Source organism: Streptopelia decaocto, assembly GCF_964273445.1.
Source record: "Streptopelia decaocto genome assembly, chromosome: 1".
NCBI classification, from domain to species: Eukaryota; Metazoa; Chordata; class Aves; order Columbiformes; family Columbidae; genus Streptopelia; species Streptopelia decaocto.
The window spans coordinates 69,060,162-69,132,250 of NC_138663.1; the positions used below are offsets into that span (position 1 = coordinate 69,060,162).

The window sequence follows — 72,089 nt, forward strand, 5'->3', positions numbered from 1 at the left end:
GTGTCTTGAGGCTGTGCCTATAAAAATAGGTGTCTGGTTCTCTCCACTGTTCTTTTGCAGTCTTCAACATCCATGCAATTTGTGTGTCAAGTCTTTCCTTTGTGATCTGAATTCATCCTGCCTTCATAGTCAGCCCAAGAGAGACTGTTCACTACTGAGTCAAATTATCCACCAAACTGACCTCCATCTACTTGAAACAGCCCAACTTTCAATGTGCTTGCACCGGTTATCCTCTTTGCCAGCAAACTAGATTTACTGTTTGAGTGCTGCACTTGCCAAGTGACACTCAGTTGGCATTTCACTTGTTCTTCATCAGATTGTTGCTTCCCTCATTGTCTGTCCATTTCTCAGTATGGAGATGGGCTGCCTGGGAAGGCTGAAGTACAACTGTGAACACACTCATGTGCTACATGGGGGAACATTGGAGCTGAGAGAATGAATAATTCTGTTGGACATAGCTACCATTCAAAGTACTCTTTGCCCTCCTAGGCATCTATTGACTATGATCCCTGCACTAGGCTGGGGCTGGGGCCTCTGCCATACCAGTACCAGTGGATCACCCTCTCTAGTTCATCTCCTGGAATTTTTTTTCAGTTTTCTCAAATCACAATGAGTTTTACTGACTGAAAGTTAGGATTTAATGCTGAAATGAATCCTTAAATAATGAGGTTGAACACTTCCATAGAATCTTAGTTCTGGGAAAGATGGTCAGGCACTCTATAGACAGCAAAACCATGATGAATTTTGTTGCTAGCAAGAATAAAAACAATAATTGATTATAGTTACCTCACATTTGCCATTTCAGAATCTGAGAGGTATCAGAGGAGACATAGAAATAGTAGACAAAGCTGTACTTGTAGGAGATAGGCTTGAACTCTATTAAAAGTAGCCTGTTCTATATAGGGATATCTTTGCCTAGGCTATGAAATAATATTGAAACAGAATTGGAACAATCCACTTAGGTCATGCAATGAGATATGTGATTTATGAGGTTAAAGCCAACTCAGCATCATCTTAATGACATGCTATTAAATACACATTACTAAATTTGATATGTCCAAGAGCACACTGCTTGAGAGCCAGTGTTCCTATTTAATTCAGTGGTTTCTACTCATTTTCAAACACATTGCATAGTCATAGAAAAAGAGAAGCACTATTTTGGAATGTTATTCTTCTGGCTACAGGTAAAGCTGTAAAATTTACAGAAGCCTCACTTTTGCATGCCACCTTTGTTTTGACCACTTGAACAAAGTATGATTGATATTTTAAGCTAATACACCATATATATGCAATGACAGCCAAAGAGCCAACATATGTTCACTTCTGTTTCCCCTGACACAGGGAAACTAACCTCCGACTGCAGCATGAGTGGTAGCAATATCTTAAACAACGACAGCCAATATAAGGGCATCTCCATGAACCAAAAACCTAGTCAAGCGCAAGCATAGAGGTAGTTAGATTTTCCCTCCTATAGCAAGGAAGGGTAATGGTGTAAGACATCTTGTACTTCATCTATCTAAGTTACTGTGAGATGACCTTTTCAATGCTAATTAAGCTGAGTCAGAGTATAAGGTGTGACATGAATAATTCTTGAACACACAAAAAAGCAATAAACATACATACAGAGTTCTGAAAGCTTAAATTGCTTTCCCTGATGTAGAAAATGTCTGTCCTGTGAAGGTAAATACCACCAAACAATGCTGGATTCCTGTCAAAGTGGCAGCTGTTGGCCATTCTGGGAGCATGACTACCAATGGTTCAGCATCTGACAGCTTGGCCTGTTCTGTTTCTGCAGGATTCAGGCAGCATTTCAAGTTGGCCATTCTCAGCAGAGCTCATTCCAGGGACTGAGGGGTGGAAAACCCCTTGCATATAAAATGCCTTTGACACCTTAAAATTCTGTTTCCTCTTGAAAACTGGAAGGTACCCTGTGTCTCAGTTTCTACATATAAAGAGACAGATCTTTCCGTTCTTCTAAGGTTCTGCCCCAAAGACCACAAAGTTCTTCCATGCTGTTTTGATAGGAATCACATAGGAACGTGACATCGATATTTTGCTTATAACTGCACCTTATGACTTCTGTCCTTCTTATGAACAACAGACAGCAGGAGGAATGAGAAAGCAGTTTATTGATATTGCAGCTTGCTTCTCTGTGCTTGTGACCATGAAAAATGCATGGCGTGTTGCAGCATTCTGCATCCAAGCAGAGTGACATCTGGTGATACTCCAGGTGATACCTCCAGTGCAGGAGAATTTGTGAGGAATTTTACAGCACCCTAGAAAGCACCCTTGAACAAGAAAAGAGGACCTGTTCTGTTACAAAGTCAACTGAGGTTTCTAGGACTGACATAATCATGTGAAGGGAGACCAGGGTTAAATTACCAAGTCAATAGAAATAATTTGGAGGAAGGCAATTCTGAGGTGAAAACAAATAGCGGTACCAGGGTGAACCAGCATTCATCTGAATTACAGGGCACTATGCATGGAATTAACTGTGCTTTATGCAGAGCAGTTGAATGGATGGGCAGCCAGCAAACCCTTGTGGAAGTGGGGTAGGCAGAAGGCTATGTGTTGATGTCTAAAGCAGGGCAACAGGTTGTTAGTCTCTAGGGGCAAACTGTCATACAGACTGAGTTGCTGGGCTGAGTCCCAGAGAGACGTACAGAAAAGAGGACCATTACTTCCTACAGCAGAACTGTCTTGTGAGTTCTACTGCAGCACAAATACCATATCAGTGTCCTAAAGTGTTCCATTAGGAGGAAGGAGTGCCTTGGTAAAAAGATGCAGTGGTGGTGGGATTAGCGTGATGCTACTGGGGGAGATATGCAGGTTGTGCCAGCCAAATATGAGCCAGCAGTGTGCCCAGGTGGCCAAAATGGCCAACAGCATCCTGGCTTGTATCATGAATAGTGTGGCCAGCAGGACTTTTGTGCTGGTGAGGCCCCACTTTGAATCCTGTGTTCAGTTTTGGGCCCCTTATAAGAAAGACATTGAGGTACTAGAGGGAGTTCAGAGAAGGGCAACGAAGCTGGTGAGGGGCCTGGAGCACAAGTCTGATGAGGAGCAGCTGAGGGAACTGGGGCTGTTTAGCCTGGAGAAAAGGAGGCTGAGGGGAGACCTTGTCACTGTCTGCAACTACCTGAAAGGAGGTTGTAGCATGGAGAGTGTTGGTCTCTTCTCCCAAATAACAAGTGGTAGAACAAGAAGAAACAGCCTCAAGTTGAGCCAGGGGAGGTTTAGATTGGATATTAGGAAAAAATTATTCACGGAAAGGGTTGTCAGGCATTGGAACGGGCTGCCCAGGGAAGTGGTGCAGTCACCATCCCTTCAGGTGTTTAATAAGTGTTTAGATGAGATTCTTAGAGACAGGGTTTAGTGCTAGGGTTAGGTTATGTATATGTTGTCTCTTCATCTCCTGCTCCTGATCATGCACAGACAGCCAAACAGCTTGGTCTGTGCCACCATATTCTGTGACTGTTGAGGGGCATGCAGTTTGTTTCTCATTAGTATTCTGCTGTTTAGAAACACGAAGCAGAGAGGGTAATTGAATTTAAACACAATGTTTTGGGGTCACATTCTCTGATGGTGTAAATCAGCACAGCCTCAATGAATTCAATTAACAATGCTGACTCTGGAGTTGTAAACATTGGTAAGTCTCTTGCTTTGAGTACTATGGCAGCATAGAGAAGATTTTATTAAAAAGAGCAAATTTCTCACAGCCCTTTCCTCTCCAGTTTTTAATAGATATCATTTAAAGAAATGCTAAAAAAATTATTGGTCTTTGAGTCCAAGTTCTTGAACTAAATATCAGCAACACTGAACACTTATCTTGGCCTGCATCTCAGAGCAACCCTCATGGTATGCACTAGACTGTCATGTTCAAAGAACTATTTTCACACTAAAAATCCCCTTGAGTTAGACTAACAAATGATAAATAAGCTGCTACAAATTCTCATGGGGATCCTACAGGATATAGCAGTGTGGGGACATATGAGGATGCTCATTATTTCTTAGAGGAAATATTGTCATCTTCTATGCATAGAGAATTACAACAGAGAGTCCATATGGATTCACAGAGGAAATGTTTCCTGTGCATTTAAGATAGCAACAAGAGACAGGACTGCCTCTTATTAAAAGCACATGAATGTCCCCTTCAAGTGCTTGGAAGTGCCAGAAATCCATAAGCTAAGAAATTTAAATGAGGGCAGAAAATTGTCATTATTTCACATGTACATATGTTTTACTGCATTAACTTCTGTTATTAAATAACACTCTTCATGTATGTACTTAATAAGAGTGAGTGTATTTGCACGTATGTGTCTGTTTTCCCTATGAGTCCCACCAACTTTCTCTTGTCAGACAGGTGAATGATCATACTTTACACTAAAATTATCAGTGTCATGACAAAACATGCATTTGACAGATGTTTTTTAAGCACTGGTAATGGTACACGATGCTCCCGAAAGACTTGATGCTTCACACAACTGCAATTTGATGTGGTCAGTTCTTTTCATTTAAAAGACAGGGTTTGCTTGAGTGTCTGTGCTATTTTATTTCCTTAATAATTTGCTAATCTAGGGTTAGAAACATTTGATAATTCCTGGCTTGCAGCCTTTAAGCACTGACTACACTTATGTTCCAGAACATGGGTAGCTGTTGCACACCCCTTGTTCGTCTGCAAACTTTCCTTCCTGCTTGATGACAGGTGGCTTTTCACTCCAGTCAGAGTCTGAGAATCTCCAAGGATGCTGATTCCATCATAAGTCTGGAGGATCTGTTCCAGCACTGCACCACTCTCACTGTTGTTTTATTTTCCTTTTATCTCGTCAGCATATCCCCTGCTGCGACTTCATAACAATCAACACAGATTAGGCAGAATATTTTGGCTAGGGTTTCATGAGTCTGAAATACGTCCATGACTCTGCTGGAATAATTGCATTTTGCAAAGTCTGAAATATTTTATTTATATTAAGATCTTGTCTAATGTGTTAAATACTTTAAAATGAAGTTAATTATAAATAAAATTTGAAGGTCACAGTCATCCTAAAATTAGGGAAACAACATTTTCACTTTTTCACTTAGACAAATGTTGTTCTAGTAATTTTAAAAATTTCTGAGGATTTTTCACACAAAATTATTAAAGCTGAACTTTTACTTTTTATGTTTTGCTATTTCAGTCTGGTTTGTTGTTTGGTTTTTTGTTTATTTTGTTTTTCAAAAAGGACGTTTTAGTCAAAACATATCCCACTGTATCAGTTCAGGAGCCTGTGGAAATTTCTGCACAATCAGGTACAGATAAATCTAGTGCTAACTGTGCACTGGTGAGACATGAGTCAGCTTTGATCCAAACCTGTTATTTAGTGAAGGTCCAGGCTCCACAGGAAAACCTGCTGAGATATCGATGGCTATGTTAGCCCTTCTAGAAACAGACACTTTCTTCTTTCATGTTTACAGTCTAAATTAATTCTGCATAACTATGAACTGTAAATAGGTTAATGACTCCTTGTCCATCTGTGGCCTCTGAGGAAAGATAAGGACCTGCAAAGGGCATCTCGGAACTCGTCTGAGCTGGGTTCCCACCAGAGGTGTCTGCCTCCCTATAATGACTACCTGAGGATCTCAGTTTAATCCAACTGCTAATTTAAACACTTTACAGAGGTGGCAAAAATCCATTGCAAAAAATAAGGGCTTGAATTCCCAAAAGGCAACTCATTTTGGCCTATTCTAGGTATTTTCGTCATCTGTGTTATTTAGAAGCCATTTGTAAAATTGATGTTCAAGGCTTGGTTTATTATACAGAGACTGGGGGATGAGGAAATGTCTCCAGAGTACAAATGTTTAATCTAGTAGTCTCCAAAAAGACAGTATGATCACCTTCCCTCCCAACGAAGGTGGACAGAAGCAGGGAGGGTGATACTTGTGCATCTTTCAGTGATGGTTTGAGCTGACTTGTCTAAAGGATATTGGAGTGAATATCCATCTCCTGTGAGAAGGCAAGGGCTTTACAGAAGTGCTAAAACAAGCATATTGGAGAGTTAGTGATGAAAATCAAATTTGGGATGGCAGGTTTCATCCCTGGCCCTGGTTGCTGGACTGTTTATCACCTGCCTTTTGTCTGATGGTTCCTCATGTTTTTTCAGTGCTGTGTAGGGAGGGGATCAATTCTCAACTAAGTCACACTGAGGTGTTCTGCCTCCATTGTCAGAAGGTTTAGTTTTGCTTTTTATTAATTACAGGAGTTGAGTGACTGTTTAAAATGCAACAACATGGCACTGGTGTCCTGTGAAACATATGGGCCCAGGAGAAAGGTCTGACCTGAGCCCCAGCTGGTGTCCCCTGACGTCAGACCAATTACACCTGTTCAGAGCAGCTGAGGGAGCTAGTCTCTTGTGTGCAAAGCTAAGCTGTTTGCCTAAAGGGCAGCCTCAACTAGACTAAAGGACTTGTTTTAGGATTTGAGAATGGGTGGTTCTGTACTTCCACATCTTTTTTGCAATGTTTGCATCAGCTTACTGAGGTACTCTTGAGAAAGTAAGCCTCTCCGATGACTCCAGTGGTGTTTGTATTCTTTAGCAACCCCAGAAAGGGAATACTGGCTGCCTGTGGTGAGAATTTCCTGGAGTTAGAAGCTGATTATCTTCCCAGGGTCACCAAGTCCTCTGACTCTTCTGCGTTGTCAGAACAAGTAAATACAGAACGGTGCCAGTGATGCTGAGGCTTGGTCCCTGTTCCCCAGAGTTACTGCACCAAACCTACAGCTGGGGAGAGGCAGCAAAATTCTGCTTTGCTGTATTCTCCTATTTGAAGCTTCAGCCCTGAGGATTTGTTTATCAGCTCTTCAATATGCTTATATTCCATATTTCAATTTGAAAATTCAGCATGTTACAATGCTAACTAGAATGACGTTTAATTTTAGAAGACACCTCCTTTCTGTGCGTAGGAAGATGGGTTTTGCTGTGCACTGAAGCACACAATGAAGCTGTTATCGAACGTTCCCATGCTGGTGTGAATTAGAAGCAGCACAGTTTTAAAATCAGCAAAGTTGCACCCACTTAAAACCAGTCTGCTTTCAAAATCTTTACAGGGGCATTTTGCATTTATTGTCTCAAGTCACGAAGTGAGCACTGGGGTCATCTTTTCTCTGGAGCCACATCAGTTTATATCTGCTGAGAACCTAACTTGGAGTGCGTATGCTAGCAAGCGTGTCAGGTTTGCTCTGCAGTTTTGCAGTGAATAACTAAAGGCTCGTACAGTGCCTGGAGCGATGCATAATAAAAGTGCTTGGATACGGCAGTGACCAAGCAGAAAAGACCACTTTTGGAGGAAGGAATGTGAGGGAAGTCATTCACAGACAGAAGGAGGTCTTTCTGGATCACCTCTAAGGGAAGGAAGGGAGAGGGGAAAGAAGGGAAAAATTGTGCATGAAGCTCCTTATTACAGGAGCTGTGCAAGAGCTGGTGCAGAGGAGGATGAGTCACCTTCAGGCTTTGGCTTGGGTGGCAAGGGAGGCGCTTCCACCTTCCAGACACCCTCCTCCTTCTGCTTTATCACTGCCTCTCTGCTCTCAGATTCTGCGGTGAACGTTGGTTCTCTGTTCAGAGAGGGACAGTGGCAGTGCCATGTACATGGGCAGGGCAGAGCAGGGAAGCACAGCACTTGCTATGGGGATCTCCGAGTCGTGCCTTTTTACTCATATTCACTTGGCTGTTAGAGCATTGGCCCAGGGGTTGTGGGTAAATCTGACTCTCCCATGTTTTGTGTAGTCATTTACACCCACAGAAGAGGAGGAGGAAGCACTGGCTCCAAAGAAACTCCATTTCTTTACACTAGACTTTGCTTGCTTTGCATTATGTTTCAAAGAGAGAAATTACCACACAGACCCCTAAGCAGAGAGCTTCAGACTCATGTATTTTTGGTACTGCTGTCAATATACAAGACTGCAGGCAGCAAAATGGACATTTAGCCTGATTTGAACTATCTGATACATCAGCATAAAGCCTGAGTTAATTGTCTAGGCTCTTCCTTGTGTTAGTAGAAAAAGCTAGGCACTGCTAAGGGGTGATTCATGCCACTCTATGGTAGATCTGACAGATAGGCACAGTGACTCACCTCCTAATAACACTAGGATGTCTCTACTTGCTGTGGGTTTGCTGAAGACATCTAACTTACAGGTGGGTAAACTTAGGTGAGATGAATCTTATCTCAGGAAGTGATTTCTGCTACCAGCTCTCATCTTCCTCTGCAAACACTTCCAGTGAAAGCTGTGTGGTGACTTGTGAAGAAATGTGCTCTTCAGTATGAAGCAGGAGCCCTGAAATTAATATTGTGAAATGTCAGTGGCGCTACCCATGTACCTATGGCCAGCTCAAAGGGAGTAACTGTTAGACCTGGAGTGACAACCTGGAGGATGTCAGGTGTAGAAAACCACCAGTCCAAATGCTCAGTTAGTTTTCACCCACAGACATTCAATTACAGAGATCTCAGTGGTTCCTCTGAACTCCACATAAAAGTTTTATTTATACCCGAGGAGAATTTTACACTATCAGAGCAAAGCAGAATGATCAAAATGCCATATCAACATGTAAAACAAAACCAAAATCAAAACAAAACACCGAAACATTCTAAACAGCACTATTGTTTTGGAAATATCCATCTCTTATGACTATTTTAGAAGAAAAAGATATTTCTCTAATAGCATTAAGTATAGCCTTCATGCACAGGCAAGATACTTTCTTTTTTCAGACTACCAACAACATGGAAGATGTCAGGTATGCCATATCTTCAAATCAAATGCACAAACATACCAGATGTGAATACTCCTAAATTTCTAATTATTCATAACTTGAAACTAGCTGGCTCGGTATCTGTTCAGTAGATCCCAATCTAAACAATATTCCACAAGGGATCAGTCAGTGAGTTTTAAAGAGGTCTGAGGAAAGTGTTCACATGCATAAATAGTATCTGATTTGATTATTAAGGGTCCCCTCTTATGATCATATTAAACCACTGAATAGTTGCTTGTTTGAACTGTTCTGTCATTGTCAGAAAGCTATCTTCAGAAGTTGAAATTAAATATGTAGAAACTTCTTTAAAAATATTGTGCAGATTTGTACTCACAATACTGTTGTAACACTGACAGATAATATGGCTTTTGCCAAATACACAGCACATTACAGGCCTCTAGTGGTAGAAATAAAAATATGTATATTAGGATCTATCTCTGTAACAATTCCTGATGCTAGGTATTCCAATCTTAATAAATTGCATAATGCTTTCTGTTTATAGATTTGGCCTGTTAGTTTGCTCACTTGAGGGAAATGGAAATTCTGCAGAGGTCAGAAATGTCAGTGACAATTTTCTGTTAATCTGAAAACCACAATGATAAAGTAAACCAGGTTAAAAAGGAGAAAAGTACATAGTGTATAGCTCTACTCTTGATTAATTTCAAGGGCTATTTGCAGTGGCCAGAAGAGGCAGAATGCAAGCCCTCCCTGTGAATCTGGCAGGTTACATCCATGCCACACTGTATATATTGAGGCTCAAGCCTTACCACTGCTTTTTCTGCGAGGTCTGTGTGTGCACAGAACCCTGCCAGTACATCTCAAAGTCTGGCCATTGCCTGGTTGGTATCAACTCCCTGACAAATTTACAGGTGTAAGTTGTCCAGCAGCATCTTCCTTTCAGTCCTTGTGAAGGAGCACATCATCCTGCTAGCCTCATCTGGTAGCATTTAACACTTCATGTGCCCAGCACAAATTTATTTGTCCTGCACAAAGTACAAGACAGTGATTAATCAGCACCCAGAGGGTTGTTTGTTGGTTTGTTTTGGATGTTTTTTGTGAATCATAAATTTTCACTCTTAATAAGGATAATGCTCTCAAACATAGCTTCATTTCTGAGATAAACATGATGTGAACTAATACCTCCCAAAACTAGACTTCTGTACTATTTCTACTACCTTCTTTCTTCTCAAGCTTATGTTCAAATGATCAGAGAACTGCAGGTGAAGAACAGAAAGAGTGATTATTAGGAGAATGTAAAGGTAATGATCCCTGTGTTTCGGATAGTATTAAACAGAAAGTGATAATGAAGCTCAAACAGGATTGAAAGTGTGGGGCAAAATTATGTCTGCTTGGCAGAACAGAGATAGGAATACCTGCATATATTAAACACTGATAGTAACAAGGCCAGTGGTTGCTATACAGTCTCTCTAAATGGAAGAATCTCAAAATAATACATAAAGGTCAGCTGGTAAGGCTCACAGGTTGCCTGTAAGGAATTTAGTCCCATTTTATAGGAGTGATATCAGTGAGAAAGTGAAGATAAACACAGCTGGCTCACACAGGAATAACTGAGAGCTGTGGGCTGTAGTAGACTGCACTGACATGGTATAACCAGGAAGGCTTCAATCTTAGCATTTTACTATATTTTAAGGGAGTTAATGGTTTATTAAACATTGCTGATAGGAGTGCTATATGTAAAAAAAGTGAGGAGTGTCAGAAGTGATTGAAGTTAGATAAGTTATTCTACCCTTTTTTCCACTTAGGTGTTCTTTATTGGATGATGGGATTCATCATCGGTCACTGCATTTTAGTGAAGAATTAGGCAAATTTGAGAGGCGTCAGAAAGGAACAACTAGAATGCTTATATTTGGGTAATAAAGAACTGGGGAGTAAAACTTAAGCAGACTGGAAAGGGTCTTTCTGGAAGGCAAGTGACTAAGGGAATGTATAAGCAGAATCTACATCAAAATCTCTGTATGACCACAGGCATGGAAGAAGTGATGGCAGAAGAAGGTAAAATTCTGTTGAGGTAGGCATTTAAGTCAGAACGTCATATTTGGAAGCTAATGTGTTACTGTAAGATGCATTCGCTTGTGCTTAAATTACTTTAGATCCTCTTTATCTCTCCTTATCAGGCAGGGGAGGAAGAATCTATGCTCTTGAAGTTTGTCGGGTAGAGTAAAAAAGAACCTGCTCATCCTTTCAGACACTCATTTATTGCTTTCTTTTGGCTTTCCCTATTACGCTCCCCTATCCTGTCTACTTGACATGTGATTTGTACCATTTTGGTACAAATAGCACCAACATTTATCAAACATTCCCACACATGACCCACAGTTAAATTCTAGCAATCTGCAGCCACAAGCTTGGAAACAATCTCTCTTCATGCTACCTATATTCACACACCTGTTCATAGCTATGTTTGAAGACAAGTTTAATGACTTCATCTTCTTTCCAGTGAGATGAAATCATAGCCAGTTCAGGAAATTCTGTGGGAGAAGAGAAAAGCCCCATCATACTGTTAAGTAGTACTTGGTTACGATAAAAAAATTACTTTGTTTTGCCCAACAGCCCAGTTGCAGGGTATCCTGCCATTATTGCTAAGATGGCACACACCAACTTTTTAAAAATTGTTTTTGCAGCAGATGCAGCTCCTTAATGTTCCCAAGTACAGCAAAAGAGACTGTGATGTCTGAGACATGAATAAATGCTTAGGGCTACATGGAAAAAAAAGAAAAAAATAAAAAAAAATAATTAAAAAAAATAACTGGCATTAGTCCCCAGTTCACAACCGAGCCCTGGCATCTATGGCTGACTTCCAGGTAGCTCACAGGGGATTAATGTTTGCCTGAGATCTACATGATCTCTCTGATAATCCATCTAATTGACACAAAAGGAACTGAACAGAATTGATTCCCTGATACTGCTGAGGGGCAGGCTATTCCGTTAATTTAAGAGTACAGTTGGTCTATCACCCTTATGACTAATCAGTGCCTCTCACAGGGGTGGAAACCTTCTTGTCTGCCCTTCACTGCTGAGTGAATTCTCTTGCTGTATCACCAGCCTCCTAGAATATGATTGCAAGTACCCTGATGTCACATGACATCATCACCTTTTATTGTGGCAGCTGTTGTTTGGTTAAGCTGTTACTCCTGGGGAGCAAGACTGGGCAGAAGAGGCTGTGAAATCCTGAAGTGAATCTATTTGTAAGTGGGGTGGGAGGGGCCTACTGATGAATTATGTGGAGGGCAATTATGGCACTGCACAAACGAGCCTGATGACTAATTATGCTGGCAACATGCTTTCACGTATGAGAGCCCTAAATGCATACCTAGCATACAGTTTTGCAGGGAGCAGCAAGAAACCTTTAAGTCTGTGCTTCTGTTTTACCTACTTAGTACAGAGGTGGAAATATCAACCATCAGCATAGTTTTAGAATCTGAGTGCACAATCTCTTTAGTCTTAAGGAAGCCCATAAATGATGTGAACACTTTTTTGCAAAAACAGGTCTCTTTTTTTTAGCTGCTACAAAGTTGGTGAAGGGTTTGGAGAGGAAGCCATATAAGGATCAGCTAAAGTCACTTGGTTTGTTCAGCCTGGAGGAGACTGAGGGGAGACCTCAGGGCGGCTATAACTTCCTCACAAGGGGAGCAGGAAGGGCAGACGTTGATCTCTTTTCTTTGGTGACCAATGACAGAACCCGAGGGAATGGCAGGAAGATGTGCCAGGGGAGGTTTAGGTTGGACATTAGGAAAAGGTTCTTCCCCCAGAGGGTGGTGGAGCACTGGAACAGGCTCCCCAGGGAGGCACTCATGGCCCCAAGCCTGACAGTATTCAAGAAGAGACTGGACAACACCCTCAGACACATGGTGTGAACTGTGGGGTTGTCATGTGCAGGGACAGGAGCTGGACTCAATGATCCTTATGGGTCTCTTCCAACTCAGGACATCCTATGATTCTTTATATCATTAGTTTGGCCATTGCTAGCTCTACAGTCATTATATCATGTTTTAATTGTCTAAATCTCCTCATGACAGAAAGACATTTGAAAGGCTTCTTTGATGTGTTAGACATGGAGGGAACAAGTTGTACACCATCCATTTTTTAACAAACAGATGAGACAAAGGTATGTGATCTGCATACTCAGAAACAGTCTTTAATTCCAGTGTCAGTGTCTGCTTTGTACTGCATTGTCTCTCCTTTGGCAGAGATAAGCATTTTCTTCACAGAAGGGTAGTGTGTTGACTTCCAGTTAGGAGTATATGCTGTTATTAAGAGTGCTTCTTATACTGGTGTATAGAAAATTGTGTTCCAAAGCACTGGAGGGCAACAAGAACAAAACCGCAAGCCCAGGAATGTGTGCTGTCCCAAATGGATCAGTTGCAAACTTCTTACAGTAGTTAAGACAGGAAGGAAGGCTGAAGTATATTTCAGCTTGAAGTGTACTGAGCTACCAAAGTAGGATTGCTTGTCCACATCATCACTCAGGATTTGGCCTATAGCCTGCAAATATGAAAAGACCTCTGGCTATAGGCTAGGTTAACATTCCCTAGTACATAATGCTATTGCAGGGGAAAGGAAACCAGTAGGTTTCCCATCGCATGTACTGCAGCAGGAGGAGAGAGTATTCCTGTGTGTTCCTCTGGCTAATTTGTTGTCACCTTTATGAGGACTGTACTAGCCAACAGCAACAGTGCTATTAATGATGCTTCCCATGAACATATTGTCTTTTATCTGAAGATCTCCAAGCATATGTAAACAGTAATTAAGCTTCATAACACCTCAGGGAGTTACAAAGGATTCACGTCACTCAGTTCCACAGCGCAGCTCTGCAGCTGTTTGACTGCATGTGACCTGGCTAGTTACTGACTGATTCACCATTAGCCTAAGGAGCCTGTCAGGTCTAGAGTCACAACTGCATCCTTTTTCTGCTATAAAATGAGGGGGAATAGCATATTTATTTTTTTCCCCAGTGATCTTCCGCATTGTTTTCATTGCTGTGAGGGCAGTGCATGAAATCCAGATGAAGTCCTTCCCAGTCAGGAAGTTGCCACCCTTTCAGTTTGAAGGAAGGTGTGTTGCTTCAGTAAAGATTTCACATCACTGTTCCTTTTGTTATGAGTTATGTTAACTCAAAGCTAAGTCTTCTATTTGACATAGGCTATGCACAGATAGAGATTAAGGACATGCTATAACAAAACTGAATCTTTTTTCTATTGTAAATGTAAGGCAATTTCAGGAAGGTGTCTGCTGTTTTCCAAACATTAATTGCATCAGAAGGACAGAGATCAGAACATTGTGTACTACCTATTGTCTACACAATCCACCATGAGAAGTTGGAAAGTCGAATTGTTCGCTTTCTGGCTCCTATAAATATCTGTTCTACTTGGCTTCCGGATCACTGGGAGCAGATATACCAGATCATTAAAGGAGGAAGGAGGATTTTGCACCCTCAATTTTTACTGCTACTATAATTACTTTGATAGTCACTGCATGGGGAATTGTACCCTGCAGATCTGCATGTTAGACACAATCAAGTGTTTTGCAGACATGAACAGGATAAAGGTAGGAGTAGGCAACATGGGAAAAGAAAGTAAAGTGGTAAGAGCTAGGGAGACATCCTGTTTTGGCAGTTGCCTGTTGACCACCACATGCCAGCGATTTGCAGGCATAATTAGAGTGAAAGATTTGAAGATGAAAAGGAGTGAGACAATAGCCACACCCATTTCTGTGGGGAGGTTTCTCCAGGTGTAGGGCTGAAACAGAAGGGGAAGAAAATACATTGGCATCACAGAGAGATTTAGGTAAGACAATTTGGTATAGACATCTTTGCATTGGGAAGATGATATGGGTATCTGCCAGGCAAACAAGAAAAAGGAGAGATGTCTTAGACTTTCAGAATCCTTATGAGGCTGACAGATGTTGATGTGGTAATTCAGAATGCCCATTATTTGCTTCTAATGCCAGCATTTCAATTACAACAGCATCCTCTTTCCTATAGTGGGAACCCCAGTTATTTGTAGGTGGCTTGCACAAAATCTATGTACCATTTGTATCTTTCTCCAGCCTCTGAAATAGCATCTAGTGTGACTGGCACATTTGATCATCTATGTGTGCATAGTGGAGGAATATCAGAAGGTAGGGTACTTGCAGGAAAAAAAAATCCCTTCTCCAACGGCAGTGGATGCTCAGTGGTAAGTACTATTATGTACTTACCCTTCAATAGGAACAGCTGGTCAGAATTAATTTCTCAGTTCAGTGCCATTGATTGTTTTGTGTGGGAATGAAATGGAAGAGGAAAATTCTCAAAAGAACTCAAACATTCAAGTATTACAAAGAGAGAGGTTTATAAAGGTTTTATATTCCCTTAATTTTGGATTAAAAAAAAAATAGACAGGGGTCATCATTGCAAAGCAGACAGCCACAGCACTGTAGTCTTATGTGGATACTGCACTAGTTGCAGCACCAATTAAAAATATGTTCTACACATGGCTCAGGTATATTGTAAATACTAGGAGGTCTGCTTTTGGAGACCCATATGTTGTTTATATCAGAGACTTTGAACAAGCTACCTCATTCTGTGTGCTCTGTAGAGCTCTAGGACTAGAACAATACTCCTGGCATCCACTGGGTTGGGATTCTTCCTTCCAGTTTTACTGCCCTGATTCAGAGTTCATTGTCAGTGACTCCTTCTATAACAAATGAAGAGCGGGGGGCAAGTCCAGAGGGCAACTCCTTTCTAAGACTGACATCGAAGCTACAGCAGATAAGTAGGTTACTAGAAAATCCTGTTTCTCTGTGTAACTATTTCTAGGTCCTGGATTCATCAGTTTGAAACTGGGCATATAAAACTAGATGAGATAATCCCCAACCTAATGTCCAAATGAAAGCTCATCAGTTCCACCTTTGTTATCACTGCCCCTAAATGCTGCAAGTGTTCTTTTTGTTTGCTTGGTTAGTTGGTTTTGTTAGTTTCTTTTAATAGGAGGCTGTTACTACCTGATTGGTCAAGACATATTTTTCAGCTCATTTCTGGGAGGTTTTTGAATAGTGTTTGGGATCAGCATTAATTAATTTCTTACCAATCATAGTCCAACTTTGAAACAATACTGATTCAAGACATGATGAATGGTTAGTAGATTTTGAGTTGAAAGTCAAAGGTTTCTGAGTTCTCTAGACCTAGAAGTTGTTTGGCAATGTACTTTTGGAGACAGGGCTGTTTCAGACTCCTACAACCAAGACTGATGCTTGGTCAAAAAAGCACATGATGAGAGAAGATTCTTACCTCAAAGAACTGGTCAAGACTGCTGCTTGTCAGTCCAGACTGACAAAAGATGGGTGTAGAAGCAAAGAGGACTCAATTCAGATGCCACTACATAGGTATCTAGTGCCACTGGAGATGTGTTACGATCGCTCTGATATCCATGTGGAGCTCACAGATTCAGCACAGAACCTGCCAGAATCTTTTGCCTACTGGAGCCTCAGGAGGTCAGGTGAGATACCTTAGGGTACCCTGAATGTCATAGGTTCCTATGTGTGGGCAGCTGAATCAGTCCTTAGAGTTGCCCTAAGTATAACAGGAGCTAAATCAGATGTAGACACTTGTATTTAGACACCTAAATTGAAGTGTCTTGTAAGGTGATTCCTACCTGAAATCACTTACCCAAGATCACAAAGATACTAGCCTCAGAGCCAGAAGTAAAGCCCTGGTTTTGCACCCAAATGGGCACAACGTGATTCATATGGCTGTACACTAACTGCAGGTCACCTTCACCACACTCCTGTGAGATAGATAGGCAAGTGTTCCTTCTGTTTTATAGATTTGGAAATTGAGGCACAGAGTGGCTGAATGACTTTTCAGAGATCACAGAGTATGCTTCATATATTGTATGCAGAATAATTGAACTGAAAAATCTATGCTGGTAAAATTAAAATCCTGTTTTTTTAAGGCCATAATGTGCACAAGAGCTGCTCTAAACTTCCAGTCCTATGCATAGTGACAGGCTACTCAGTACTTCTACCAAAACCTTTCTTCCTGTGATCTGTGTTAAACCTTCCAATATCTGTGCAATTGTTTGCATGGTGTGAGAGGCAGAAGGACCTTCTTCCTTCAGTTGCTTCACTGTGCATCTTAAGGGCTTCTGTTTGCTCTAAATAGAAAAGTTTGGATTTTTTCATGCACAAGAGTTTTGTGGACTAGACCCAAACATACTGAAAAGTTTAGTTAGGTTACCAAAGTGTTTTAATTATGGTTGATTGTCACCTGAAATCACTGATTTGCTCTAGAAAAAATATATGAGCTAGTAATCTCATATTAGCAAAACAAACTGAGTCATTCAATTATTATTCTGCAGGAAATTCTATTGCTGTAAAAACATCTATTATTACGTTACCCATTGAGAGAGTACTCATAAAAACAGCTGCTATTTATTTCTGTAGTTAACAATTGAAAGCTGATGTGATTGTTAAAGAGTAGAGAGCAGGGGAGATTATATAGACCTCCCTCAACAAATATGCTCATGAAGATGCCATTCCAGAAGTTCAGAGTTTTCTTTGGAGGCCAGTCTTGCCAAGGAGCAAAGTAGTGCTTCATCTGCTGGTAGTGCTAACAGTATGATCCTGTCCTTGAACTTCTCATAACTTAGGTACACTCACCCTAAGACTTACGTTATCCAATAAGTGGCTGTAGACTTTGTGCAGCAAAAGTGCAGATGTGGATATGAGCTGAATGAGAGATTCGGGGGTTTTTGTCTTTCTTCCTGGGCTGTGGCATCTGCAGCTATGACATTTACATCTTATTGAAGCCTTTCTACGCCTTCAGCAACCTCCATGCCAGATGAAGCTGATCAGGAAAGGGCCACCTGAGATATATACTGCCAACTGGTGGTGTACATCTTCTTTTGGACTTCATCCCTGGTCAGGTGGCATAAGTTTCATACATAAGTCACAAGTAATTTGAAATACCTGTATACCAAACCCTACATATGAATATCTGCATGCACAAAACGCTTGAGAGATTTGGATCAGTTAAACTGCACATGAAGTGGATTTGATGTCATTCAGGTTTTCCAAGGGCCAGGTATATGCAAGTTTTAGAAGGTATCTGGCCACCTCAGATCTTAAAATGTATACTGGTAGTTAAGGTTGTGGTGCCTTAACTGGTTTGATAGTCTATAATCCAGCCTGATATTCCTGCTGCTATTATTCAGTGTTTTATTAATTTCAGCAGGCTGGTGATGTCACTTAAGCGTGTGTTCCACTGCAGAAGAGATCTCATCTTTCACTGCTTTCACTATCACCCCATGCATCCCTGCAGTTTAGAAGCTGATGAAGAAAGTCAGCTTGCTTGATTGGAAAACTTAGTCATTTTTTTTCAGGCAGGTTTGTTTTTGCTTATTGGTGTGGTATGAGCATGGCTCACTGTGAAAGTGAACTTCAATGGGAAATCAGATCTGAGAATTACCCGCCCTAGAGGGCTTGGCCTGGATTCAGTGAGTAACTGAGATAATAACATACTAATGTCTTAAAGATTGGAAAAGTAAAAAATAGGTCTTAAATTTGATGTAACAGCTTGATTAACAGCAGGAAGCAGTAGCCATTTTTCAAGCAATTTCATCTATAGTAAAATAAACTTTTTGGATGGCTAAGTATTTTTGGTTTCAGAGAGTTAATTACATTGCTCACAGCTACAAAGAGCATTGCTACAAGAGCTGAGGTTAGAACCTATTAGGTTTTGGACTTCAGATGTGAACCACAGTACATCTCCTTCATATGATGTGTAGATAGAAAAAACAAAGCACACAGGCCTGTCAAATCTAATAAGCCTTTGCTGCGTGTTGAGAGCATCAGCATGACAAAGCCTGGATATCCAGATGAATTTGGCCCGCTACTCCTTGTCTTTCCCAAGTATTGAAAGAGGTCTGTTTTGTTCATTTGTGCTTTTAATAGTTTTATTTGGGTGGAACAGCAATCAGAGGACTTAATAACAAGATCTGCATTATCTAGAAGCTCTCAGAATCATTTTACTGTTGATATTTGTTATTGACAATGATTTTGTGGCAAACATCCATGTTATAAGCAGGAGATATTCAGGTTTTTAAAAAGCTGGAATATACAATCTTTTAAATCTCTCACTGACCTGTCTGATTTGTCACATATTGTACATAACTGAGTTGCTTACTACTATGGCTGTAATCTATGTTGCTGCAAAACCCTTTTTTCTTGACAAGTCACTGAATGAAAAATCCAGTTCCCTTTGGCATTCAGAGCTTCCCTAATCAGTGAAGGTGCAATTTTTTTTCTGCTGAGTTTTTGATGAAACTGAAAGCCCCAAGGGCTCTTGTGTGGGGTCCCCACAGAGTTGCCCTCACAGCTGTACTGACATCCATCAAAGGACACTCATTCTTGGAGTGTAAAAGTACCATGTTACTGATGTCATCTCTCCATCTGCCAGCTGTGCTAGTGAACATCTGCTACAGTACCACTGGGAATGCTTCAGGAACAGGGCAGATTTTAAAAAATGGAACATGCTTCATGGTATTTTTTTTTTTATTATTTCAGGTTACATGAACAATAAAATACTTTGGCCCAAATGAAATGTTTTTGTGAAAATTGACTTCATCTGCATTTTTTTCAACAGGGTGAAAAAATTTGATGGAAAAGTTTGTGTCTGTAATTCTGAATCTCACACGTCAACACAAATAGCTCAGCAAACATTACTTAAAGTTGCCAGAGAGGACTAATAAAATACAGTCCCATCTACACATAAAAGACAGATAGAAATGGCTGGTCTGATTTATTACTGCCATTGATTCACACTGATAAATCACTGAACCTTTTTAAGGACTTGGACAACAAAACTTTAGAAATAAAACCTGTTAGTTAGTGAGCAATTACAGACTTCTTATAAAGGGCCTTTATAGGAAGCTCTGCAAAAAAAATGGTATGTAAAGTTAACAATTATTGTCTCTCTGAACCTGAGTTAAAAACAAACTGGATTTAAAACAAAACCAAAAACTAAACAAAACAAAATCAAAAAACCCCACAAACAAACAAAAACCAAAAACAAACAACAAAAACCAACCAAAAACAAACCAAAAAAAAAACCAAACCACCTAATGAATATGACATCAAAGATCAGTCAAACCTTCTCCTAACCCGAGTTGTTCTTCTGACCTCCAAAATGCGAAGCCTAGACCCTACATCACCTTTTCCAAAAGTGTCTGTTTACTTTCTTTCATAGTTTCCACCAGTCATGGAAACACAGTAAACTGTCCAGCAGCATCAACAAGAAACTACCATCACATGGTATGTCTAATTATCCTGCTTTGAAAAGCTAATCTTTGGTGTTTTGCTTGTCATGTATCTGGTGACAAACACAACACAGTAGTACAAGATATGATGCTACCCTCTTCTTTCAGAGTTCTTCTAATAAACTGTACCCACTGGGAAAGTAAGAGGGTATATCTACACCCCAGGTGACCAAGCAGAACCCCATCACCAGGCTTTGTGTTACTTCTTGGTGGCTCTGCATTGGTACCTCCACAGAGGACTGCATCACATACACTGCAATTACTGACTTGAGCCACTGCCAACTAAGGCTCTCTGTGTTTTTCCATTATGTGGTTGCTGGAGATGACAAAGGGGGAAACTTCGTATCACTTTCAAACCCCTCAACATTTTTCCATGTATGTTTACAAACAGTAAATGTGACTCCTCCAGGAATAGAGTCTGGACATGAGGGGGTGACTCCAGCTGAGTTTGCTCTGCATTCCCTGAGTGAGTGGGTAGGTGGTCCCACTGTTCTGTGCTCCCTCTTTTTGTGATTTGGACTTATTTTGAGCACACAAAAGGCTCATTGACAGCCCCTTACGATGGACTGAAGGAGTGCTCCAAACAGACCGTTTTCCAGGGTCTTGTCCTGGGATGTTTCCTCATCTTTTACTGTTTGAAAAGCTGTCATGATGTGTCCTGAAGAAACCTGCAGAAGAAATGTTGGCCTGATTCCCACTTGGCCAGACTCCCAAGCATGACACTAAAAGTCAGTGTTCACTCCTGTGGAATCCTAGTTCTCTTCCACATTTGTTTTCCTCCTCTTCTCAGTCCCCTAATCTGATAAATCATGTGGGGAGAGGCAAGAGAGGGAGGGGGAGGAGTATGTGATGTAACCTCCACCCTGGCAAAGTTACAAGACAACACCACAGTGCCTGCAGCTCACAGTGGTTTTATAGTGGGAAACTCTGAATTGTGCTACGTTATTCAGAGGCATGAAGATCCACCACATCTGTGTGAGATCCAGCAGGTGACATACTCACCTTCAGTTGCGGAGAAGAAAGCTGAGCACAGTGTCTGCTTAATGACACATGCTCTCTCAGCTTCTTGTTTTGCTGCTTGCCACGTCCACCCAGAGTGAGAGGAGCATAAACTGAGGACAACCCTGAACAAAGGGAGGCTAGAAGCCAGCTGCACCTCTGGGGTAAGTCTGTTCACAATTCTTGGGTTTTCCCATTCATTACAGGCTGATGGTTCGGAGTAAGCAAAGGAAATGGAATGAACTGGAATGTGTATGGAATGTTTGAGGGCATGTAACCATATGAAATCTGTGCCGGATTGACTCTGAGCCAGCTGATAATCACTGACTAATCTCTGCTGGCAGATTCTGCGTGGATTACAAGGGCGTGTGTCTCTGTGTCAGGATGTGTATCAGCCATGCGTGTGCTAAGGGTCTCCAGATATGTGTCAGAAAAACACACCAAAAAGAGGTTTGGCTTCAGTGATTGACTGCAGGAGAGAAATTTGTGCAAGTATGTTTCTGTCCCTGACGCAGTGCTGTGTGTGCAGTTGCATGTCAGGCTGTGAGGTCTGCAGAGGTGTAGGTATAGCAAGTTTTGTTGATTGTTATGTTTCTCCAGAGTAAATCTGTATACAGTTGGGGTACAGCAAAGCCTTGTTAAACACCTTGTTAAAAACCTGTGTTTTATCCTGATGTGCAAAGTCAAAAGTACAGTTAGTAAACAGTGCCAGGCATGCTCTGTGCATTTGCAGTTCCAGGAGCTATGCTATCTGGGTATTAAGAAACTGTTTCTATTCATAACGCTCCTTAAAACACATTTATACGAGTATAAGAGGCCTTATATTAGACTACAGTATTCCCTGCTGTGTAATGCATAAGCTATTGTGCTGCAGGGACCCAGCAAGCACAGGAGAGTAGGGGACAGGTCCAAAGGAGGTATGGGTGCTCTTATACTCAGCAGTCTATGTGAAGTCAAAGGTGAAAATATGCTTTCCTCAGTACCAGGAGGAGATGAAAGTGGAAGAAAGCTGGCCCTGTGTATTTGCTAATGAAGAGAACTAGCTGTTGAAAGTAACTGCAGTGTTTTCTAGGTGAACTTCCAAATGCCATCGAAAAGGTCTCCCTGTTAAAGAAAAGAAGAGAAGAGGAGGAGCATCATATTATATATGAGTATTCTACTTTAATATACTATATTATTGAATTTATGCAAGGTAAGTCAAAACAAACTTAATGTATAAACTGGGCCTTAGAGAGCCAAATAACTACCATAGCTCAGTTAACATCTTTGGAGCTGCAGCAGTACTGAATTAATCCCAAAGTGCCTGTTAGCATTGTGAATCTCCAGGAATGCCTGCAGAAGGATGCAGTTATGCCACCTGGTGTGTGTCCTTGCGTGAATGCTGTGCCTACATTGCTTTAGAAAAAATATCATGTGATGGATTTCCCAAAATGGTACACAGAGCTCCTGGCTCTGGTATTTTGCATGCAGCTACTTAGGATATTTTTAGAAGTGAAACTTCAACAAAATATCAAAATCCGGAAATAGAAGTTGAACAGCTAATCATTACAGCAGTTTGTCTTCTTTCCTATTTAAAACATGACTCTAATCCTGGTCCAAAATTTCAACTTTTACAGAGAGCAAACTATTTTATTTTCATTAGCTGTAGTCCTCAGCTTTTGTCTAAGGAACCTTCTTATTCAAGACTTCAGCAAGGCTAGGATAAATGGAGTTAATCTGATCCTGGGGATGCTAATTTTATTTTCTTTCCAGAATTTGTGATGGCTTCAACTTGGGAGAAAACTAAGGAATTCTACAACTGGGTCCTTGAAAGTGGAGGTAGGTAGAGATGCCTTCTTAAACAGGTATTTCCACATAAATAGCATAATCATGAAGAACAAACCTAGAAGGAACATGATCCTCACATGAGATCACTTTTTTTTCACTAGGCAGATTTTCACTTCTCCATGATCACAAACTTTCCTTAAGTCTTGAAATATATCTCAGGGACTCTCAGCTGGATCACAGTAAGGAATGAAGGGGTAGGGGATCTCCCCTGTCTGTAGTTGGGAACTCTCAGCAGCTTTCTGTTCAATGTACAACAGACTCTGACAGGATGATGAGCAATATTTGCTCAGGGATGCCAGTAATACTTGTTATCAAACGAAGTATTGACAGAAACCAATCCTCAGTGTTTGAGATTTGACATTTTGCAGTTAGGAGACTTCAGATCTTCAATAGCTAGAGGTTCTGCAGGTCCAGTTTGGTCCCACAGGGCTCTGTTGGATCCTCAAATGCAAGGAAAAGCCAGAAAATGGCATAAAGGTAGAATGGCAGGCCTGCATAGTGGCTTTGATGGGGAGAAGGAAATCGGGCATGGTGCTCAGGCTGTAAATGTTTCAGAACTTGAATTTCAGAAAAGAGTCTAAATTGGGATTCAGGACTGCTGATGGACTGTTAAATCTGGAAGTGGAATATTAAAGAGCTCTCGACACAGCCCATAACAGGAATAGTGAAGAACTGGCAGGTTTAGAAGGGACATGAATTAGCAGAGTCATGTGGGCTCAGATGGCATTTAAAAAAAAAAAATACCCTGATGCCCATGGGCTCACCAGTTAGCCAAGGACTAAAATTCAGCAGAGGACTTCTGCAAGATTCCTGGGGCTAGAACAGTGAGAAGGGTCTGGGACTTGGGACTGGCAGGTAAGGGAGCAAAAGGAGATGCTGAGGGAGTTTAGCAGAGCAGTGACCACAATGGGAACAGGAGAGGAATGCATGGATGGGAACCGGATTTTCTTTGCAGATATAATGTATCCTGCATTTCTGTGGGTCAGGGATGAGGCAGTATTAGGAGGAGCTGGCATGACAGACAATATGTTGAGATTCCCTTTCCTGTAGGACTTAAGAGCAGTTATAGCAGGGAGAAGTGTTTTGTCATTTTCCAGTGAAATGGCATGCTTTCAAGACAGTCCACCCTATAAATATAAAAATGGAGGGATGCAGAATTTCAGGTGTCCTGAGCATTGTGGGGCAGGAAGGAAACAGCACCAGTGACTGAACTGATTTTATCATTTATTTGTAAAGATTTCCACTCCTGAAAATCCAAGAACTCTTGGTTTTGTTCTGCGCATCCCTACTGCATGTGTCTTGAACTACTACTTTCACCAGTGTGTGGGACAGTCTTGCAGCCTGTGGTGAGGGCTCCAGCTTGTGACAGGCAAGGTCTGTTGACTGCTGTGGTGCAGAAGACTGGTGCTGAGCAGAGCAGCTTGCTAGTACTACGCTCCCAACCTGAATGCTGTGTCTTTGAGCGGAAACTGGCACATGGATCTCCAGGGTAGGAGAAGGACTGTGGTACTGCTTTGTACAAACACATGAGATACCAATTTTCTTTTTGCCAGAGAGCAAGCTGCAAAGAGCATGCTGAGGGGAAGTAATTAAATATATCTGCCATACTGTGTATGGGACGTGCCAGCTTTGGCTGTGTGTTTTGCTTTTCAGATCCAAGGACAGACTCATGGTTTCTGGTCCACTCTCCACTTCCAGTCACGTTTCTCTTTGCCTCTTACCTTTTTGTCGTGGCTCTGGGACCCTTCTACATGTGTCATCGGAAACCACTGAAGCTGCGAGGCCTGCTGATTGCCTACAATCTAGCCCTGATGACATTATCAAGCTACATGTTTTACGAGGTGAGGAGACAAGATTGGAGCCTAGGTAAGCATCTGGGAAGTGTCTGAAAGTCAGAGCCATTTCAACAGCTTTTGCTGATGGACTCCAATGAAAGGAGTGGGAGCCGATTTGCACATGTCTATGTTTTGCCACGAGAGGAGGAGTATTGCCCTGTTGAAAGCGTTATTTCCAAAGCATACCTCATTTCCTTCTGTTTCTCAATCTTACTCTCATTTCCTCACATTTCTCAGTCTTGCTCTTAGTCATAAAAATAGCATTGGAAGGTTCCTGAATGACCAAGTTGAAAGTGGAGATCTCCTTGGTGGACACAGATATGTGGAACCTCCTCATTTTGTCTCAGGTCTGGCTGGTGAGGCAGCCGTCTCTGAGAATAAGAACCACCTTTCCAGACTTATGCAGTCCTCTCCAAGAGTGCCAAGCACACTGCAGCTTCCTGCTGCTGAGAGTATTGATGATACTGTTTACTGCTTGTTCTCAATGCACAAGCCTTTCCAGAATAGAAGCCTTTCCCTAGTTTACGTAAGCTGCCACTGAAAACTCTTCAAGGCCTGAAATAGGTCTGGAAAACATTTTGATGTCAACAAACTTGCCCTTCAAGTTTATACAAGTTTATAACACAATTGTTACATTTAGTTAAAGCAAATTACTTTTTTTTTTTTTTTTTTTTTTTAGCAAATGCTACTCGATCTGTGCTTGGTTGTTCAGTTATACTGGTTACTTGGTCGAGTTTTTGGTTTTCCAGTTAACAGGCAAATGTAACCACCAAAACAAAATGGTATGGGATCTTTGCAAAGGAACAGTGTATTTTGAGAGAGATTCTGAAACCTAGATTTCACTGTTCCCACTGAAGCATTTTGGAGCACTCCAGTGATTACATGAAGAGGTACAAACACACCCAGCCCAATTTTTCAGATTCCAACGAGGATGTGAAGTATTTTGTTTTGCTATTTGTTCAGCTGTATAGATTGCTTGGATTTTCTGTCAGTGAGTACTAGATTGAGACCCTATTACCTTAGCATTAATATGTACATCATTTTGGAACAGATGGCATTGAACAGAAAATGGATGTCTATTGCTTTTCTTTTTTTTTTTCAGTTTCTGGTAACTTCAGTCTTGGCCAACTACAGCTACCTGTGCCAGCCAGTGGATTACAGCCAAAGCGAACTAGGAATGAGGGTACAGTTCTATACAAAGCTTGCCTTGGGCTCTGCTCCTCCCATGGGTATGCAGATTGTTTTGCTCATAAATAGCAATTTGCATGCCTAAGAAGGCTTTTTCTCCAGTTTTCTGCTTGTAAAACTATTTCACTTTGCTTTATTTCTCTATAAATTAATTGTCTCAGTCAACATAGCCCTCTCTGATCACTGTAGAGAGGGTGGTCCTACAACCTGAAGATGTATGTCTAGTATAGATATTGCAAATTACCTCTGAAATATATGTGACTCTTTCCATTGACTATATAACGATTCTGGCTGATCACTGTCAGTGAGAAAGCCAATTTTTATATCCTCAGCTTTGCAGGATATAAATCTTACTCAACATTTCTTTTACCAGAGGGATTTGTATAAAACTCTTCCTTGTCTGGTCATCACAGGGTGGGTGGGTCCCTCCGGCTTCAGCTTTCCAAAATACTGCATGATTTTTTTTTTCTTTTTTATTTCAGAGCTATTATGCTTTACTTCCAGATATAATCAGGCTTTGAGCAGATGCAAGAATGTATATTAGCTTTTCAATTTTTCAGAAATTGCCATCAGGCTAGAAACAGTTTCTGAGCAGCTCATCCTTGTCCTGGCAAAGAGCAAGCAACTTAGCAAACCAATGACCTAACCTGTCAAGGCAACCCTGAATGCCATTCCACCTCCAGATCAAACAAACAAACAAACAAACAAACATCTGTCATAAAAGAGCCCCTTAGATTTCATCTTTTGCTGTTGATCCCAGGTGGGCAGTGTTCACACAGTGCATAGTTGAAAATCTCAGGCAGTGAGACTGAGAAGTGATTTTGCTCTGAGGTCTAACAGCGTTTCCTTGTGATGCCCAGCAGATGGCAAGAGTGTGTTGGTGGTTCTTCTTCTCCAAAGTTATCGAGCTGCTTGATACGGTAAGGAGGGCTCAGCTCGGCTCCATAGCGGGACTGGTTGCTGTAAATAAATCACTTCCTTGTCAGAAAGGGGCAAGATGCCAAAAGTTAATGTCCTCGGTTGATCCTGTGTTGATTTGGTTGATGCTTTTCAGTAAATTCTGTTTTCATTAGTTCTGCTCTGCCTGTTTGTGAGAATAAGGCTGAAATAGCATTTGACCTGCATGAGTCCAGCACCACTACTGGGTACTATACTGCCAGGCTTCCTCAAAAGCTCCTTTCCAGAAAAAAAAATCTCTGCCCTCCCATTTGCCTGTGTCTGTCCCAGTAGCTGTGTGCATTCACTCCTTGGCACCCTTCCTGCTGGTGGGCATTCCCTCCTATCCACAGGGCTAGGGGAGAAGCTTTCTCTGTGGTTATTGCTCTGTCCCCCAAAATCTTAGCTAGCAGTTGGTTAAGGCTGCCAGACAGGATCTGCCATTGCCTGTCTAACTGAATAATAGTGGTTAGCTGGGCAGTAAAGAAACCGTGAATGTATGTGTCCTCATATTTTTTGCTGCTGCAGGTTTTCCCAGAGTTGGGGGTTAAAGGTTTGTGTCTCATGGGAAATTAAAAGTTCACCTGAAGACAGTGCCATCTTATAGCTTGTCTTCAGGTTTCCTCCTATATTATAAATAGCTGACTGAAATAATAAGGGAATCCCTTTTCTCTTCTTGTTCACCAGGAATAAGTTGTATCCTGGTTTGTCTAAGACTCCACAATCTAGTGCTCTTTGGCGGATATGTTGAAAACACACTGTCTGAAAAGTGAATCAGCGTGTGGAGCCCTCCTAGGCCTATTGCCAGTGGCTTGACCAATTTTCTCTCTGTTTTCATCAGCAACAAAAGCAGCTTTTTGTCAGTCCTGAGTCCCTGAAAAACAAATTCACTTTTTGTGTGAGTGCACACTGAAATACAGTGACCTGACACATGCTCATGTGACAAAATAATTATCTTTACTAATGCAAATTCCAGAAGGGTTTGGGCATTCCACGCAGCACTTTTTCTTTGGATCATTCTCTGGTACCAATAAACATCTAACCTATGTCCTGAAAAGGAGCAGACCCAAGGACCTGCAAATTACATGGAAGTTCAGTCAGAGACTCAAATGTGTCCTCTTTGGACCTTGGGACCTGAATACAAGATAAAAATAGTTGGGGCTCTATGGAGCAAATTCTACCCTCCAGTTTTTCCCCATTCCAAATAATATAAGATCTATTGCACGTATTGAATTTCACCAGTTTTTATCTGCAGCAGAGGAAATAGATTTAGGAGATTCAAAATCATAGTTAATTGTTCTCATCACTTTTATGTAAAATCTTTTGTCTAAACACATCAACTTAAGTTTTTCCTTTCTCTGGCTTCTCTCAGTTTTTTTTTATCCTGCGCAAGAAACAAGAACAGGTGACTTTTCTGCATGTGTACCATCATGGGACTATGCTGTTCAACTGGTGGTCGGGGGTCAAATATGTGCCTGGAGGACAAGGTATGCTTCCATAGACACCTTGTGTTTCTTTTTTTCTTCTGTTGTGGAGACAGCATAAAGAGTGCAGATGGGCTGACTGGCAGGTAGGAAGCTCACCTGTTTCCGAAAGTGTGAAAAATGTGTGCATTTCAGTTGATACCATCTGCTCAGCTCTTTGGGCTGTTTAGGCTGCTATATTCACTGCCTCATCCAGAACAAGAATGTGCCAGTCATTTCTTGTCCAAACAGAAACAATAACATCCTGTACAAGGTCTGTTTGTATCTCCACCCAGACCAGTGGCTCTGTCAGTCCCCATTCAACCCTGGTTCTGGCTCTCCTGCTCTGCCTGGTCCTCATTCCTTTCGGGTCTGTATCCTGACTGCTTCTCCATCTTGCTCCACCAAAGAGAAGCCTATGAAGCTGACACAGAGTACTAGACCACTATAGGTAGGCCTTGTACAGGATTCTGAGGTATTAATTTTTGGGAAGCCCTTTTGGCAACATGGCCTTGAAATGAAAATGGCATGAAATGCTTAGGTCAGAAGATCAAGAATTTTCTGCCTTTGAAGTTCTTCTCTGAACACTAGATATAGGATGGATATACGCTGAAAGAAGAAAGGAGAATATGACATGCTTCCTAGGCAGAGTCTGGATTGAAGGTTCATGTATAGGAGATATACGATGTATTTTGAAAGCATCGTTATAGTGGCTGTGAAATCACCACAGAATTAGTCTTGAATGGTTTGTGTGTCTTGTTCATTCTGACTTCTTTACCCCTCAGCCTTCTTTATTGGGATGCTAAACTCCTTCATACACATCTTCATGTACGGCTATTACGCCCTGGCCAGCCTGGGACCACAGATGCATCGTTACCTATGGTGGAAGCGTTACCTAACCATCATGCAGCTGGTAATTAATTCCATGTATTCATCTTTGCACTCCCATGTCTTGGGTGTGATGGCCCCTTCTGTCTGTCTCTGTCTCCTGCCTGGCTCCAATCTTTCTGTTTGCTGCTTATGGAAATCACCTTGTCCTTAGGTGTCCTCATGTGCCACTGTGAGAGGTGAACTGGTTGGTGACCAGCTCTGAATGGTACTCAGAAAACTAGCAAGAGGACTTCAGTGAACATATCAACTAATAAGCCCCCATCTTTGTAATGGAAAGGAGGAAGAAAAAATAAAAATTAAACTTCTCTCTTTTCTGTTGTATATGACAGCCATTTCCCCTTTGGAGGTCTGAAAACACAGCTTGATTTTGAGAGGTGTGGGGCAGTAGCTTGGGAAAACTTTGGATTCTCACCAGGGCAGGAGATTGGGCAGCCTTCATTCTGTTTTTTCAAAAAGGAAAAATATGTCTAACTGCAGACAAACAGAGGGGAGTTAAGTATGTTTTACTCTTTCTGTAGAGAATCCCTCTGGGTTTTCTTTTCCTCCTCTCTGGAGAGGTGACAAGTCCTGACAACCCTATGGTTTGTCAAAGACACAGCAATGTTCCAGACAAGGACAATTATAGTTAAGCGTGTGGGAGAGTTAATTCCACACAAAGAGAGGTTTTGCAAACAAAAACTATGCAGTTACCAGAGAAAAGGAAGAAGGGTTAGAGTACATGTAAAATAGTGATGTACTGAAGGCTAGTTGAGAATTTGATTTATCCTGAATGGTGAAAGCAGAACAAGAAAGCATTTCATGAAATGAAAAGGTATTTTTAATGCAAAATGTAACAAAGAAAATCAGTTTTTATTTAACATAATTTCAGTAGGTAGAACTCATTGCTTCAGGATATTGAGATAGGTGACTTAGCAAAAAATAATAATAATAAAAAGGATTAATGTCTAAATGAATAAAAGTAGCATCTGTAGTTCTTCTCTGTTACCTAAAATGCAAATCAAAATTGTTATGAGTATAATAATCTGATTGCCATCAGGGAAAAGAAGGAGTGTCCCACCTTCAGTTTCCATGTTCCAAGATTTCAGCTACTGGCCCATGGCAGAGAAGTGGCACAAGGGCAATAGTCTGCTCCTAGATGGGAAGGGCTGGATTCCAAACCTGCTCCTTGCAGCTGTGGGCAAGTCTCAATATTTGGTAGACACATTACAGCCTTTCATGTTGGGAAACCTCTGTTGGGCTTGAAAGACAAGTTTTTCAGGGATATCAGGAGAGGCAAGCAGGTGGTACTCTGGCCTGAGGACACTGTATGTGGTGATACTCTTTATAATGGACCAAATGATCAGTTGGGGTATGTCTCATGTAGGATCCCTAACCTGGCTGCTTCTTTCTTCCCCTTCTTCCAGTGCCAGTTTGTAGCCATTGCTGTTCATTCTTCCTACAACCTCTTCGCCGAATGCCCGTTCCCCGATGGCTTCAACATTGCAGTCTTCCTCTACATCCTCAGCCTCATTGCTCTCTTCCTACACTTCTACTATTGGACTTACACTAGGGGAAAGAAGGAGAAACTAACTTAAAGAAAATCAAAGAGGAGAGTCAGCATAGTCTGATGAACTTGCACATTCTCTACTGCTTGTAACATGGTTGAATGAAAAAAATTTATTTCTGGACTATGTGTGAGGCTCTTGTATGCAGAGTCATGGTTGCCTTCAAATATCTCAAGTTAGGAAGAAAAGAGTGATGATATAAACTCAGGGATTAAGGTATTGAGGAGCACATTTAATTGCAAAGCCAAGCCAAGTAGTCATCAACATAGCGGCCTTTTTGAAATAAGCACCAGAAGATTTCCTCCTTTCCTTCTGTCTGTTAGCTCAGTTTGCAAGGTCTAGCATCCAACCATGGCTCATTTTGTAGGATAACAGAGGGTTTCTTTGCATTCATAAGACTATCTCAACTTATCCTTCTAGATCAGGCAGGGTCAGGTACCTCCAGCCTGAAAGCAGTGCTCAGGTAACAGTAGCAGCCAGGAACTCACTGGTACTGCAGGAGGCACTCACCTATGCACTGCATCGCAGCCTTTCCTGCTCAGAAAGCTCCCACTGGGACTGGGGTGAATGACAGCTATATGGCCCTGATGTTCTAACTTTATATCAGCATAAACATGAAGGAAACTAAGTTTCTAAGTAAGAAAGTAATGCAGTAGTTATCATCATGTACTATTTTCTGGAATGCTTGTTTGTCTTTTGTTTCTTACATAACAATAGAGAACTTTTAATGCATCAAAATCACTTGGCATTGCTCCTTATAGATGATGTTTTTTAAATACAAATAATAGACTGAGGTTCCCTATTAATAACTTTTTTCCTCCAATTTGTTGTTGTTGTTGTTATTATTATTATCATAATTTGAAAATTTTCCTTCTCATCAAAGATTAAGTTTTACCTCACAATAAGCAACCATCTCCACTACCAACTTGTCCAAAGTATTAATATAAAATGACATAAAATAAAATGACATAAAACGACATAAAACGACATAAAATGACATAAAATAAAATAAAATAAAATAAAATAAAATAAAATAAAATAATAAATAAAATAAAAATTTGTTGGCTAGTGTAAAGCTGCATAGCTCCATTAACTTTATCATATCACTTATTGGCTCCTTTTTTGGTCTTCAATCAACTGCAAATAGTTTTTGGCACTTATATTCATCTACAGACAGTTAAATACTGTTAAAGTTTTGATATGGTAGTGCTTTGGAAATGCTAAATTCAGGTTTTAAACTAAAATGTGGTATTTATATACTGCAGTCTACCTTTGTTGATTAAAACTATTATTACGGAGCAGTGATTCGTTCACAGTTGAAACATAAAACTCTTGAAGGAGAATATTAGAATTAGTGAATTGGATGACTTACCACTGCCAAGACAAATTCACCTCAAATGTAAAGAAGTTTTAACTCCTCTAGGAATGTCCAGAGGATTAGATGCTAGCCTCAACCTGGAAAATTGGTGTACACAAAAAAAACTTTATGCTCTACACAAATCTGGAGTTTAGTGGCGATGCAAAATAAATGCAACTTGTTCATTGTCAGTCTGTGTTCATATAGTCTCTCTTCTCATTTTCACTGGTGAGTATGAAAAGCAAGGCAAGGATTATTTCACATCTATTTATGTGCTAGCTGTTTTTCTTCAATCCAAATATTTCTCCATGCTGCTTACAATATAAATAGTACTGCTTCTGTTTACTAGAATGCTACTTTTGTTAAAGCTTTAAATAATAAGCCTCTGGGTGGGTCGTCTATCCTTTGTTTTCTAAGGCAGGAAAAAAAAATCTGCCGTGTATCTAACACACTTTATTCATGTTGAGGGTTTCCCCAGAGGCCACCTCAGCATTGAAGACTTAGTGGAAGTAAAGTAATTTCATTACTCCTGTCCATTTAATGATGCCCTTATGGCTTTATCCTGCTTAAACCATCAGTACATTTGGGCCCCTAGTTTCAAGGTACAGCATACTTTCCTCCAGTTGGACAAATTAGCTGTGCTTACAAAGAAATCTAATGAATTTAGCTCTTTTCCCTGTATGTGAGGGGATTATGGGTAGGTCTCAACCTCAGTTTCCCCTCACATAAACTTCTTCAGGTTGTAGGTACTAATTTCAAGGGCTTCACTAATAACTTTATACCAGAGTAAGCATCACATATTTTAATCTTCCTTGATTCATTCATAATTCTTGACTGCTTAAAAATTAGAAATTAGAAGGAAATTTGGATGAGATTAATCCAATGTTTCTGCAAATCCACAGCTTTTAAAGATAGATAAATTAGTAAACATGTCATTTAACTTTTTTTAAGTAGCCTATGAAGTTTGTGTCTGTGTATAAGAGATCTTACATCAATGGATTCTGGACTGTGACTGGCCACACCACTGGTAACAATTTGCCTGCAGATAACTTGAAATAAGTGGCTGATCACCTAATTCACACACCACCATAACTATTTGTCCCAGACATGCAACCTTTGATCTATCTATTACTGTCCCTCTTCCTGGCAGCCCGAGTGAGTGGCCTGATCTTGCACTTTTGAACTGGTAAGAGCTTTTTGTCATATGGCCATAGGGTGAAAATGAAGTATTTTCAGTTGAGTAATAGGGAGGAATCAAGTTTGCCCAGAAACACTGTGCTTTGGATGGTATCGAGTACAGCCATTACAAAAACATTGATGTAAACAGAATTCATTTGTGAGTGTACTTGCACTAGCAGTGAGGATAAAATTGCATAGATATATCTGTGTGGCTCTGCAGGCCTTTATTCTTTCCTCCTTTTGAGTGTACTCACTTGTCTTCATTCTTTTGTTTTATAATGGGATATCACAGTTTTCACTGTCCACTTGGGGCATCCTGTTGTGACAGAAGCAAAAGCCTGAGAGTAGAGGTACATGCTCCTGGAATTTCAAAGAGAATAAAAGCACAGAATGAGATTTCCCCTTTAAGAACACATCCCTCGAGTTAAGGATTACATCAGGATAATGCACTGTTAGGTCAAAAAGACTGGAAATTATAAATCGCAAGTTTGGATGATTCATGCTGTCTGGCAGCATCCAAAGCTTTGAGGGTGAAGTGAAAATATCCTGTCACAGCTGGATTTATAAAAACCTCTGGGCCAAAAGCTGATTCCACCAATATCAACAACAAAGCCTGCAGATTGCACTGGAAACAAAATGGCACAGCTGTGTGAAAAAACAGTGCACTCAGCTACATGGTCTGCTTTGCATTTGAGCAGACTGTAGTGTTATTTGAGCTTAATACATGACTTTTAAGGGGAGAATTGTGTGCAGGTCTCCCCGTTATAAAATGTGTGTCATTATGTGTTCTCAGAGTAGTTCACATTCACAAGATGTAAAGCATAGTGCAAGTAGTCTCTTTAAATGAATAAGCTTGATATCATTAGTGCTCAGCATCTTTCCTACTATTCAAGTCAATGTAAATTATGGATGTTCTGATCAAATGACTTTTGAATTAACCAGACCATTTACTCAATGCTTACTTTCTCTCTGAAGATAAACGACAGGGATTCTCATTTTAATCAAAATAAAATACAGAAAAGAAAATCAATTACATGTTTTTTCCATCAGTGTGTGATAGTAAATTTCCAGAGGAACCTGGACTTAAAATTGCAAAACAATATAAAATGCAGGAACATAGCTGGGTTTTAAGTACTGGATTTATATATAGATACTACCAGAAAATATGGCAGTGTATGGTTTTTAAAAACAGCAGGATAATTACTCTAAAAAATTAATTAAGCAACACTAGAATACAGTAGTTTGCTTTGTACAATAAATAAAAATCTGTTGATCCAGATGTAAAACACCTCCAAGCCAAACACTAAAAAAGATCAGCTGACCCTATATATAGAACAGTGTGAATTTGCTGAATTCATTAATTAATAACTTCATGGATTAGGCCTTGAGAGATAGAGTGCTCACATCCAGATGTTTACTGTGATTTGTCAATGGCCTTATACTTAATCCTCCTGAACAGGAAATAAGAGTCTTTTCTCTGAGGTCTCCCTTGGGGACTGTGGCAGTCTCTCTCTCTGGCCTGAATCATCTCAACACAGGATCAGACTGCTGGGGAATTAACCAAGTAGAGGAGGCACAGATTTGCTTTTAACCCCTTTTGTTTCTTCTGGGCTTGAGATTGACTTCCTCACCATCTGCCACGATGGGAATGTTATTTGCTCAACACATGAGAAGAAAAAAAGGGTTGACGCATGTAGAGCAATAAGGCACAACTGTGGGGTCACTGTCGCCATCAAAGGTGTCAAAAGCAGACATGTCTAGTCCTGCCACCAGTGAGTGAGAGCACTGTGGGCAGATCAAGCCTCTAGATGCTGGTGTATGTCTCTCCACATTTCAGCATCGTATATTTAATTTGGTGAGGCTGCAGCTTCACAGTCACTGTCAGTAATAGGGATGGCCCAAGCAGGAATATTTGTGAAAAGAGGTGTCCAGGGTGTCTCTAGTCAGGTATTCCAGAGCATGTTCAGTGTGTCTGTGGGGAGGTAGATGAATGCAGCCTCTGCAGGCTACCCCCATGGCTTGCTTCTCAACATGTGAGGCCCCATATGTAATGGGTCAGTCATTTTGTTCTGTGGCAGTGTCCCACCGAATGACAGCTCCAGGCAGCAACACCACTGCCATTCCTGCTGCATAATGGCATGTTTGGGTGCTGCTCATTAACCCATGACAGCCTGAATCAGGCAGTTGCATCCAAGAGCAGGGGGAGGCTAGTGAAAAGCTGAAAATGCTGATGGAAGGCAGTTGGAAGGCAGTTAAAGAAGCCTCATATGTGACATACATGATTACACAGGTCTGAGCGTGGACATGTATTATTCATGTCCATGGCATGATGCTGTACAGAGCATGAGGGTATGGTGCTTTTCTTCTCCTCATGGAGGGGTTGGTAAAGTAGTGTTTGTGACACAGACCTGCCTTCAGGTAGAAGATAAGAGAATCTCTAGCTTACACCGTGTTTCTTCTTCTGCAAAACTTGTGTGAGACTCTCAATAGGTGCTAGCTGGTAAAGTAAGGAATCTTAGAAGTATCACATTTAGGCAGTCCCTTGATGCTGCCTAACCAGGGGAGTCCCATTTACAACTGTGGGAGAAAACCTGCAAATGAGGCTGCAGAATAAGCAACTAGTGCTGTGTGGACCAGATGTGGGAAAAAAAAATACACATTCCAGTAAGAGGGGATGACAACAGGCATTATAACTGGATTAGAAGAGCTGAGTGGCAGTGGGAGCTGGAAAGAATGGCAAGGTTTGGTGTGGATGTGCTGGAATCGATGGGACTGATTACATGTGTGCATCTGCTCAGGGTAGAAAATACTTTTTGTTAAATCACAAGTATGGGGACAAGTAAATTCTTTGTCAGGGAGCACCTGGTTAAAACATTAGTAGCACATGTCAGCGCTTGATATGTCCCACTATTCTGCATGTCATCCTTTCTCTCCAGTACCTGGCCATTCTTCTGGTAGGACTGCTGCTCTTCAAAAAGTGTTCAGAGTCTTTTCACCACACTCGGAAAAACAGGGATGCTGAATAAGAACTGCGTTTTGCAAATTCCCTTCTTGGAGTAGATGTTCTTCCCCTTTAACATCATCTCCTCACCCCTTTCTCCCCTATTCCTTTGTATCCACATATATAGATACCATACTAGATTCTCAGAATTGTTAAAGCTGCAAAGTAGCTATATAGAACATCCACTATACAGAGCAGCTGTATTTTTCTGCCATATCAATTAATAATGTACGTTTTCTTCATAGGCTTTTCAGAGAGGCATTCAGAAGGATGAATGTGGGCAAGTCTATATTTTTTCCTGCACTTTAGCATAATCCCATCTGCCTGCAAATACAGGATGTGAACACTGCAACACAACATTAAGAAGGGCTAGAAACTTGGATTTTAATAAAGGGGGAACTTAAATTCAGCATAATCTCTCCCAGGTGTCAAAGAAGTGCTGTTCCCTGTTGTTGATGTAGAAGCAGGAGAATGGATACAACCCCTTGAGAAGCAGCAAGTTTATGAGCCCTCTGTGCACCTTTTCCACTCTGCACAGTGCCCACAGTCAGCCCCCCTAGACTGTGTCTCCAGAAGGCTGGCTATCACAGTCCCGAGGATACTTACTGCATAAGGAAATTTTTGAAAGTGCCTCTAGGGTTGAGAAGGGAAGAGTAGGAAAAAGGTTGGGAATGGATGTGGGTTTTTTTTTTTTTTTAAGAGGGATGCTTGAAAAGGGGAGATCTGTGATGGATGGCATGTGTATGTCCCTCTAGAAGGCTGGGGTTTGTTCTCCAGCCTGTGTGGACTCCTATAATGCAATAGCAGGTCACATAAATGAATGGTGATTATGGTGATTGCAAGCAAAGGCTAAACGTGACCCTTGTGGGAAAAGATCCCTGGAAGGGGCTTTTACAGGTGGGAAGAAGGACACACACAGGACCAGCACGGTGAATATAAAAAAGTACAGAGGCGAGTGAGCAGGCACAGGTGCTGGCAAGTTATCTGTTTTCTGTTGTGTTACTGGTTATACGCATATGAAGCACAGCTGAGTGTCTGTGGATGCCTGTGACTGGCCCTATGAAAGGGACATGCTCACTGAGCAGACTCCGTAGGTATTTGTTGTGGTGGTGGCAATTGAACACACCCTGATGAGGTCCAGAGCTTTCAATAGGGCAACTGGTGGCTCTTTAGCACCTTTTGTGCCCCACTGTGGCCATCCTCCCTTATGCACCTTGGTGGATGCCGACCATTATGTCCCCTCCCCTGGGGGCACACTGACACCAGTGATGTTCACCTCCTCCCCAGCTGGGGGATAAAGGAGGAGCTTAGTCAATAGTCAGGGTCCTCAGCCAACAAGGTGTCCAGGCCCAGAGAAGCTTCTGGACCGTGCTCATTATTGCCACAGTCAGATCAAACCAGGCTATAAAATGGCCCCCCCGCTGAAGACCCGCTTGAAGTGATCTTCTCAGAGCATCAGAACTGTTATCAGAGCTCTACCCTTAGACTAGGGATGCCATCTAAGGAGACTTAACAGGATTGTGTGTCCCCACTTTCTCCTTGGTGAGCGATTATTTCTTCTGGATATATCCTCGAATGAGTCCTTGGTCCCACCTCTGGACAAGTGATTATTTATTCTGGGTAGCCTTGAGTGAGAGAGGCTTCTCTTTTGAGTGAGTGAGAACATGCTGTGGATCATCAGTCTTTTGTGGTTGTATGGTAATAATATCCCCAACTGGTACATCAAGCATGCAGTTTATTAAATGTTGCCAGGGTGCTGATAGATTTTGAATTATCTCCTGGCTTATATTGGTTTCTGTTGTAGGGTTTCGGTCTGTTCTTTGGTTTCAGTTCCAAATCAAAGCTGGTTTAAGTTTACATCTGCTTAGAGTGGTTTTCAGGTGCCTCCATGACAGATGGTCAAACACCACGGTTCATAGGGTGCAAGTTATTAATTTTGACTGACGTTGCCTACAGGAGATCTAGATGAACTTAACTAGGGATATTTTCTCTTGAAATAAATTATTATTCTTGAGGCAAGATTTGGAGGGAGAATATCTTGCTTTAGAGGAGCTGACAGAGCTGGAAAAACAGAATCATTTTCCATTGTGCAAGCTTTTCCCCTGGTTATAATCCTTGACATGCATTGGTAACAGATCAGCTGTTATATGTCGGGGCGCTCAGGTATGCCTGTATTTATTGCAGAGTGTGCTACTCCTAAAGGGTATTATACTACATTTTGTGGGTTTGATACATTATTCCATTAAATAATTGTAAATCAAAGGACTGTTATTTTCAAATGGCTGTTCTAGAAAACTTACCTGTAATTTTGCTTCTACAAATTACTTGTGTGAGTAAAGTGGTCCTTTACTTCACCCGCACAGGTGAAGCGATTCTGTGCTCAGTTCTCAGAGATACATTATAGAACATGTCATGGGCAAATCATCACTTACAGTAACTATTTAATATAATTACAGTTTTCTATTTTGGCACTGTTTTTATTATCTTCAAGCATATTTCATAGACAGAGGTAATGTTTTAAATTAAGTGAAAACCCACTAATTTCAGTGAATCTAGGTAAACTGTTCAATGGAGCTGTGAGTACCACCATAAGGATTCAGTAAAAATGTCACTTCGGGGATGCCAACTGGAAGGCAAAATAGTTTTTCACTTACTTTAATTTTGTGAGAAACCCAGAAACTCCCCAAGATCAGGATGGTATATATATGTATGAATTTTCATCCTAGAGTATTTGTATATATATTTAGTATATTTCACTCTAGACCTTGACTAGAATAGATGAGTCCATGGTTTGAATATAGAAAATAAGATCTTAGCATTGATTGTATTACTAAACTGTAACTGAAGCCATTGTGTAAAGCTGCTTCAATTCCTTTTCTCTAATAAAATGTACATCTACTGAAATGTATAAGCCTTGTGCATGAAAGGGAAAGTACGGTCCCGTTTGTAAAGGCAAATGTGAAGGCAGCCTGGCAGAAACGTTGTCGTCTGCTGGTTTAGGAAGCACCTTCTGGAGCTGCACCAATTCCATGATAAACTGAGGGGAGGAAGGGGGAGAGCAAAGCAAAGCGGAAAAAAAAAATACCCAATCCCTTCCTTTGTTCTCATTACGCTGGGAGGAGGCGGGGGGGGGGGGGGGGGGCGGGCATATGCTAAGAGGCGCCAGGAATCCCCGGGGTTTACGATTATGATTTTCATTATAGGTGAATGGGGGTTTACAGCCGGAGCCCTCCCTGCGCGGAATCCCTTTACCGAGTAATCCACGCGTGGGGGCCGCACCGTAATCCCCTGCTGCTGCAGGGGCGGGGGCTGCGCGGCGGGGGGCCGGCCCCGGGAGGGCCGGGGAGCGGGCGGTGTCCACCGCGCCCCACGGGACGGAGAGCGACCCGGCCCCCCCAACCTGGCCACTGGTGCCCCCGCGGCCGCGCCACCCCCTTTGCCCGGCGTCGCCTGTCTCAGGAGCGGTCTCCGTGCGGCCCCTGCCGAAAACCACCCTTCGGCGCGGCGGTCCGACGGCACCTGTGGGCACCTGTGGGTACCGCCGGGGGCCGTCGCGCTCCCGAGGGCTGAGATCCGCTTCACCGAGCGTGTCCCTGCCCCGGTGCGGAGCACCCCACGCGGGGCGGGGCACGGCGGGGCGGGGCGGGGGAGGATGCGGGATCCCGGTGCCCGGGGGAGGCTGCCATTGCCTGCATGGGGGTGCGGAGGAGAAGGAATCCTTTTTGACGTCAAGTGACCATAATATAATGATCGCTCGTTCATATCCGGGTCCCCAGGAGACTCCCCCGGGCCGCGCTCGGCCCCGCGCCGCCGCGCAGTGAGGCGGAGGCGGGCAGGGCAGGGCAGGGCAGGGCGGCCGCCCGGAGGTGGCCGGCGGCGGCGGGGAGGCGAGCGTAGCATGCCCGCCGCCTCAGACGCGCCAGCCTCCTGCCGCCGCTGCCCATGGAGATCGCGCTGGTGACTTTGGAGAACGGCGGCGCCACGGCCATCGCGGGCAGCGAGGATGCCGCGGCCGGCAGCAGCGGCGGCGGCAGCGCTCGGGCTCGGTGGCGGGGCGACTTGCTCCACATCGCCGGCTCCGCCGCCGCCGCGCCGCGGCTGAGCGACGGCAAGGAGGGCACCCCGCCACCGCCGCCGCTGCCGGCGGACGAGGAGCGGGAGCGGCCCCCGCCGGTCCCCCAGAGAGGCGGCGGGAGGCGCCGCAGCGGCAGCGCGGGCAGCCCCAGCGGCGGGGCGGCAGCGCACGGAGCTCCCCTGCCGCCCCAACCGCCGCCGCGCGCCCCGCGCCCCGGTGCGGGGGTGGAGATGGGACCCCCGGAGGAAGGGGGACACCGGCGGGGCATGGCCATGGCGGCGGCCAGCGAGGAGGAGGAGGAGGCGGCGGCGACGGCAGCGGCCAACCGGGGCGCCATGCACCACCAGCGGGTGCTGATCAACATCTCGGGGCTGCGCTTCGAGACCCAGCTGGGCACCCTCAACCAGTTCCCCGACACTCTGCTGGGTGACCCGGATAAGCGTATGCGCTACTTCGACCCGCTCCGCAATGAGTACTTCTTCGACCGCAACCGGCCCAGCTTCGATGGGATCCTTTACTTCTACCAGTCAGGGGGCAAGCTCCGCCGGCCTGTCAATGTCTCCATTGATGTCTTCGCCGATGAGATCCGCTTCTACCAGCTGGGTGAGGAGGCCATGGAGCGCTTCCGGGAGGACGAGGGCTTCATCAAAGAGGAAGAGAAGCCCCTGCCCCGCAACGAGTTTCAACGCCAGGTCTGGCTCATCTTTGAGTACCCTGAGAGCTCCAGCTCAGCCCGGGCCATTGCCATCGTCTCTGTGCTGGTCATCCTTATCTCTATTATCACCTTCTGCTTGGAGACCCTACCAGAATTCAGGGATGAGAGGGAGATGCCTGTGCCTCTTCCTCCACAAAGTGGAGGTTTGAATGGCACAACCGGGGACTCCCCAGCCATGCAGCCACCCAGTAGCCTCACTGACCCCTTCTTCATCATTGAGACTACCTGTGTGATCTGGTTCACCTTTGAGCTCCTTGTCCGCTTCTTTGCCTGCCCCAGCAAGCCTGAGTTCTCCCGCAACATCATGAACATCATTGACATCGTGGCCATCATCCCCTACTTCATCACCCTGGGCACTGAGTTGGCCCATGAGCAGCAGCAGCCTGGGGCTGGTGGTAGCAATGGGGGTGGGGGCCAGCAGCAAGCCATGTCCCTGGCCATCCTCAGAGTCATCCGCCTGGTCAGAGTCTTCAGGATCTTCAAGCTTTCGAGGCACTCCAAGGGGCTACAGATCTTGGGACAGACGTTGAAAGCCAGTATGAGAGAGTTGGGCCTCCTCATCTTCTTCCTCTTTATTGGGGTGATCCTCTTCTCCAGTGCTGTCTACTTCGCTGAGGCCGATGACCCTGAGTCTCATTTCTCCAGCATCCCTGATGCTTTCTGGTGGGCAGTAGTAACCATGACCACTGTGGGCTATGGGGATATGCGACCTGTCACTGTGGGGGGCAAGATAGTGGGTTCCTTGTGTGCCATCGCAGGTGTGCTCACCATTGCCCTGCCTGTCCCTGTCATTGTATCCAACTTCAACTACTTCTACCACCGAGAGACTGATCATGAAGAGCAACCTGTCCTCAAAGATGAACACAGTAGTGCTCAGGGCAGCACAGCAGGGGGAGATGCAAAGAGAAGATTAAGTAGAAACTCTTTGAACAAATCTGTTGTGCACTTGGAAAACAGTGAGGGGTTCAACAATGGCACCAGTTCCTTAGAGAAAACCAATATCAAAGCTAAAAGTAACGTAGATCTCAGAAAATCCCTCTATGCTCTCTGTCTGGACACCAATAGGGAAACAGACCTGTAAGGAGAAGACAGAGTTAGAGTTCAGAGATGCAGAAGGATTTGCTGGTGTCAGAAACTTGCTACTATAACTGCTCTTTTTGGTACCAGTTAGTTTTTTAAATTAGGCTATATTTTATAAATTGATCACTGTCCTGAGCAGTCCTCCAGGAATACATGTTTTTATGTTCTTTTTCCATGACACAAAGGGTCACCTATTTTTAAAATAGACTAAGAATAAGCTACGCTCCATGATGCAGGAGCTGGTAAATTATGACAGTGCAAAACGTAATTTGTAGAAACTTATTTTAGCAAATGGTTGTTCGTTTTAAATGAGTCATTTGTAACCAATTCAGTTGCTCCAAGTTTAGTATTAAAGAGTTGGGGGATGTGTGTGTGGAGAATGAATGGATTGGGGGGGAGGGAGGTTGAAGTTTTTTGTACTGTAGTTTCAAACTGAAATTATTCCAACATATTTTATACCTGTATAACTGTATTTATGGTCGAAAGGGAATTTCTTATTCCTGGGAAATACGACATCATTAAAGCACTAGGAACATTAGCAGATCAGCACTTTCAGAGTTTTCCACTTGTGATCAGTACAGATGTCGTTATCTAGTATGTGAAGTGAATTTGGTGCTTTTAACCCTGTAGCAGAAAACTTCTATTGTCATCGATATGTTAGTTTCTTGTGAGCCTTAAATTATTAAATATTGTAGATATACTTCTTTGTAAATAATTTTATTAATTACCTTACTGTTTCAGAATTTCTAAATGATTCAGTCCTATGCTTGCTGTCCCCACTCAAAAATGTACGTGCAGCTTTTTTTTTTTTTTTTTGGTAGTTTTACAGTTTTATACCTTCATTATATTTTTGAGACCAAAAGAAAAAAATATTGTCAGCTGTTACTGGTTCGATCCAAGTGCACAACAGATCAAAAGCATTAGGGAATGGACAGATTAACAACAAAATAGAATATGAGTGCAATATCTACAAAATTATTTTCATTGTACACTCCAGATTACTTTGACATGTATATCAGTCACCTTTATGTATCCATACCATTGTGTACACAGTTCACTGTTTTTAATTATCATAGATGGGAGACGGATGGCACTTAGAGTCCAGCATGGCATGCTGTGCTACTTAAATAACCATTGCGTGGCTTATATCTCGGACTCAGATGGAAAGCATCACCTTTGATCAAAAAACATCCTTGTTTTCCTTTATTTCCAAACAAAACCATTTCAGTGCTGTGGATTTTACAGTTAAGATGTTGAAAGACAAGTGACACGTTCTCTTCATCCTGATAACACAGCACTGTACAGCTTACTAGTGAAGACTGACACAGAGTTGCATCTTTAAATCAAAGAGCTGTATTACTGTTTTTCTTGCAAAGAACTTTTCTGTTTTCCCCTCAAACTTCTGTTTTATTGCTGAGGGATGTTTCATGCCTTTACCACATACAGTGGCACAGCAAGAGTAGCAGAGAAAGAAGTCTTGATTGTCAACACTCAAGGTTTGTTTCTAACAAATTTTCTTATGCAACTAAGTAAATATTAAATCAGGATTATAATTTATGCATCTCAGATATATGCAATGTGATACATTTAAATGAGCTTTGTAAAACAGCACTTTGACATTCATTCAGACACAAATTACTTGTCTGTTACCATGCTCTTTAAAGGTAATGGCCAAATGCATTATATTTTTCCTTCCTATCCAGTGGAACAGGCATGGTAAGTGCCAAGCAAGTAGTATTTTTCATGTTAGGTATAAAGAACTGTCACAAAGCTCAACATAAGACCCAGGGGTGAGGAGGAAGGAAATTGAATCTGATAATAGAGAACAGGATCTTTCACATTAATTTTAAATGTTGATTTCTTGATTGATTTTCTTATTTGTTTAGATGGAGAATTATGCTGTAATATGCTGAGAAACTGTCTGCAACAAGACAAAGTGCCCAGTCCAGCGGCACTCCAGACTCGGGCAGATCTGTTTGCCTTAGTGAGAGTTTTTGCACCAAAGTGAAGTGCAGAATTAGCCCTTTGGTGAGACTGAATCTAAAATGAAAGAAAGAAGTGGTGTAATTGTCTGTTGCACATGCTGAGATCTATCTAGATCCTTGATGGACTTAGAGTGAAGCTTTTTACTAAGGCAAGTAGTTTGATTTACTCTCAGTGATTACATCTGACTTACCTGAATAAGTACCAAGACAATTCAGTGAGTCTTTCAGGATCAAATTTTGGTTCTGTCTTCCTCTAACTACTACCCTCACCTTCCTGACGGCTTTTATCTTCCATAGTTTGCTCTTCCATTTGCACACTGTGCTGAATTAGACTGTCAGCTTCGGGGCGGGGGGGGGGATGGGGTGGGGGCGGTGCGCAATGTGTATATACAGTCCCTTGTTTAGCAGTGAAACCCGGCTTATGGCCAGGACTTCTGGATGCTAACGGTCTGAATTACATAATGGTAATTGTTGCAATTAGTGGAGTAACACTGGTGTAAAACGGATGCAGGTGAAAGCAGATCAGGGCTGTGGGGGGTGGGCTTACCTGATCTTAGAAGCCCATTGCTGATTGAAAGAGAAGCACTTGTCTTCCTCCTTCCTTCTCAGTTTTCTTCCTCCCATTGTGTACCCTTTTGTTGCATAAACTGAAATGGTTCTGTCCTTGTGCAAGTACATGTGCCAGTGCTGCCTTCTCTTCCAGGAGCTGCTTGAACTCACTGATCTGGCAGAAAATCCCAACACAGCAACAAAGTAGATACTCCTCTGTCAATTTGTGTGTTGGAAAGCAACTGGGTGCCAGAGCCACTGTGAGGAAGGTATGGGGAAGGTTGGTGGTGTGGGGAAGTGAGGAGACAGGGAAGAGTGGAATCTTCACCCTTCAGTGACAGTGAACTGTTAGATTATCACAACTGCTTGTTGAACCTCGCTTTGTGTTTGCAGAGATACCACAAGACTTGGTCTTGCAAGGTGCTAGGGGGCTTTAACTTCCCACTGGAGCCAGTCTGCAAATCAGCTCTGGATTCTAGCATGTGTGTCCTGCTATAGCTGAGAGTAGGATTTGTCCACATCGAGCTCAAGCTCTGTGAGAGCATAGTTCCCTGATTGCTGCACAGGGCTGTATGCAAGTTTGTCAAATAATTCCTTGACCTTCAGTTTGAACATGCTGCGTTTTTCCATAATAAAACAACAGAACTTGCCAATAAAAAGAAAACCAATTAGTCTGGAAATATAGTTGAAAATATTGTTTGGCTTGGCTTTTTAACAAGCTTGTCAAGCACAGATCAGGCAAACTCAACTTTGACACCTTCTTTACATGGATGTGTAATTTCTATTGTCTTACAGAGCAGTAAAGGATTTGCTTTCTAATGAGACAGGTTACTGCCAGACACTAATATGTCCAGAAACAGGGTTAGATGAAAATTCAGCAAAGCACTTACCATGGGCTCAGCTTTAAGCACATGTTTAAGTGAAGCATCATTCAGCAGGTATTCTAGATGTACAAGATCTTTGCAGTCTAGATCTTTGTGATTGTTAAAGATGAACTACATACCCTGCTGAAACCACTGCACTTTGGTGCAGATTTTTAGGTACATAGCACAGTTTGTGAGCCTGATGCTGCAGGACACTGCAATCAGAACACCAGATTCCTACTACAGAAAGAGAGCTGATTCCAGCTCATCAGAGCAGTCCTCTTGACATGATCAGTTGCAAACTTGAATACCAAACTTGTCTGCATGAAGAATTGCAACTTTGGCTTGGATGAGTGTATAGTTGCACTTTTCAGCAGTGAGGCTTGTGGTGTAACCGATTTCAGTGTTGAGAAGCTTCATTGAGTTCAGTAGGCAGCATGTATCTGTGCCTGGGATAGAAACAGTGCAGAAGCCTTGACGCATGTCAATGCAAATTTCTGCCACAAAAGAATATGAGAGAACCAAATCACTCAGGAAGCTCCTTTAAACGTGAATCAGGGAGAGAGTTTAGGCTGTATGCCGATTCTAGGCTCATTACAAGAATGAAATCTGTCCAAATCATTATTGATTTTATGTTAGCTGACCTGGAATGAAAAGCAAGCTGAATGAAATCTCTTTGGAATATCAAAAGCCACAAGATATCAGAGCTTAATGAATAGCAAATTATTGCAAATGTAAAAAAGAAAAAAAAACAACAAACTCTTGTGACTAGGAGCTACATCATGGAAGATTTCTCATGCCACACATGCCTATATGCCATAGTTATTAATGGCTTGTCACTTTGTATGAGACAGTATGTACTGAAATGCATTACCCCTCCGTTCTTCCATTTTGGGGATGCTGAAGTGCATATTCTTTTTGATCACCAGCAACGTAACTTTAGTTTGCTCAGCCTGGCCCCAAGGGGAGTCTATGTTCCCATTTTACTTTTCCATCATTCTAAAAAATGATAAAACAGTAACTAGCAGTTATATAACACCATTCATCTCCTAGCACTTTATGAACAATAGTACAATCTTCTATATACAAACATAGTAAAGCAAAGGTTGTGGAAGGGAAGACTGAGCCTTTTAAAGGGGAGGGGACTAGCAAAGGCACAGAAATGAGTGGGTTTGGCTGGACTTGGATATCTAAAATGTGATTTTATGGAGGGAGGGAAGGAAGGACAGAGATTCATCCTGTGGACTTCTTTTTGGTCTCTTGCATGGCTCTTGGTGGCTCTGCAGGCAAGGGCTGTGCGCCAGCATCTGTGTACTGTGACCCATCTGGTGGGGTCACTGAACGCCGAGGGAGAGTTAATGCTGCTTTGAGCAGCACAAACAAATCCCTCTTATATGTGTTTTTATTTGGACTCTGTAAGAAGAAAATGGCACTTCTGCTGGCTGTTCCCTCGCCTCTTGTGCTGCAAACACCGCTATTGTGGTAGTGGTGATGGGGCCTCTTCATTTGCGGTACACTGAGCAGTGCTCTGAAGTATCTACCCTTCTTCACGCACTGCCATTCACCTCTAATTAGGTTACAAAGCAAATATCAGTGCACTTTCAGTCTCACAGAAGATATATATGTACACAAAAAGCCTTACGCTTCTGAAAAGTATCATTGAAGCTAGTTCTGAGGTAAAACAGGGAGACCATTTAGCAAGATGCCACAATGCCACTTAGTCATAGTGAGGAATGTAGCTACCTGGCTGAGGCTTGTTCAGGTCATTTGACAAGATGTCATGATCAGTAGTGAAATTTGGCAGGGGTCTGCAAGCAGATTGCTGCCATGTTAAGGGAATAATAAAAAGAGGGCTTTAAAGACCTAATCAAGACTTTGGCCTGGCTACTTGGCCATTGATGGGATCGGTACAGTACAGTAGTCAGTGTACTGGAGAGACCCCACTAACAGTGAGGTTGATCCTGTTCAGGACAGTGGGATCTGTGAGATAAAGCTTTAACATCATCTGCCTGCCTTTGGTGCAGTTTCAGGTAACCTCCCTCTGTAAGCTAACTTCTTAAGTCACAAAAATTTAAAAAATGAAATCAAAAAGTTATTTACAAAAAGTTAGCCTAAAACCAGTCAAAATAACTGTTCCAAAATCATTTTGCTAAGGCTTACATAATATTCAGCACCACAAAATATTTTAGAACATGGCATTTAGTGTATTTGTAGCCTTTGTAAGTTGTGGGTTTGGTTTGTTGTGGTTTTTTTTTTTTTTTTTTTTTCACTTTCTTGCTGTATGCATTAATTGTTCCCCAGTTCTCCTTGTCATCTTGTTAAATTTCTGTTGCTCTTGCCTTAATTTGGGACCTAAGGCTACTGATACTCTTCAGTGAACCTGGGTCATGCTGTCTGATGTCAGGATGTCAACTCATAGTATGAACAAGCACAGATATTCTCCAGTAGCTACCTGTGGGTCCATTGACCAGAACAACCTCCATATTTGTATGATGAAACATGGTGAAAAATGTGGGTATGGTATCATTAAGATCATATTAATTAAAAAGCTTTATGTTAATTGGAATAAGAAAAAAGTAAAGCTCATAGCAATATGGCTAAATAATTACTTGGAATTAGAGGCTGTAAAGATAAATATCAACTTGTTTAAAGAACAGCATTCATACACAATTAGCATATATATTGAAGTGATTTCTCACTTCTGTAATCTAGTAATGTAGTGTCCTTATTTGGTATTTTTTGATTCCCAGGTATCTGTAGTGTATTTTTGCCAGGGCTGAAAAAGACAGAACCAGAGACAGTCCCAGAGCTATTGTGAAACAGTGTCTTGAAGACGGCTTGTTTACATGGAAGCATGTTTTTTCTTTTATTAGTAATACCAACTGATGACATAAACCCCCTTTTTTCTCTTCATAAGTACTGCAAGTAAACATATTTGTATAGTTAGCATTGCTGTGTTGAAATCACCTAAGGACGGAACACAGTAGCTACAGCTCCAGATTCTTAACACAGTATCAGCACTAATTTTGTTTTGTTCCCCATTGCTGTAAATGCGTGGGACTTGATTCTGTGCTTGTACGAGGCTTTGTGCCACTTTCCATTGAATTTACAGCTCAGCTGCCCTCTGCAAGGTAATTACATAGTTTTGCCAATGTGATGGATCTGACTGAGCTAAGAGTTTGCCATTCCGCACCCTAAAATCCCACTTTGGTGGACAATGAACAGGTAGTCCAATTTACGACTAGCTTTGCATTGCCAGCTTTGGGGCTTTCTTTAAGAACTTTGTGCTAGGGACAGATACCTGAATTTTTTCTTGTTGATGCCTGGGTGAATCCAAAACAGTGCTGTTAAATCCAATGGCTCTGTCTGCAATCTTGTTTCTGTTGTTCTGAAAGAGATGCAACATCCTTTGTTTTCAGTGGATTTCTCCTTATTTGACTTGCTGTGATGTGAAAATTAGGTTACCCTTTCCAATGGAATGATGTTACTTTGAATTTTCAGTGAATTTACCTGATTTCCAGAAATACCTGTCTAGTAGTCAAATCCATAACCTTCTTAGATGGCAACAAAGTGTTTCCATTAGAGCACAGGCTTCCCAGCATACATAGGCTATACGATTACTGCAGCATTAATAATTTTCCAGATAGAATTTAGAATTTACCAAAATTACTCTGCAAATTCTGCATTAGTAATTCACTCATGTTCACTGTCACCAGAAGGATGTTTTCAAATAAATCAGTGCAGGTTGTAACACTTTTCTGACATGCAGAAGACAAAAAAAAAAAAAAAAAAAGAAATGTATATCTCATTTCTGTGTTTCAGTGTGCCGTGGAGACTGTCATTTGCGATCTTGTGGGAAACAGCTTTTAAGTAGCTGAAGATATTTTTTTTTTTCTAACATCCCGTGTTGTTTTTTCCTCTATAGTTTATGTCACCCATTGCAGTCCTTCTCACATGAGTAATGACTTAGACTTGGGGTTCCCCAGTCTTCACTGATATTATCTGAGAAGATGTAGATCCAAGATGAAGATTTGTTTCTGAAAATAGGAGTGATTTGCATTTTTATCTTCTCTTCCAACTCTAGTTATTTTGTTCTTGGATAACCCTGGCTCTTGCCCTTTGGATTAATACCTCGTTGTTCACTTTCTCCCTTTGCTTTTATCACACAATATATGCAACAGTGGTAGCAGTCATTTCTGCAAAGCAGTAAGTGGCAGAGCTGTCCTGCTGCTGCATGTAGTAGATGTGAATAGTCCTGGGCATTCCAGAGCTGCCTCTCTTCAGTTTCAGAGAAGCCACCTTGGATGGAAATCCATAATAATTCCCCTCTCAGTACAGCAGTAATTCTACCCTTCTCCAGTTTTCTTACAAAGTCAGTTTGGAGACAAATATTCTTGAAATATACAGTCTCTTCTGTCAGATCACATCTCCAACCCAGACTAGGCAGTGGTGGTTTCTGTGTGGTCTGTTTGCTGTAGGTGAGGAGTACAATGAAACCTTGCAGCTCGTCTCATGAGAAATCAGTTGCATGATAAATTCTCATATTCAGGGTTTCAGTTTGTATGAAGATACTGGAGGAAGTGGTGCAATTTGAATATACTAGGTTGGTAGCATAGCTATCTAAAGCTGTGCAGTATGTACAGGGATCAGAGATTGGTAACATTAAAATTCCTTCTTTTGTATGGTTGCACTTCAATCGTGATGTCCTAGCACTTTGTAAAAAAACTCAGAAATCCATGCTAGGGTTTTCTTCACTCCCTCCAGAGTTAGTAGGGATTAGCTACATTTGACAATACTTAATTCTTTCAAGCAAGTTCAACAAATTTAAAACTTCTTTCAACTCCTCTCCCTCTCTCTAGTCCCTGTTAAACTCTAAGTAGAAATGCATGTGATTGGAGGTGTGTGTGGGGGTGCCGACAGATGAAAATTATTTGAATTATTTAAGTAGTGTAGCCTTATATTTTTTTTCTGTCTTGTTTAAACTGATTTGAAAATCTGAGGGGGTGTAATTGAGGGAAGGCTTTAATGTGAATTTGCAGAGCAGATTTTATAAGTTACTTCGTTCAGAAAACACTATAATTTTCAAGGCAGTGCTCCATAAGAGGCTTACTTAAAGACAAGAAAAGTTAATGTGAAAATACATGTTGTTGTTATTATTTTGGTATTATGCAATTAACTCTAGGAATGTTTCAATTAGGAAATATAATCTTTAATGTGCTAAGAAATTCTGGCCATGCAAGAGAACTGATGTGAAGAAACAATCTGTCTGGAGGGTGACAAAGATTGCCGTGGGAAGGAATACCCTCTAGATAAAGCTCAGCCACTGTGCTTTGAAGGAGCTAAATAAGAAGCAAAGGGAAGACCAGGAGTCTGTACCTGAGATATCAGGACATTTGCCTAGGAAAGGCATGGTGGCTCCCAGTGTTGTTTCAGCTACTGGGCAAAATACCTACACAATATCTCAATATCTCTCAGGATCATGTTTTAAAAGTCTGCTCAGTGCTTTGAAAGAAAGGATAGGCGTATCTGTCTTTAAGAGAGTATGCTGAAGTGTGGATCTACTGGCACCTTCCTGCAGGGCTGGTGGAGTAAGTCCCAGTAAATAGCAAAATTTCAGTCAGATTCCAATAACCTACTTTTCACACAGAGTGTCTCTAAATGACCCATTTTTTGGGTTAAGATGCTAACTTTAGTGCCTCTGATGCCAGTATGTTGACTATTTAGAGATGCCCCAAACTTCTCTGTAGGTAAAAACTCTGTAGCCAAGGTATTTCAATCTGGAGAGAAAGAGTTCTTGCCATTCTGGATTGAAACCATCTTAAGCAGGCCCTGGAAGAATACCAGGGTATGTAAGAAGGATCTCAGTGATGCATACTGATAGCAGAGCAGAGACTGAGGAGCTTAGAATTTTGAAGCATGAGAGGGAAATCCCTCCGGAAGGCCTGGAAACACTGTGCATTTCAAAATGGAATTTGCAGTGCTTCTTTCTAGTGAAAAATAATGTAGGTTCTGTTCTTAATAAGGAAGCTTGATATTGACTGCATCTGTATTAGAAAATGAAATGTGCCCAGGACCATTCTCTGGTACTGAGGCCAATTGGCATGCAACAGCCTGGGTTCATACTGTTAGACTCTCCCTCCAGAACAAGGCGGCTGGAGGCAGCCTGCCTAATGGGCTGAGTTCCTGGCCTCTGCTGATTCCCAGATTGTGCCTAGGAAGTATTTGGGAGAGAGCTCTGTGGTACAGATTTACAAGTGTGACCAGAAGCCTTTAACAGGATAGATGATTGTGATTAATTGCCCGGGAACATTCCCTCAAAGTGTTTAGCTGACAAGGGTAGACATTGCTCAGTTCACACTTAGGGCTGAGAAGTGTGCCTTGCTTTGATGCTATGTGGCATCTTGCCCTCCGGCAATTTCTTGGAGTATCTGAAAAGCTTTACACATTCCCCCTGTTGGTACTTTCTTACCTTAAACAATAATCAGTATCTATTCATTGAGCACAATTATTTCTGCAGAAATATGTTTTCATCTAATTCTGCTTCCACCTGAGCTCATGTATATGCAACCATACTAAAAGTCACTACACAAACCCCTGACTTTTCTAAGTGCAAATGGAGGAGCACAAGTGAATCTGACAGTGAGAGCAGTTGCTTGGTTTTAAACTGACTGATTTTCCTGTTTGCACAACCCTAGTGTAGGCTATACCTTGTGTTTCAGTCACTGCATCTTGTAATTCTGCTTAGAAACTGGTATATGGTTGAGGCCCTGGTGGCCAATAGCATCCTCTGTTCTTGCTATCCATCAGGCTGCACTAGAAAATAACTGGAAATTAAAAACCAAACCAAACAAACAAACAAGGAAATGAGTGGGGAGACACTCCTAACTGTATGCAAAGAAGTTCAGGTAGGATGAGACCTGCAGAGATCTCACTGAAGCCAGCCTCATTCCAAAAGAGGTAGTCAACCTCTTGTAAATTATTTTATGCAGATGTTTGCCTGGCCTGTACCTGATATGGACAAGGCCCTTCTGGGGTTAAGAGTTCTTCCCTTTGCATGTATGCTAAAAGCATAATTTGGTCCTAAAGTAATTGCAAGCTGAAAGGGGAATCACTGGAAGTCAAAACAAATCTGTACTTTCTGAACATTGTTGGCTTCCAAATGGCTTTTACATTTCTAAATCCATTGAGATATCCTCAGAAAAAGGTGTATGCAAGTAGGGACTCATCTGAAAGTATGACCAGGCTTCCCTTACAAAATACTGTGATCTTGGATGTAATACTGGAAGCAAAACTATTCCAGGTGTGTGTAACTGTATTACTGCTTCTAGTGCGGTAGAACCATGGACCACCCAGCATGGGCAGGAAGTGGATCACCACTAGAATTCTTCTGTAAATTCAAGGTGAATCTATATGCCAGCTCTGCTGTGATCCCCAGGGACTAGAACATGAGTTCAGACAGACTGAGAAGAGTGCATGTCTAGAAGTAAACTTCCACTTGAAATATTTTCTGACACTATATTTGCAGCTCAGTTGCAATAATATTAGATATTAATGCTGCACACCACCCCAAAAAGTGGGTGAGAAGCAAGTCCCTCTGAAGAGACCACTAGGGACAAATGAACCTATCAGTGGCTTTCAATTTTTACTTTTTTTATACAGAAGCATCCCATATGATCTTCCAGTGAACACAGTTCTTCTCCTAATGGCTCTGTTTTCTCCTTTGTCTCACTCCTCTGACAGAGGTTGTCATCTTTCAGTAGGAGTGGCAGGATATGACTTCTGATTACTGAAGGCCTGTTTGATCATGGAAAATGTTCTGGACGATAGAACTTGATGGCTGAGGAATTTCTGCTATGGAGGTAGCTTCTTCCAGCAGATGAATGGGCAGGTAGCTTAATGTGGGTGTCATGTCTTAGGGGTCTTTAGCAAAGACCACCCAAACTTGGGGTCTGGAATGCTGAGGTCCACCACTTGGAAAGTCTGATGAAACCTTTTACATCAGGTTATCAGTCTTTAAAGACTCTTTCAAAAGTAAGGTTAAAAGTTATGTCTGTCATATATATGTATTATTCAGTAATTTAGAAGCAGTATACATACTTAAAATGGACATGTAAAAAGCATGTAGATTTGCAAGAATGCAAAAGGATAATTGGAGGCAGTAAGGGGAGGGGGTCCTTCTATTAATTTCCCCTACAGAGAGAAGTCATAAAGTCGTTACTGCAGCATTCACGGACAGTGAAATATGCATTGAAAATATTTCAGGAGCACATCCTGCTCTCTGTTTACTCTGTTATTATGGATTAGTCGTACTGAAGTCGACTTTTGTTCCATTCCAAGAATCCTACTCAGACTTGAGGGCAGCAGCATATCCTTTCTTTTCCTTGAGTCTTGACAGACCAAATTAAATAGTGATCTCTCTTACAGTGATAGCATGCTGACAGCATGTGCTGTGGGGAGAAGAGAGTGTGGAAACAATATTTCTTATTGCCTGAACTCAGCTTGCAAAATGGTAGCGTAGCATGTCTTGTTCATCTATACTATTTTCTCAGTCAAAGCAGGTGGTGCTGGGAAGGTGTGTGAAGGGTCCAAATTTGGAAGAGAAAATAATCGGAGACCGATGACTGGAACAAAATGCTCAAGCCAAAGTGCTTCCTCCCTGGAGAAGCACTCCCACAGTCAGATGTAGTGTTGTTTAGCTGTCTGGTTTTAATTCTAGGACTGCAAAGAAAGCATGGCTCTTAAGGCCCTGCCTGGGAATTTTTGTCTGCTGTTGGGTAACGTACCTAAACATACAGGAATCAGGCCTGAATAAGAATCTCACGTACCATCCACTTCTCATCAGTGAAACCCATACTGTTCCCTCATCTGATTTTCTAATTGAATTGTCATGGGTGTAAAATCACACTGCAAAATTTCCTCTGGTTATTTGCACAGAGCTCAGAGGCAGGAGCCAATGTAACATACTTTGAATTTGTTTTCCTTTTTAGAAGGGGCTTGCATTTTAAGGTTTTTTTGGTTTTGTTTTTGTTTTTTTGGGGGGGCTAATGTACATGTGATGTCAGGCTTCCCAGATGAGAATGGTTGGACTGGCGTTGACATTTTTAGAAATATGTGCGAATGGAAAAATATCCTGGGAGTGCTGCCAACCGCTGATTCTGTAAAGCTTTAGTCTCTGTTGAATAGGAAACATGAGCCAGGTACCTTTACTAAAAAGAAGACTTACTCATGAAGTGTCTCTACTCAGGTGTGTGCAACCCATGCCTTCTTAATTTAAGGAAAGGGCAGGAGTGAATTCCAGCAGGCTGTGACTCCTTCAGGCAATATTCAATTCCCCTTTCTGACCAGACAAAAACCAGACAATTAGCATCTTTCCCAAAGGGAGGAACAACTACAGCAAAATATCTTGGCAAAAAATGGATTTTGCAAGGTTTAACTGTGAGGGTAACAAAACAAAGTGGTTCAGACAAATCTCTTGCCTGATCCATGGCTATTCCTTCCAGTTTGGTGCTGATGTGACTGAGACAAAATAGGGTAGAGCTGAGCTGATTTGCAGTGAATCAAGCCTGCAGCTTTCCATTTCACAGCGAGATGGTGGAATTTGGAGGCTAAGTGCAGCTGATTAATGGTGCTATGAATGTCAATAATTTTTATAGGCTTTGCAGTATGCGCATTTTAACTGCCTCATCAGAGCAAATGTCTTGTTAACAGATAGTAGGCTTTCATACAGTGCAGGTCAAGTACTGCTCTTCCTTGAAGAGAAGCAGACCACGCTAAGTGAACAGGGAGTTAAACCAGTGCAGGACATTGTACAGGGGTTAAACCAGTGCAGGACATGCTCTAAGAGTGCAATATCCGTGCTCGTTGGGAACAGATTGGCCATGTCTATATCCAGGGCTACAGCCAGCTCCTGCTGAGTTGCTGGCTCTGTTGAATTTGGATCTCAGTAGGAGCCTGGAGCCAGGAGCTGGTGCTTTTCACTGAGGCAAAACAGTGCTCAGTGAGTGGCAGGGCCTTGCAGCTCCAGCTGAGCTCAGTGCTGAGCCCAGTATGCCTCTGGGAGAAGTAGAATCTGCTGAGTTGCCCCATGGGTCAGTGCTCAATAGGAGCAGCAGCTCTCCCTGTGCTTCAATAGGCATATTGCATGCAGCTGTCCCTCTGTGGTCCCCTGATGAATGGCAAAATGCTTGATTACAGGATGGTCTTGCATGCCATCGTTCTCTCAACACTATCTCTCTTTTGCAGAGTCAGCAGTCTCTCGTAGAATCATTATAATGGAATCATTTTGGTTGGAAAAGACTTTTAAGATCATCGAGTTCAATGGTTAACCTAGCACTGCCAAATCCACCACTAAACCGTGTCCATAAGAACCTCATCTACATATCTTTTAAACATCTCTAGGGATGGTGACTCAACCACTTCCCTGGGCAGCCTCTTCCAGTGCCTGACAACCCTTTCAGTGAAGAAATTTTTCCTGATATCCAATCTAAACCTTCTCACTTCTCATCATCACCTCTCTTCTGTTTTCCTTACTCTCATGTATTGACAAGGCCAAGTGGATGGGGCTGTGCCTGGTGCTGGATACACCAACCCGTGTGCTATGAAGTGCATATTCTGGCCTTGGCAGGGCTCCCTAGACTGGTTTATTTTCTGGATGGCTCCCTACACAGGGACACTGTGGCTTAGTGGTGGCCTTAGCATGAGGTTTACATAGAGTTGTTTTCACACATCATTTGCTGGTGGGATTGTAACTGCTGCATGGAGCACCACAGAAATAGATTATACCAGCTTTACAGGAAACAGTATGTTGAACTCAACTGGATTCACTCTGATTCATCTGGAGGAGGGTTTTGTGGTTTCCAAAGGAAACAAAGGTTTTTTAGTTGCTCTTTTGTTTATCAGTAACTTTTGCTTGTTGGCTGTTTTCAAGCAAATTTGGCAAAAGGACACGAGCCTTCAAGAAAATATTTTTTTAACAGCTTCTGTAAAGGTAGCTAACTGCATGGGAGAAGGAAATAACTGAATTAATATTACTTCTCTTAGGGAAAAGCTGTGGCATGAGGTCTCCTAAATTGTTTATCAAAACAAGAAAGAGATGGTGAATGAAATGCACCGTCAACCAGGGTATGTTCACAGATGACTTCTCTGAAGTGTAGCAAAAATTGATTAGATGGGATTTACAGAATAACAGTGAGAAACAGTGTTGTGCTTAGAAATAAGGTGAATAGTGGCTTGCATATTGAGACAGTTCCTTCCTTCTAGCAGTACTTTCAGAACATTTTTCAGGCTTCTAACTTGTTCTAAAGTCTGTAGTAATTGGAGAGCGGGGCAGGGAGAGAGACCCCTCTTGATTTCAGAGACTTTGAGGTCAGGTTTGTCATGGTCCATCTCATGCCATCCTGGTGTTTTACAAGTTGAGGAAACAAAATCTTGAAATTAAAGCTCATACCCTTTCCCACTGCATTGCAGTGGTGAGCTTGTAGGGGCAGGAGGAAGGGATGGAAGAGTTTACATGAAGACTGAACCTTTACTTTCAGACTTTAAGTAGTCTAAGTAGATTGTCTTGCATGCCCCTTAGCATCCCTGCACAGCAGCTATACTAGCTGCAGCTCCTTTGCTTCTATGGAGCTGAGTAATAGCTCATTCTATTCTAAGCATAAAGCACTCTGCAAAAAGTTGGTTGATTCTTTGCTACTCACTAACCAACTATCTGTGCCTATAATACTCACCAGTGGCATTTGCTATAGGACTTTCTGGCCTGATTTGAGAATGGGCAGGAAGAAAAGCAAAGCAAAGCATGTTACTATGCTGTGTTTAAGACCGGACCTGAAAAACATAACTGAGCTCTAAAGAACTTTCCCAGGATCACACAGTGCTGGGGTGCAGAAGAGACGGCACATTTCCTGATGGGGAGGCTAATACTTTAATTTTAAGGACATGCAGTCACACTTTTTGCCCACATTTTGCAGTCAAACTAAAATGAAACTGTAAGGTACAACTAGCCAAAATAGCCATCAGTTTACTGCTCTCTAGTGAGATAGCTATTACATGCACTTTTCTGTGTTATCTGCAAACATGTTTGTTGCTCTGATCACTAGTCTTCACCCTTCCGGTCTAGCCAATGCAATCTGTTTTATTTACATTCTTATACTGTGTTCATTACTGATGCTGTGGATGAGGCCCTTCAAATGATGCCATAAGAAATGTGGCTAATAGCCCTCGTGTGTTGGTTCTCTCAGCCTCTCCTCATGACAGCTGTAAGCAGTGAAGCAGCTGTGGTTTTTTGGTTTGTTTGTGTTTGTTTGTGTTTGTTTTTTTTAATTTTGTTTGTGTTTTTGTTGTTGATGTTTGTTTGTGTTTGTTTGCTTGTTTGTTTTAATACAGATACATATGTACCAGCAATTACTGATTTCTGAGAAGAAAGTACACCTCGGAGTTTGTTCTTTATCATCCAGACTTTGGCTCTATCCTGAAGGAAGTGTTATTTCCTGTTCCCTTATGGTAGGAAGTTTGGTTGTGCTTGAAGAAGAAATTCACTTGCTGTTACTATCAACTTGGAGCTCTTAGCTATTATTTTAATACCTTGCACCAAGGTTCTTTTTCCTCAGGGTTGAATTCTAGGGGCAGTTCTGTCAAGGATCTGAATGCAGAAGTTGAATGCACCATTAGTGAGTTTGCTGATGAGACCAAACTGGAAGGTGCTGTCGACTCAAGAGGAGGGACAAGAGGCCTTGCATTGGGATCCAGAGAGATTGGAGCATTGGGAAATGATCAATGGGATTAAATGTAACAAGTCAAAATGCCGGATTCTGCACCTGGGACAGAATAATGCCAGACACAATTATAAATTGGGAGAGGAGCAGCGTGAGAGCAGCCTTGAAGAAAGGCATCTGAGGGTGCTGCTCAACAGGATGCTCAATATGAGTCAGTGGTATGTGCCCTGGCAGCCAAGAGGGCAAACTGCACCCTGGGGTGCATCAAGCACAGCATAACCAGCCGGTCAAAAGAGGTGATTATCCTGCTGTATTCAGTGTTGATGTGGCCTCACCTTGACCACTGCGTGCAGTTCTGGGCCCCACCATTCAAAAAGGATGCAAAGGCCTTTGAATGCATCCAGAAGAGGGCAACAAAGCTGGTGGAAGGGCTAGAAATCATGTCCTATGAGGAATGGACAAGGACTCCGGTTCATCTAGATTGGAGAAAATGGGGCTGAAGGGTGACCTCATGACTCTCTACGGCTTCCAGAGGAGGGATGTGGAAAGGGGAGGTGCTGAGCTCTTCTTCTTGGTATCCAGTGACATGACATGTGGGAATGATTCAAAGCTGTGCCAAGTGAGGTTCAGACTTGAAATTAGGAAACTTTTCTTTACTGAGAGGGAGACTTCCTAAAGGGGTGGTCAATGCCCCCAGCCTGTCAGTATTTAAGAGGCATTTGGACAATGCCCTTAACAAAACGCTTTAGCTTTCGGTCAGCTCTGAAAGGCTCAGGCACAGAATCACAGAATCACAGAATGTTAGGGATTGGAAGGGACCTTGAAAAATCATCTAGTCCAATCCCCCTGCCGGAGCAGGAACACATAGATGAGGTTACACAGGAATGTGTCCAGGTGGGTTTTGAATGTCTCTAAAGAAGGAGACTCCACAACCTCCCTGGGCAGCCTGTTCTAGTGCTCCGTCATGCTCACTGTGAAGACGTTTCTTCTCATATTTAAGTGGAACCTCCTGTGTTCCAGTTTGTACCCATTGCCCCTTGTCTTATCATTGGTTGTCATCGAGGCAGTTGGACCAGATGATCACTGGTAGGTCCTTTCCAACCGAAAGTGTTATATTTTCTGTTTTTCTACTCTGTTTTCTAAAGTTATGGATCATCCAGGAGTCAGGGCAGTTAAACTTGATTGGTTCACATACAGACTAATCCGTGTAGGGATTAGAAGACATTTTACCTGCTGCCATTGTTAAGAAAGACTGCAGCATTTTGACATCAGTATAATGATGGATTTCTCATGAAATCTGTTCAAAAACACTGGGAGATGCTCACCAGATCAGACACTAGGTTTATTTCTAAGTTTACACCATGTGAAAAACATAGTATCTCTAACAAGCCAAAGGTGAACAGGAAGACCCCCACATTTGCAATCTGATTTTTATATTAATCTTATGACACTATGAAGTCTGACTCATGATTGTTGAATACTCAGTCTATCCTGCTCTGTCAAAAGGCAGCCTTATTTTGAACGGTAAGAAATGCTGTAGAAGAGCTGCAGAAGATGGGCGGAGGCCCAAACATCCTGGCCTTGTAGCCAGTGAGAACTTCCATGTTCTAGACAAATCTTCAGTAAAAGCCTTGTGCATTATTTGGTTTCCCTTCATATTCTTTTACTGCTGCAAACTAAATGTAACAGTCTGCTGCAAAACAAATAGAACATAATAATCTGCCATTTTCTCTTGACCATTTTGAAATAGTGTGCTAGAACAGCCAAAGAATGGCATGCATGCAGTCTGCAAAATCATTTTGCATGAAGGGATTTCAAAAAGCTTCCTCAAAAGCTACCCACAAGTTATTAACTCACATTTGGGGACCATCTGCCTGGTAGCTTTTCAAAATAATGCTATAAGCACACAGGCTAAAAGCAAGGAATATCTTACAAAAGCATATTTTCCAGAAAGAAAAAGGCAAATCCCCAAATAGTTGAGCCTTACCATTTTTTATAACCCATAGGTGATAAATCATAAGGTATTTGGGAACAGAAGTGTTATCTGGGGCATTGACACAGTATATGTATGTTCTGAGAATCCTCTTGCAGTTTCCGTTGCAGAATTTTGATGTATTTTGGTGCAGTTGCATTTGTTTGAGGAAAATGCATTGTATGTAACAGGGATATTACTATGGCTCTTCAGGCTTTACAATCAGGAATTTACGGCAATTTTCTTGGTGTAGAGAAAGACCAGAATTGAAGATAGGATGTTTCTAAAGCTGTAAGGCTTCATGGGAACACTTCAGAAGCCTAGCCTGAATCAAAACAAACAAGCAAACAAACATACAAACAAACAAAAACAACAAAACCCACTAGATCTGAAGTGTGATGACTTGAAATGGAACATAGCCCTCTGTAAAGAATCATGTTTTGAATAAAGTAGGCCAGACTTAGGTATAACTTAATTCATTTCAGAATACTAAACCAGATTTGATCTTTATTATTTTAAATGAGAATGACTGTGCAGGGACTAACCGCAATAAAGACGTTTTTCCATAGGTAGATAATCCCCATTTTAAAAAGTCATCTGGGAAGTCAGGAAATACACTGAAAGTCTTTGGAAATCAGACATGCCATCTCTACAATTTTCTATACACATGAGCACAATTCAACAAGGTGCTGAGCAATATTTTTTTAGGTGCTAAATTCCTTTTATCATCCGTGGGTGTTGGAAGGCAATTGTTTATCACCCATGATGAAGTACAAATAGCATGGAGAATGACCTGTGTTGCTCAATATGCAGATATATCATAGCTCGTATCAAATTTTGTGGGTATTGAATGAAGAGTAACTTAATCCTATAAGGTATGAAAAAACTTTACCATTTTTAGCTGCAAAACACGCTGATGACTGGAACTTGGGCCAGAGAGATGCCTGCTCCACCCTTATTTGATTCAAGTTGTGTTTGGACTCTGAAGGCCTTTTCTTCCACTGTAGAATTGAATGGAAAAATTGCAACTGGCTTCAGCAGATGTAGGATCAAATAGAACTGCTGCTGCTTTCAGTAAACTTTCCCACTGCTGGTTGGAAGGAGTAGCATTCGGTCTGGGCTGTGTTCTGAACTAGTGAAAAAAATCACAGACAACACACTTTGAAAAAGGGTTGGAATGAGGTAATTATTATTCACGCTCAGCTCTGAGCCTAAATTATGATTCGGTCTGTTTCTGTGCTCTCTAGAAAGGTATCACGTGGCATCATATAAAGCTGGGTGTCATTGTCAGTAAGTAATGCTTAACTTGGAAAAAATTGAGCTGCAGAAGGTCGAAGGAATTTGAGGCAAATTAGACTTTTGGACTTTCCTTAAGAAAACTTATCTGAGAGGCTGTAAGTAATGAACTGATATTTAAAGGCCTGATGTAGCATCAGAGCATACCGCACTAGTACAAAGTATTTGAAAAGAGATTTGGAATAGCAGTCTATTCCATGTTTTTATTTTTTGTAGTTTATAACTCTGGATGATCTGGATATTCCTATAAGTGTCCTTTTGTGTTGATCTAGTTGTTTCTGCAAATTTTAGGAGGCCAAGCTAGGCTATTGAACACTTTACATTAAGGGGAACAACAGTGAATGATTAAGGACTCCTTTGGACACTGTGTGACCTAGCTTTTCTGAGCACAATAATCCTATTTCTGAGATGTTCAAGTGTTGTAGTGAGAGTAAAACTGTGTGTCTTGGATGTGTGGGACTCCGCTGAAACATGTTTTCATCTTTTGCTCTTTTTCAATTGTGAATGGCCTGGGTCTTTGTACAACTACCACAGCTGTTAGTGAGGCTGCCTTATCAATCTGTCCTGCTAGTTTTTACAGCCCCTGTGAAGCTCAGAGAGACAACACTTCCTATGGGCTCTAGCAACACCTGTTGAAGTTATATGCTGTCAGACTCAACATCGCCTTGCCAGCCTGAATTTCCCTTTGTAGACAGGCAGCTGGTAGATGCAGAACCAGGAACCTGACCTGATACCACATTATATTAAGGGAGTTAGGACTATTTCAGAGAACCCTGTGTTTTCCTGATGGGAATGTGCTCCTGGTCTACATTCCTAGTTTACAAAGTCTGCCCTCACAGACCTGTGTAGAAGCGGGAACAGAGGAAAAGTGATGCCTCAGAATGATTGCTCTCATATCACTGAACATATCAGGGTGGATCTAATTTAACTGCATGCATGGAAATGAAAGAGCTAATCTAACCCTGACCATGGCAGTCAAAGTGTGCAGCTTAGGTAATTGCCAGTGTCTGTCTTAAAAACAATAGTCCCATTCCCGAGGCAGTTGAAGATACTTGGTGTTATGCCACTGACTTCACGGGGGTCAGAACTGAGCTCAGTTTTCTATTTTAGGCAGAGCACAGTTCAAGGAGGGGATACTGATCTCTGTCAATAACTTAAAACTGAGTTGTCAGAGCATCAACTAAATTCTTAGGAAAGTTTGTTAGAATTTTCGATATCAATACTGGGTTTCAGAGGTATATTTGCTGAGTTACTCTTTTGATAAAACTCTTTAATAAGCAAGTCCGTTTGCTCTCCATCTGGTGCTGATCTCACTTAAAATGCAGTGAGATTGGCAACTAATTCATTCATAAGTACAAAATTTGCATAAATCAGTTAATACTGGTAAGGCCAAATCTTACTTTTAGTTTCTTAACAAAACAAATTATGAGCCTTTCCTCTTAGGACAGAAACTCTTTGTAAGATAGAGAAATATCTCACACATGTCTGGTGCTGAAATATCAAGTAGTGATGTTTGTTTTTTGCAGATTCCTTTCCTGTTAATTCTTGTTCCAAATATAGTACAGTCTTGAAACTGGTTATGCTTGTTGTTCAAGGCAAAATTATTGCACTTTAAAGATTCAGTTTTATCTTTAATCTTGCATCAATAACTTTTAAGTGCTTTTCAGTGATGCACCAAGCAAGGAACTAACATCCTTCATCATTGTTTTCAGTGTCAGATAACATGTATATCCAATGGCAGGCCTCTATTTGCCATGAAGATGCAGTTACAGGGGATGCAATCTACAGATACTAAGCTGTGCGATCAATGGTATCTGTAAATTATAGTGATTATATATATTTTAGGATTTAGTTTACCTTTTAGGTCCCAACTCCTTTTTCTGATTCACTAAAGGAAAGTCATGGTAGTTTTTTTTTTTTTTTTCTAGAATCTAAAAATGTTGTTTAAAGTGAGTATGGAAAACCCACTAGCAGATAAAGATGAAACTTCCCAGGGACAAGATTAAAATGGGATGAGTTCAGAAGAGAAAAGTACTTGTGTGGCTTTATGACTTAACAGTGACAAAAGACATTTTTTTCAGGTAAGGGTGTGAATATCCAAACTAGAAGGCTGTATTGACACACACCAACAGTCAGAGAATCAGAGCTTCACTGACCTTTTCATTGAATGATCAGGAAGGGGAATGGGGTTGGTCTTGATGTCTCAGGCTATCAGAGATGAGTGAAACCTTCTACTTGAAGTAGTGAGAAAAAAATTTGGGCTGCTCTATTTAACAGGCAGCTGACCAAAGTCTTGTACAATCCACATTATTGTTCACTGTGTACTGTATTCCCCACCCAATAATTTCTGTTTCCCTTTCTCTATAAGCTCCAACTATTTGATTTTTCGTGTGAGATGAAAAGATGATAGCACACCTCATAGCGTGAGAGTCTCAGGTCTATAAACAACGTTAGATTCTCAGGTTCAAGTTCTTAATCAGAATGCTGCCAACCTGGGGTTTGAAATGGCCCTTTAAAGTTCCAAGTGGATATCTGCTAAAGGGTTAGGTTTCTACTGTTGCACTTTTTTTTTTTTTCCTTACAAGCAATCCCATCCAGCACCTAACATGTATCAAAGAATAGTGTAGGCTAAGCTGCCTTTGGTCTCCTGGCTGCTGCATCTGGGAATATGGCAAGACACAGGAATCCTCCCTTTTAATTTCTCTTTTGTGATCTTCTGCAGTATATTTGATAGTGTTCAGTGATATCTTGTGAGGTCACATTAAATGAGACCATTCTTTGCATTGTTTCAGTTAGCAACATGCCTGGGCTGGTCCAGAGAAAAATTATACAATTACCATCCAGGATATGTGATCTTTCAGCCTACAGTGCCCTTGTGGCCCATGAGCCATGTACAAGCAGCTATCAAAAAGAGATGTTTCAAGACCAACCTGCTCGAGCTTGTAGGAACTGTGATTCATTGTCTGATAGAGGTAGTAAAGAACCTCTCTCCCATCTGACTGAGAAAGCCTTTCTCAGAGAATTCTGTATTGAAACAGGCATGTTTCCATGAAAAATGTCACTTCTGAGGACTGAATATCCTCCAAAGAAAATGGGTCACATTGGTGAAGGGTTTAGAGGGGAAGTCGTATGAGGAGCAGCTGAAGTCACTTGGTTTGTTCAGCCTGGAGAAGAGGAGACTGAGGAGGGACCTCATCATGGTTACAGCTTCCTCACAAGGGGAGGAGGAGAGGCAGGTGCTGATCTCTTCTCTTTGGCAGAACCCAGGTGAATGATGAGAAGATGTGCTGGGGAAGGTTTAGGTTGGACATTAGGAAAAGTTTCTTCACCCAGAGGGTGGTGAAGCACTGGAACAGGCTCCCCTTGGAGGTGTCACGGCCCCAAGCCTGACAGCGTTCAAGAAGCAACTGGACAACAGCCTCAGACACATGGTATGAATCTTGGGGTTGTCCTATGAAGGGACAAGAGTTGGACTCAGTGATCCTTGTGGGTCCCTTCCAACTCAGAACGTTTTATTATTTGCTCTATTCCATATACCGATTGACTACAAGTGAGCACAATGAACTGCATCTTCCTTTCCTTGTGTTTGGAGAACCCAAGTGGGAGGAAGTAGGAGACAAGGAAGAAAGTGCAGAGACCCAACACCAATCTCATGTGAATAAAGAGCTGCTCTTTTCAGGTGGTTTCCTGGCTATTCTGAGCACTTGCTTTCTTGGCCTTTTCTGCCTCTGGGATGATAAGACAAAGCTGAGAAGTAAGATATTGTAAAAGTTCCACTTAATTTGTACAGTCAGCTTGGAACAGTTGCAGACAAATACAAATTCAGGACAAGAGACAACAGCTCAGGACAAACATTACTACATTACTCTAAAAGACTGCTAAAATGAGTTTGACAAGCAAAAACTTGTTGTTTAAGTCAGTAGTACCAAGGAGCAAGAAAGCTCACAGCTGCTCACAGCAGGACACTGCTGCTTTAACAAGATTTTCTCTGGCTGCTCCAATTCCCTTTAGCTTTAGCTTTTTTTTTTTTTTTTCTTTATTTTTTTGATAATCATCTTTCAAACTGCAGCAGCATTTGTTGTCCTGAGGTGCTGACTCTGGTGGAAGAGATTCTAGTGGAAGCTTCTACTGCAGTTTGCACAGGCCTCATTTCAGGTCACTAATCACATCTTTCTCAGGCTCTCCTCAGGCTCTTGCATTGCTCGTCCTCCAGCTGGATGAATTGTCTGAGAGAAATGACGTGACTGGTGTGTTGAGGTCACATTTCTAGATTGAGGGTGGACTGGGGGAAGATTCTGCTCTTTGGACTCAGGGAAGACGTGACATTTGAATGTGGTGTGGATATGCAAGCCTTCACTCTTCCTTCTCTGTTGTGCACATCTGCTGCCCTCCAGGCAGCCAGTTATGTTGGGAATGAACAAGAAGAAAAAGCAGAGGATGTGATGGGTGACTTGAGCTGGCATCTGGATGCTGAGCAGCGAAGTTTCTCTATTGTACTAGGCCTCTTCACCAACAAAAGGCTCATGCACTATTCTTGGAGTCACCAAGAGAAATCCACATGAAGGACTTGAGTTGAGGTGACAGGATAGAGAGTTTGCCGCAAGACAAATTTGGAGAACAAAACAGTCACAGAAATAAAACATGCTTTATATTTCCAGTGTTACCTGTATAACCAGATTTGATAGAACAGAAAAGCAGGAGGCCAGGGGATCTAAAAACACAAGATGAAGGGCTAGTTGAGATCCTTTGGTGCACTTTTCTGTGAAAACTGGATTAACACAATGGAGCATGAATGATCCTTCTGCTGACCTTACTCTAGAACCAAGATGACTGCTACCTACCTTCTCAGGGAAAAGGCAGATTACTTTGGGTAGATACACACTATGGTCCCTGGAGAGCTCATTGCTCCACTACCTGTGTAAGAGGAATCTTGCTACTGAGTGGAATTCTCATCCCTGAGTTAGGATGTTAATCCCTTTCCGCCACATAAATGTCTTTTTTTTTGGCAAGATCTAGATATTCTTTGGACAAGACTTCTTTGACTCCTCCCAATGAAGTTCATTTTTTGAAGTGACAGGGCAAAAAAAGGAGAAAACATGATCTTCTAGCCTGACATTTACTAGTTATTTTCTGGTAAGAATGTTTTTTGAAGTATGATATGGTGTCCAATTGCTGATTCAAATGCTATTGAAGTACTCTCTCTAGCCTAGGGAATATTTGCTTGTTCATATAAAGAGTGAACACTCTGTGATGTTGTCTACTGCCTGGTTAGAAAATGCTCTCAGGAAGATGGAGATAAAAGTTCAGAAACAGGCAGACAAAGGAAGGAATATGGATTCTTGAGAAACAGGCAGAAAAAGGAAAGAATCTGGATTCTTGAGCAAGGGCTCTTAAAATTAAACTAGGAGGTAAAAGAAAATAATTATGCTTCCTTCAATCACCCCAATTTCTGGGTTGTAGTAGAGTTTAGGTTCCTCACCAGTGAACTCCATGTTACTTTTGGATTTAAACAGAGGCCAGAGTGCAGGCACTTGGGAAACAGAGTCCACTGAGTCCAGGATTATACAGCAGCAGACTGAACTGGGATTTTGATGTTCTACATTTTGGATCATAGCAGCTATGCATGCAGTTAGTAAGAATTTAAGTATTTAAATTCCTCTTGTGACCTGGCCTTTCCATCCCATATCAGGTAACCTTGGTTTAGCTTCATGAAGCAGAGATCCTTGATAGTTTGTCTAGTGTAGTATTGAAGATGATATCCCCAAGGTGATAAAGTTAATGAAGACATGTGTAAGGAACAGCTCTTCTACTGATGCTGAATTTCATTAGCTTGTCTCACAAGAGCCCTTTATCACCTCGCAGAATAAGTCCTGTAATTTTTCTAATGGCTGGTGCAGTGTCAGCTTTCCACGTGACTATCTGTAACTTGAAACACTTTCACCGCTTTATATCTAGCTATGTCACCAAGGCTGTAAAAACAGGAAGAACTGCAACCCTCAGAAATGCTGAGGACAGTTTGCTAAAGCGGCTACAGTAGTCAGAGCAGTTGTGCGATAAATCAGTAAGTGATGTTGTCTCTCTTTGTTTTTAAGAGTGACCTGGAGCTCATGCAGTAGCACTATTCTCCAGATGGCTTTCCACAGCATCGTCTCCCGTAACACACCAGTGAGCCACGAGACTGAGACAGAAATTCCTGTGTGGGGAGGGTGTGAGTCATGAGATGGTGAGTGAAAGAAACAGCAGGATAAAAATAACAGAGCACAGTATGATGCAGATTATTAATCTCTTACCCTGTGTTATCCTAGCTTGTCTTACATATACTACTATGTTATACCATGGATGCCCTACTGCTCAAAACAGATCTCTCTATGCTACTCTGAGAGATTATGGCTCAGGATGCCAGATTGCAGGGACTTCTAATACTTGTATCTTTAAGTTGGCTGAAAATTCTTAATCATAAAGTTGCTGCACTAGAAAATGTATAATCAAAGAGTATCAAGACGCCACTTCTGACAAACATTCATATTTTTTATATTTTATATGAAAACATCAAGTTCCATTAATTTAACATCAAATCAATGGATTTATTTATTAAAAATTGAAATTATATCTCTTTTAAAGTCTTTTTCTTTTCCCAACCTTCCTTTTTTCTTTCTTCTTCCTTCAGAAGGAGAAAAAAAAAAAAAAAAGTATAAAAATACTGTGAAAAACTGACATAGAATGCAACCTTGATTCTAGCTAACGTGGTTCAGTAAAAAAAAAAAAAAAAAAAAAAAAGGAGAAAAAGTATAATCATTAAAATCAAAAGAAAAGCCAGGTATTTTATTTTGAAATGTGAGTCTCTATTTTTCTCCTCAAATCTGCCATTCTGTCCTGGCTGAACTTCATTCTGAGATCACTCCCAAAAAAATCAGAAGCCCTTCTAGGGAGCTATTGTTTTCAGCTCAGCTAGTTTGAAGTATTTCAGTTAAAGCATCTAACCCTGTCACCTTGACATCTGCTATAATCACTGGAGCAAGTCAGTGATCTTCAGAGAGCTATTTGCAGCTTAGGAAGCCTATTACCATGTTATTTTTCAATTCAGTCAGGAATCTGGGCATCAAAAAGACAGCAGGAGCTTTTCCTAACTTCAAAGGGTGTCAGCTTTGGCACTGAGTCTTCACTGCAGATTAACATATGGACAGCTCTTTTGATAGAAACTGGCTCTTTGTTATTTGGGAGTGGGGACAAATGTTTATTTCACATGGATTCAGTTAAAAATCTTTCAAATGGGTTTCAATATGCTTATTTTTATTTTTTTTTTTTTAAATGTAAATCACTGTAGGGTTTTGTCAGTACTGTGGAGAACTTTGCCAAAACTGGGGAACATACAAACAAATGACAGGGCACCATTTTCTGACAAGCAGTGAGGTGGCTGCGTGGTTCCCGTGCTACAGCACTCAGAATGCCAGTGACCAATCTTTGTAGGGCTCTCCCTTCTCTTTGCCCTTTCAGGGCTGCCTGTTGAAGTGAGGCATTTGCACATACACTGGAAAAAGACGTAGTTTAATCATGATCAATTTAAGGTCACTTGATTTAAGGCAGGTGTGTGTGCAAAGTAGTATGGTTTAGGTATGCAATTTTTGTTTGGAAACTCCTTGCTCCCTTTCAGACCCTGTTGAAATCAATTTCTTTGATCCCACTTGGGAATAGCTTTTCTGTTTTTAAAATACTGTTCTTAAGCAATCTTTTAGTTTTTACATTCATATTTCAATCTATTTAAATTATTCTCGTGTATCAAGTCTTTTTATTTTCCAATATGTAAAGAAAAACTTTTTTTGAGGTTATACAAAAATGGAAGTTGTGATCACCATTTCATGTCCTTGGAACACATTTTATTTACTATTCAATAGCCACTGTTTTTATTAGGACATTGTTTGAATGTAACTTTAAGCTCAATAAAGTTCCAAGGCTAATCTCCTGGGACAGGATATTTATGGTCCATATTTCCAGAGAGGGAGATTGGAAGTAGAAAAAGGCTTAAGTATTTAAGCCTTGGTTCAGCTCTGAAGTCAGGGGAAAGCTGTCCATTGCAAACAGTCATTTGACCAGTTGATATGGTTAGTTATATGTGCAAACACCCAGCTTGACGGGGTTGTTGCATTCAGTGAATTCATTGCAAGCAGAGAAGTAGGTCCTGGATTGTGTATATTACTGCAGGGGAACTGACCTATTTTTTTTCTGGAGAGAAAAGCCTACCATAAAAATCTAATTTACAATAACTGTAAGAGTGGAAACAATACTGTTTTTCTCTAGGATATATGGTTATGCAAACAAATTGATGAAGAAGACTTTACCAGCAGGAAAAGCACTGATGCTGCTTGGTGTCTACTGAGTTAATATTACTACCCTTCAAAGGAAAGTGAAACAGTGGTGCATCTCTCACTTGGTTCTAAGCCATAATTCTGTACCAGAGTGTGGAGCCTAATGTTTTGCTCTTGATACTTACTATAGCTTTTTGCATTACAGAAGTCTGACTCCTGCAGATAATGACCATTAGGAAGACACTGCTGCAGAGACTGAAACCAAATCCATTCATTCCTTGTTCTCAAGTCACCTTGGGTTAGAAGTTGCTGAAAATTTTTTTCCTGGATAAATTACTATGATGACCCAATCAAGCATATGTTCTCAGCGAATTGGATTTCTTCATTCAAATTGTTGAAAATCTGTTCTGCTTGGAGATTTCTCTCATAGAGTAATTGTTTAGCACCACATAAGGAGTGTGCAGGGGTTCTATAAAAGTTAAAATATTTGAACTTACTCCCAGGCACAAGAAGACTTTATTACTTGAGATTTTGTTTGGAAATAGATGAGTTCTTGTCATACATTGGGTATCTTCTGCTATTGTTCTTACTTATCAAAATTTGTTCATCATTCTGGAAGAAGATTCAAGTGTTTGTTCTTTTTCTATTGTTGGCATTCATCTTCGTTTATTTATTTTGTATTCTTAAGATGTGTTGCATCTCTGGAGTTTGTATTTCTACTTTTAGCATAAAAAAGCTGTACATACAAGTCTAGAATGCATCTGAAGTTTAGTCTGTTTTTTCATGTGACTTTGACTTGGACATTTTTATGTTTATGTTTATATTGCTATGTCAAAAATGTGCATTACCTGTATTTTCTATGCCTTTTTCCCATCTATAACTCAATAAAATTCTGCCCCCATTCTGCAGAACCATATCAGATGTGCATAACAATGATAACAGTTTTTGAATAATAATGACTGATAATTATAAATGGGTTAATCTGTGTTTTTATTTAATCTACATCTGTCACAGCCTGAAATTTTTTTGATGTTGGATCTGAGATGGTGAAAAAATTACCAATGAGCAGTAAGCTCAGCCCAGAAACAATTCTTCATAAGGCTATTTGGACTTGAAAAGTTTTTCTGTTCCCTAAAGAAGTATGTTCTTTATTTCAGTTTTCACCATCACTAAGTTTAGAACTGATATTAGCCATGTGAGCCAACGGAGTGTTACCCATTTCATCAGGCTGCACTTGAATTTATATCACTGCACCTCAGGGATAAATAAATGACTGCAATATGTCCTCTGTCACAAAATATGCAAGTTTCTAAGGAGTGCTAGCTTAACCTTTCAGAGCTGCCAGTCACTGTATGGTTAAGGAAGACCAGGAGACCTGCCACTGGCCTGGAACAGCAAAGGCTTGGGTTACATTGAATGGACTAACATGCATTTTCTTTGTGAGAGCAGATATATTAGATGAGTTACAAGGATCTGGCTCTCACTGGAAGATAAGAAATACTAATTTGAGTACAGTACCTAAAATTTTTGTGAGAATCCACATTCTACTGACTTGTTCATGGACCCTGCATTTGAGGCTGAGTACAGACAAAAACAATGTCTTTTGATGAATGGCAGTTCAGTGTATGGACCTAGTGAGCATCCACAGCAGTGGATGGCGGCTGTTTTGCTCCGTCATTTGAAGTTAACACAAAAGAGAAGGCTCTAAGAAGTTTGTGTGAGGACACTACTTTCCTATGCTCTTTTTGAACTGAATGGTGTAGGACCTTAAGGCAGATTCTCAGCTGGCATGAACTCGCCTAGGTTCTTTGACATTAGTGGAGCTCTTCTGATGTATGCGTTCTGAAAACCTGAGAGCTCAGCTGCATTTAAAAACCTTGTTTATATGAAGCACATCCTTCTTAAATGAATTTGTATTTTTCACTAGTACGGAAAAGAGAAGAGTAACTTGACCTGGGGAATCTATGAGCTGATGCGAGCCTTAGGCTTTTAACTGGTTGACCTTCATCCTTGCCGTGTAGATATTCAGGTTCCTTACATCTCCCATGATTTTCTCTGCTTTTCTTTTGTAGTGGGTAGATCTAGCAAGATGCTCTATTTTGTGCTTAAGTGTAGCCCTAGATGACATAAACAGACTGCACACATGCATAAATAGATGCAGGACTGAGGCTTTAATGAATAGATTTTTGAGAGTCTGGAAATAGGCTTTGATCTTAGAGTGAACTT

General features: G+C 41.6%; 2 protein-coding genes across 5 annotated transcripts; both read left to right on the top strand.

Annotated features, from left to right (window-relative positions):
- The first annotated feature begins 20,989 nt into the window (after positions 1 to 20,989).
- On the top strand, positions 20,990 to 32,323 carry LOC309453013 (very long chain fatty acid elongase 4-like). 4 transcript variants are annotated; one of them, XM_082076077.1, is made up of 10 exons: positions 20,990 to 21,258; positions 22,167 to 22,286; positions 22,847 to 22,912; positions 24,158 to 24,410; positions 24,575 to 24,762; positions 25,859 to 25,939; positions 26,808 to 26,864; positions 28,253 to 28,367; positions 29,129 to 29,256; positions 30,638 to 32,323. In XM_082076077.1, the coding sequence occupies exons 4-10, from the start codon at positions 24,398 to 24,400 to the stop codon at positions 30,806 to 30,808; spliced, it is 753 nt and encodes a 250-aa protein (XP_081932203.1). In that variant the 5' UTR covers positions 20,990 to 21,258; positions 22,167 to 22,286; positions 22,847 to 22,912; positions 24,158 to 24,397; the 3' UTR covers positions 30,809 to 32,323. The 4 variants fall into 4 exon arrangements, with proteins under 4 accessions (XP_081932203.1, XP_081932202.1, XP_081932200.1 ...); XM_082076076.1 differs by having other exon boundaries at positions 22,167 to 22,912; XM_082076074.1 differs by lacking the exon at positions 24,158 to 24,410.
- A 7,901-nt stretch (positions 32,324 to 40,224) lies between these two features.
- On the top strand, positions 40,225 to 42,625 carry LOC309444307 (potassium voltage-gated channel subfamily A member 1-like). Its single transcript, XM_082062006.1, has one exon. It carries the CDS (start codon positions 40,258 to 40,260, stop codon positions 42,184 to 42,186), a length of 1,929 nt encoding a protein of 642 aa, XP_081918132.1. The 5' UTR covers positions 40,225 to 40,257; the 3' UTR covers positions 42,187 to 42,625.
- The last annotated feature ends 29,464 nt before the right edge of the window (positions 42,626 to 72,089 follow it).

What these genes read in the sequence shown, in the direction of transcription:
- LOC309453013 (XM_082076074.1), top strand. An exon ending in CAAGCTACATGTTTTACGAG is followed by an intron (nt 24,763 to 25,858) that starts GTGAGGAGACAA and finishes TTTTTTTTTCAG; the next exon opens with TTTCTGGTAACTTCAGTCTT. An exon ending in TTATCGAGCTGCTTGATACG is followed by an intron (nt 26,865 to 28,252) that starts GTAAGGAGGGCT and finishes GGCTTCTCTCAG; the next exon opens with TTTTTTTTTATCCTGCGCAA.
- LOC309444307 (XM_082062006.1), top strand. Translation starts at nt 40,258, where the DNA reads ATGGAGATCGCGCTGGTGACTTTGGAGAACGGCGGCGCCACGGCCATC.